The sequence below is a fragment of the Candoia aspera genome, chromosome 8, assembly GCF_035149785.1.
Source record: "Candoia aspera isolate rCanAsp1 chromosome 8, rCanAsp1.hap2, whole genome shotgun sequence".
In the NCBI taxonomy this organism is placed as follows: domain Eukaryota; kingdom Metazoa; phylum Chordata; class Lepidosauria; order Squamata; family Boidae; genus Candoia; species Candoia aspera.
In genome coordinates, this window is record NC_086160.1 from 2657641 (window position 1) to 2729729 (window position 72089).

General features: G+C 42.1%; 1 protein-coding gene across 1 annotated transcript; it reads right to left on the minus strand.

Moving 5' to 3' along the window:
• Positions 1 to 3246: 3246 nt before the first annotated feature.
• Positions 3247 to 47551, minus strand: BOD1L1 (biorientation of chromosomes in cell division 1 like 1). The gene is made up of 25 exons (XM_063310392.1): positions 47262 to 47551; positions 44539 to 44663; positions 42872 to 43062; positions 40706 to 41317; positions 39068 to 39211; positions 37727 to 37896; positions 35079 to 35193; positions 34799 to 34943; positions 30775 to 30850; positions 24167 to 29960; positions 19408 to 19472; positions 18556 to 18625; positions 15488 to 15561; positions 15055 to 15124; positions 14889 to 14944; positions 13369 to 13453; positions 12264 to 12343; positions 11545 to 11620; positions 11430 to 11464; positions 9532 to 9580; positions 8551 to 8579; positions 8347 to 8431; positions 7754 to 7934; positions 5828 to 5971; positions 3247 to 3373 (listed from the first exon to the last, which is right to left on the minus strand). The coding sequence occupies exons 1-25, from the start codon at positions 47520 to 47522 to the stop codon at positions 3265 to 3267; spliced, it is 8841 nt and encodes a 2946-aa protein (XP_063166462.1). The 5' UTR covers positions 47523 to 47551; the 3' UTR covers positions 3247 to 3264.
• Between the last annotated feature and the right edge of the window lie 24538 nt (positions 47552 to 72089).

Here is a 72089-nt window from a genome sequence, read left to right on the forward strand (position 1 = left end):
CAAAGGTGGGGAACTATATGGTCAAATGTCTCCTGGTAAAACAGCTGTGCCACAATTAATAGAAGGATTGGGAAAACCTGATAACAGACTGGCTTGGCCCTCTCATTCTACACTTTACTACTTTTGTTCTCTGCAGGCGACATCAGCCTGCTGACAAATCAAACATTGGCATTCTTTTTACATAAGGAAGCTTCATTTGCCCAAATACTTTTTGAAATAGAAACTTCATATGATACCCTACTGCGCGCCTGCATTGATTCAGAGCAATGAACATCACTGCTGGATGAGTAACTTCATAATATTGCTTGGCCAAGACTGACTTCATCCCCAAAGTGGCTTTGTTTGAATTACTTGATAGCACCATTGGACGGATAAAGTAGTACAAAAGGAACCTTTGCTACCGTTGTGGTGCTGATAACCATTTTTAAAGCATACAACTCAAAAGGCCCAACCATAAACCCCTTAGTCTCAGAAGCGGCATGAGTTCCCGTTCTGCAGAGCTTCTCTATGCTTGCCTCTGCTCAGATCGGTCTTTGTGGCAGCCGCCCTGCCTTAGACAGGGGGATCTTGCAGAGCTCTCTCCTCACAGTCCTCTTAAAGCAGCTCCTGAGAAACACAGTCAAGGCGAATGGTTAAAATTCATGGGTTGTCCCAGAAGCCCAGAAAGAACTACCCACTAAGAAAAATAACCTAAATGTGCATATTTTATTTATCAGGGACAATGCACATATTGCTCAAAATGTATTATCTTCAAAACAAACCTAAGAGAAAAGCAGCTTCAAAGTGAAGAATATATGCCTGGGTACTAATAGCTTCATGAGCAGAATTACACTAGCTTCAGTCCATATATCCAAGAGAATGAATTCTACCTTTCTAAAAAATGATGCTCTCCCATATAAACAAAACAAACTCAAAGAGAGGAGGAAAAAACCCAATAAAATCCAGCCAGTTTGTTCCTAAGCTAGTCTTCTAGCTGGAAGGAAGTCTTTTCAATGTGAGATGCAGTCCGTCAAAACTAACTGGTGGTGGGAGAATCCACCCTCTGCTAATTCAGTTTTCACTTCATTGGGCAGAAGATGCGGCCATTTACGCACAGATGAAATTCAGGACTGTCCAGCTGGAGCCAGTCAGGCTGATGGCCAAAACTCCTGGTGGTCGCAGTCAGCAGGCAGGGACGTGGGTGGCAGCCGAGTCAAGCAGCCACCAGGAGGCACCCACGTTTGATGGCTAATGGTGGTGGTAACAATACAGGGATTAACCTGATTAGACTGCAAGAAACAGAGAGGGAGGGCTAATGAACATCAGATGATGAACCTTCTCTGTGGAAAAGGGCTCTCAGGGAAGGCTTTCCTGTGCAGAAAGGGGATCTGAAGGCCGCCCGGGCTGCTCCCTTCCCCCGCCCTCCCTGCAGCTGCGTGATCAAGCACAGGGCTTGCGTCCCCAGGAGCCTGGACCGGGAAGCAGCGTGTCAATTTTGGAGGCCGTGGGGGAGGAGACTGCATTTCTGCAGCTACGACACCTTGCCATCTTCCCTGCCTTCGCACCACGCAAGGCTCTGCTGCAGCAACAACTATGACGGTCAACTGAAGGCATCCCTTCTTTGAGTCTTTCTGTCCCCAAGAAGCTGGAATTAAAGAATAAAAAAGTGCATAGTTCTCCTTCAAACTGATAACGGCTTTAATCTGTCATCATCCAGTATGATTAAGAACAGAGAAGGATTAAGAACTCCTATCTGAACACACAGGGGCACCCACAGGGTATTGTCAAAAAGGCCAAGATGGCAGCCACCATGATGGGATTGAAGCTTCACACTAAAGATTAGACAGAGCTTTGATTGTCGGGCCACGATTTTGACTTCTGTTCATATCCTACAGACTCCTCTGTGGACATGGCTGACCCTTGTTACAATTTCTGTTTCATGAGCCCAATCTAACACAAAGTGCCTTTATGTTGCTGGGCTCAGAGCATCAGAGATTTCAACTGGTGCTTAACTTGCATACATATCAATACGACTCAGAAATGTGTTGAGATAATGCCCTTTGAGGGTAGAATACAAATACACAGTAAAAATTAAAGTAGCAATTCAAATACTGAGACTCTAGTTTTGGAAACGTTTTATAATTTATATATAAAAATTCAATAAGAAACAAAGTAGAATATTTGACAGAAAAATCCACAGTACAACAAAAGACCCCCAAACAAAAGAAACAATAAAAAAATCAACGCTGATTTTAGTTATAAAAGATGAATATGAACATTTTAAAATAATCTCAGAGTATTTGGCAACTTACATCTTTGCAAGAGACAAATGCTGATAACAATAAAAAAAAACTTTACATGGAACTCAAATGGAAGATTTGTTCTTGAGAGAGTAAAATGCAAGTCTACTAAAATTCTGGACAACTGACCAGTTTCCACACTCTCCTTTAACACTAGGGGATAAAGTACAAGATAAACGGTGCAGAATGACACACGGCTGATCTTTTAAGTCCTTTTGATTTCAATGTTTCCATGGAGGAAGAAAAGCACCGGGAGAAGAACAGTTAAGAGCTCCGCGTGGAGGGATTTGCCCTTCAGCTGAAAGTCTTCTTTTAATGTGTTCTAGCCAGGACACTGGGAGGAAATTTACAAGTGAGAATACGTTTCCAAGGGAAAGGTGCGTTGAACTCAACACTGCAACTGCCACTTTTAACTCTTAGCACAGAGAAAGTTACAAACACGACAAGGGAAGGAACAAAGCTTTCCCTATGCCCCCCGCCTTGACCTGAACACGGCGGGAAAGTACTGGGCCCACCTGGCAGAGACCGGTTGGTTCTGCTGAAGAAGAGCTTCCTGCTTCCTTCTCCTGGTCCTGCCCAGCGCCAACCATGGTAGCACAACATTTAATAATCCAGTTAAAACAACATAAGATGATATAATACCAGTTCTTGCTGTTCAATAAAGTGTTCCCATTAAGTTCATACACAGTAAAATACAATCTTTTTTTTTAAATAAATGATTTATATACAAAAGGTGTTAAGAGGCCACTAGTGAAGAGTGGATTGGAAGCATCAGCGAATTCCCCCTGGACACAAAGCAACCTTCCCTAATGCATACCATCTTCGGCATAAACAAAGAGTTTATAAAGCTGCTTATAATATTACCTGTGTATTATAAGTTACACCTTGGAAATAAACACATGCAACCCTCCCTCCCCCCCAAGCTTTACAGAGCAGGGAAAGATCTCTCCCCCCCGAATCTCCCCCCTCCCAACATGGGCTCCAACTACCGCTTAGACTTCTTCACATCGGTCTCATCGGCTCTCTGATGATCCTTCTTATGTGGCGCCAGGGGACTTGCTTCCCTTTTGCGCTTGGTGGGCTGAAATTTTGAACTGAAAATATATCAAAAAAAAAAAGTGATTAATTTTAGCTGGCGTGGAACCCAGTTGTGCTGTCAAAGCCACGCACGTGACCTGCTTTGGGAGAGAGTCCAGAGTTATTCCACTGCTGGGGTCTTGGCGAAGTCGGGAAGCGAGAGAATTCAGTGCTGAGCTGCTCTTCCGCTCGCTCTGCCTGTTTGGCTGCCTTGCGGAGGGAGGGAGGGCGGCAAAACTCCTCCTCGTCACCAACGGCATCTTTGGAGCAGTGTCTGCTGTCCCTTTTGCTGGAATTTGGCCCTGACCCTCTCGACGCCCCCCCACTCGCTCATCTGCACTGCTGCAACTCATATGGCTCATGACCAAGAGACTGAGGTGTAACTCTGGAGCTTTCCATTTGCAGAGCCCGCCACGCTGGCCTTGGTCAGGCTGGCTGGCACCAAGAGGAGCCGTCAGCCAAACATCTGGATGCCTTCCTCCACCCTTCTCCCCAGGCCTCCTTGACCTCTGGATCCCTATGGAAAATGAATTCTTCCATGAGGATTCTGCTTAAATGCTCCATCTTTCATTTCCCAACTAAATAAAACTATGTCATATAAATATGGTTATAAATGTGTGTGTGTGGGTGTGTGTGTGTATGTATGTATATGTATACATATATATATATATGTGTGTGTGTGTGTGTGTGTGTACACACACACACACACACACACACATATGGTCATGCTTGCTTATTGTATTTATCAACTGCCTCAAATATAAGAAGCTCTGGGTGGTGCATATCCTGGGCGTCCTTCCATCTAGATCTCCTCTTTAGCCCAGTGAACACAACAATCAAATTTAGATTGTTAAGTGCCTTGCAGGCAAGTAGACGTCTTTTATTTATATTAAATAGATCCTGAAAATCTGCTCTTAGGTTGCAGCAATAAAAGAATTTCCAAACTAAAAAGAAATAATAATTGCACCTTCATTGCACTGGTCAACCCCTCCCGCTCCCTCTGCCTTGAGTCTTGTCCAGTTCTGAGCACATTATACAGGGTTTCAAACAGGAATGGATTTAGAGCAGAGCAACAAGGATCAGAACCAATTCCCATGAGGAGAAATTGAAGGAGCTAGGCACTTTAACCTTAAAGAGAAACAGAAGGGGGATCTGAGGATAAATCTTCAAATACCTGTATGGAGGTCACACAGAAAGCCCAAAGCTTCCCAAAGAGTCAGATGCTGGAATTAAGTTACCAAAGTACCAGCATGCTTGGGTCTGCTTGTCCCACCACACCTGACGTTGCAGTCTCTCCCAGTCCCCCAGACCCTGGAACTCCCTACCAAAGAGGGTAGGGCTACCTGAAGTCCTCTTATGCTTCTGCATTTTTACTTGCAATTTATTTTTATTTTGTTTTATCTGCAAGTCGTTTTTGGCAACTGAGTGAGGGCTGCTGTTTTGGCGTTTTCATGAAAGGGACTACATTTCAATTATTGTTTTTAATTTTTATTTGCAGCCGTCTTGGGCCTCATTTATTGGCAGAAAGGTGGGATAGCTCCCACACGGCAACTTCAGTTTTCCTGTCTTGAACAAAGATATCCTTATATTTAGAATAAGACCGTGTTTTTCTCTTCTCTCCCACCCTGCCCCCTACTGTCTTTCTTCTGGACCAGTATTTGTAAGGTGATCCTTCTTCCTGAAGAGGAATTTGAGAATCTTTGTGGGCTAAAAAGAAAGGTACCATGCATGTGCATCAGCTTCAAGGACACTCATTGAACAGCAGCCCTACACACCATTCCTACAGCTGGTCTCCCCAAAGCACCAAAGATTCATGCCACTATTTGGTTCCTGGCTGAGTCGTGAGATACTTCGGTCCTATAAAACTTATCTCCTGTTCCTATTGATCCTTCTTGTGTTTTTGGTTAGTACGAGGAACTGTCTTCCATTTGCCATCTTCCAGACCTGCCTGGGTGTCTGGCCATTCCTGTGGCCAATACCATCAACCCACCTTGAAGTGGACTTTGGATGGCCACCTGGTTGTTAACTTTGGTTTCCACCACTTCAGGCTGTTCCAGAAAAGTACAGCCCCAGACATTTTTGGGTTTGGAAGCTGCTGAGTGCCAGTGACACATCTATGATGTTACAAGAGTAAGTAAACTATACTGAAGCAAAATAGATATATATTTATATCAGTGAAAAATAAACAAAATAAAAGATTTCCCCCCCAATGTTACCCTCAAAATTCTGGTAAATTCTGGAAAGCTGTCTTTTAATCCTTAAAGTGCCACCATGCCCAGTAATGGATATGCACCTACCAGATGGCATCTGATTCTAGTCATGGCCAGCCAGACGCTTCTATAGCATAACGGGAAGAGAACGGAAGAGCGTTCCCTGCAATTAGCCCACCAGTGCCGTGGCACTGCTCCAGGGGGTAATGATCAAAGCAAGAGGGAGGAGGAGAATCTCAGGTTATTTTCATTTCTACTTACTGGGCCAAGAGAGGAGTTCTGTTCGCTTTTGCAGTGGCAGCCGACCGCTTCCTCTCTGCCAGCTTCCGGCGATTTGCAGGAAGAGCTGGGGCTGGATTCTGACTTTTAGATGCGGCTCGGGTTGTTGGCTTGTTCGGCTGCTTCCTGAAAAAATGAGCACAAATTTATTTATTTCTCATATTTCTGCACCGCCCGTCTCGCAAGCGACACTCTACTGAACTACCGAAGTAGGGCCTTTCCTAGGATCACGTAAGATGGTCAGCTGGAACCCTGATCCCAAGAGTTGGCACTTGGGAGAATCTATTGTTGGATCGAGCACCGGTTTTTCTTGTTTGTTTGTTGGATTGTTTTATTTTGTGTTTTCATCGTTGCTGTCAGCCGCCCAGAGTTGCATCTCACAAAATGGGCAGCCATATAAAGTCTGTTGGAGTTGGCCAGCTAATAAATTTAAATAAGTTCAAATAGAATAAAAAAGAGTTATTCTAAATATTCCCACACTCTTATCTATCAAATCTCTGAGAGAGGGAGGGAGGTTGACATTATAAAATGAGAAGAACGGGGGGGGATGGGGAGGTGCGGTCCCTTCTGGGTCTCTTGGGGGCTGCACAAAACAGTAACTTGGTGCTTTTAGGTAGACCTCATTTTACATTGACCATTCAGAAGGAAATGAACCCCTCTTATCTTACGTTTAGATCAAGGGTACTTAGGAGGTTTCTGAAGAGGTGGGTCAGCCATGCATCTAGGACATCACTCCTATCTCAGAACGTGACAGAAAAGCAGCAGTTTGATTTCATTAACGGCAAACGAGCAGGCATGCCTCACAGCTGCTGGCCAGGAGCCCCCTCATGAGGAGCGTAAATACACGAAGCTGATGGAGCCTCATGCGGCCCTATTCTAAGAGGCACTAGCAGGAGTCTTGGCCAGCTTTTAGGGAGAGATGTTTAGGATTCAAACTGTGTGATCCACCAAAGGAGCCCTCTTGTCATGAGCTGGACTGAACAGGAGCAGCTGTTATGCTCATGGAAATGGCAAGGAAGGCTTAGGGTCCTTCCTGGACAAGACACTTGGCTGTGCACCAGCATAAGGTTTTCTGGATTGGGACAGTTCTTCTGGATTGTTTCCTATCTGGCTTCCAGACTGACTTTGGAACCAAGACTTTGGTGGCTCTTGTGGATGATCTCTATCGACAATGGGGAGGGAAGTGTAATATATGGGGCATCATTGGGTAGTAGCTTCAGTCCTTATGAAATGCAGATTTTTAAGAAAGATGGGAGACCACAGCTCTGCCCACAGGACATTAAGACTCATCTTATTTTCGATGCTGTTTAAAATCTACATGAGATTGACAGATGAAGCCACTAGTGTTAGATGCCCAGTCCCCTCGTTAGTCTCTAACATCTGACCTTGGGTGACAGAAGTTCTGACTTGGGATCTGGACCACTGTTTGATCAGAAGAAAGCAAAGAGAGGTGTACCGGCTGGATCACTGGATGCCCTTTCATTGCATATGCACCTGCCACACTTCCCTTATCCACCAAATTTGCAGGTTTGTGGGTGGTTCCAACCTTATTCCTGGATATTCACATGCAGGGATATCCACAGGAAAGGAGTCAAAAAAGTCAAGATGACGACCATAACCATGCGATGAAAGCCCTGCTCCTTTTTTATATGGGACACATGGTTGTGGCTGCTATTTTAACTTTTTTACCCCCTGCCACTCAATGGACACCCCTATTCACATGGTAACTGTAGTCAGAAATGCTTAATTATCAGCTGGGAAATTCACTGGATTTGAGACAAACACACCAATGATTGCACAAAAAGACAGCCTCGAGTTTTTTTCTGCTCAATTCCCACAACAGCCCTCCACATACTACTGGCAAGTCCCTCTGAATCATTTGCCAAGTCTTGGCAGAGCTGGCATTACCTTTCTGCTTCTAATCTTGATGCTGACCTAGTTGTGGCCCCTGAGTGCATCTCATCTCCATCTGTTTCACCACGGTCTCCTCCGCTGTCCCCTTTCTCCTTGTTTTCATCCTGCCCCTTGACTTCTTCAGAGGCTGGTCCTAGCTTCTGACGTTTTTTGGATGGCTCAGGTGTGTTTGTTCCTGCAAAATGTTACTCACAGTATCAAAGATCCACTCAAGCCTCTGAAAAAGACAGTTTTTTTTAATTTTAAGAAAGGGTATTCTACATGGACCTTGTAAATAGAAAAAGTGATTTTCCATTCCTTTTATGTTTTAATTCATATTTGTTTAAATCTCTCCAAACACATTTGTGATAGTTTACTTTTTTCTTTCACAGACAAAATTCATAGAAAACTCAAGTGGATTTAGAGAAGCAGCTGGGATGTACCAAGCTTGACATGAAATTACAGTGATTTGCACCTTTCCCCATAATATTTACTTTAGCTATAACCCAATGATTTTCCTACCAATGAATAAAGCTGCTCTTTTTGCAAGTTAATAGACATCTTAAACAATAAAAAGTTAAGAGAAGCAGAGGAGGTTCTCTGTCTACCTGTTTCCTCTGATGAAATACGAGGCCGCTTTGGTTTCCTTCCTCTTAACCGCAGAACTACCCCCGTCTTCTCTTTTTCAGCTTCCTAACAATTGGAAGTAAAGAAAAAAAGCAGTTCCACTAAAACCAAAAGGCCTTAAAATCCTGTAAATTTATTTAGAATTAGGTTGGAAAACAGCATGAATTAAAAATTCTTCAACTTACGCTGCGTCTATTGTTCAATAAATCATTTACTGCAAAAAGAAACAATAATTAAGAATGTACTTTTATCAAGACACTAAAGTGTAACCAAAAAATGTTCAACTTGATCAATTAACTAAAAGAAAGTCTTTCTTCATATCCTGTTCCTCCTAAACTTATTTCAATGTACTAAAGGCAAATGTAAGCTGTGGCAGAGATGACAGACAATGGTAAAATGGAATGATTTCATTCTCCTTGAAAATTAGAATTCCATATAATTCTATGAGGCTAGATGTTAATTTTAAGAGCTGGAAGAATGAAAAAATTAATTGCTGGCGACTTTGCTCTCCAGCCACTGCTGGTAAACGTCAGGTTTGTCCGTAACAAGACTATTTGCGCCGACGGCTTGGTGATGGACGAACAAGCAGGTCTGGCATATGGCTGGACAAGGGCGGGAAGGCTGTCCTGTTAGAAACATGCCTTCCTGGGTTTTGAAACCTGCAGCAGTCCAGGAAGGGTGGGTGGGAGCCAGTCACCTTTCAGTATTTTTTTTACTGAGGTTTTTTGGTTTTATGGAAGATCGGAGTTTTGTTTATTTTATTATTGAATTCTGTGTACTATTCTATGTACTACTGTGCACCACCATGAGTCATACTATCTGGTAGTTCAGAAATTCAATCGATCAGTCAATCAATGGGGGAAACAGTAATGTTTCTACACTGCCCAACTCTGAGCGCTCCTGGGGCAGCGTGGAAGGCAGCTAGGCCACCAGGTTCCCTTGCCATACCCTGCTTACAGAAATCAGCAGATCAGGCCCACTGAAACAACAGAATCACACAACCAATTTTACCAAGCTTGGGAGGGCATTGTACACCTATTAGAGCTACCATGGATCTCTGGACAAGAAAACTTCGTAAACATTACAGTGAAATTGGTGGAGTACCAAGTCAGGTGCATTTCATCCCTTCTACCTTTCATGCCAAGAACAGATGTTTGAATCATTACCTTTTGGAATAACCATTGGCCTACTGCTGGTGCCTGAAGACTGCAGTACCTAATTAAGAACAAAAACAGCGATATTTCCACTAGAAACACTGAACATATCTAATGCATTCAAATACTCCTTTCAGGCTTTTCTTTGTATTTAGCAAAAGTCATGCTATCCTGTCCTCTCCTCTCAGAAGTCATTTATAACACCGAGGAAGTAGCCGAGCTACTGCAATTAACGTGAACCCAAAGAAACGTAATATGCAATACCTTTTACAACTGAGCCATTTCATGCATGAACAAAGCTGGGTTTATCAAAGAAACAGACATTTTTTGATAGTTTTATATATGAAACAAAATACAGTACAGTATAGCGCAGAGGCAAAAATAAAGAGCCAGGAAGTTGGCAGATTACACTGCATCTGAACTAAGGTAAAGGTAAAGGTTTCCCTTGACGTAAAGTCCAGTCGTGTCCGACTCTAGGGGGCGGTGCTCATCTCCGTTTCAAAGCCTTGGAGCCGGCGTTGTCCATAGGACACTTCCGGGTCATGTGGCCAGCATGACTCACGGAACGCCGTTACCTTCCCGCCGAAGCGGTACCAATTAATCTACTCACATTTGCATGTTTTCGAACTGCTTGGTGTGCAGGAGCTGGGACGAGCAACGGGAGCTCACCCCGCCGCGTGGTTTCGAACCGCCGACCTTCCGATCGACAGCTCAGCGGTTTAACCCGCAGCGCCACAATTTGGCTTTCAGCAACCATTTCCATCTATCCTGCATAGGGATAATCCTGACCTACAGTATAAGGCAGGTGTAAAGATTTCTTGACAATATAAATATAAAAATTGTTAAAAGTTTTTGAAACTTGCTATACAAATGAAATTGATATAAATTATGTATAACATGAATTGTAACTACTCAAATGGGAAAAACACCTACATGGCCCTTGATTTTAGCTTGTTAGTCCCTCTTTTAGGGGAGATGGGCGGTAATTAAATTTGAATAAATAAATAAATAAATAAATAAATAAATAAATAAATAAATAACACGTTTATTATTTGATGATATGGATACGTGAATAGGTTTCAGAGCACCAAGTAGAGAACCTCCATATTAATTCTGACAAAAAAGCTTTTCGATGGAGTCAGTTTCATAATTCAGTTACCAATCAGTAATAATAAATAGTATAAAGAAATGTATGAGCTAATTTATTCAAACTTAAAAAAAATAATGCAACATCTTTATTAAGTTTATCAGCTTTTGTTTGTCCTATGATTAAAATATTAAAAAATCATCTGCATGAAAATAGTTTGGAATTAAGATATGTTATTTCAGGATAATTAATCTGCATGAATGATAGACTGATGCAAAAATAGGAGAAGTTATCCAAAACATTTCTATTTAAGGAGGTCAGTGTGTGAAACCTTGTGAAACTCCCACTCCCAGTATGGAACTGCTACTTCAAAAACCAAATGGGCTGTTCTGAGCACTCTAAAAATCTTTTCTGCATTCAGAATGGCTGTTTTGAGCTTGAAATATTTCCCAAATACTCAAGACGTCCTGTTTCACACTCAGAATAAAAGGTTCTTCGAGTGTGTGCTTGAAGGTTCAAAAGGAAGTATTTTTCACACTCATAAAAAGAATACTTTCTTGGGCTCCGGCCACACACACCACCCCAGGACTTCTGGGAAATGGCTTCCAGGCTTTTTGGAAGGCCAGGAGGGTAGGACCTGCCAGATCTCAGAGGAAGGGTGTTCCAAAGGACAGGGGCTGCTACTGGCATTATGCTGAGCGTAATCGTCTTCAAGCTCCCGCCAATGTTTTTTACCAAACAAACAACACGCAAATAAGTTCCACCGAAAGGCAACACTCCCACAACCTCTGCACACAACCGAAACCCTTGGCCAAATGCTTACGTTCCTCCGGACTGCGTCCACTGCTGAATCCTGGCCTGGAAGGAAAGAAGAAACTGCCTTGAGTTCAGTGAGACACTCAGGTCCACGGTTGAGGAAGGGCTGGCGCCACACTTACCCTGCACTGCTCCTACCGCAACTGGGTATTTGCGAGGCCGTCCTCGCTTTCGTTTGACTGTTACTTGCGGCTGCGCCTAACAAGCCAAAAGAGCATTATTTGTCACAAGGCCACTTCAAGATAATACCCTCTGAAGTAAATATAGAAAGGACAAAGAGGTTTGAGAAACATTTAAGAGTGAACAGAGTTATTGTGATCGAAACTTTTTTCAGGTTCGCTCACTGAAAACCTACATGTCTATTTGGTGGCACCTAAAAAAGTGGTTGTTAGTCTCTTGGGTGTGCAAAATATTTCATGAATTTTCAAAAAATGCCCTGTTTTGAGTAAGAAATTGAAGTCTTTAGCATGAATCAGGCTATCCTGAGTACTTTGGAAGTGGCTTGAGTTAGAAAGAGAAGGGTTCCAAGTCTGAAACACTCCATTTTGAGTTTGACACGCTTCACAACTACTCAAAAAGGCCCATTTCTTACAGTAGAAGGAAGATTTTCTTTCTTTCCTTCCTGCCTTCAGATTCAGTTAGGGACTAAATTGTTAAGGATTTTGACCCAGGTGTCATCTGCAACATGGCTATTATCTTGATTACTTAGAAAAGCATTAGTGACTTGTTTGTTGGTCTGGGTTTTTTCTTTTTCTGTTTGGATTATTGTTACAGTTGGGCAAAATATGCTGATCATCTGAACCACACGCAAGCAACTTTCAGATGAGTGACTGACACTGACCAGATCGCTTGTCTCAACAGGATTCAAACTGGATTCCAGACCTGAAGTGTTAGAAATATCCACTCTGCCAATAATTTCATCTGCGGGAAAAAAATTCAAGAAACCCAACTTTTATTAAATGCTTACATAATCATTTTTAGCAACAGCATAATCTGTTGACTTCCTCTGAACGGCATAAGCCTGGCTTCCACTTGCTGCACACCCCATCATTTTTACTTCTATGACAACCTAGATAAACTATAGGGGATAGCTTGTCTTATATTTTTCTGCATCATGGATCTAAAATTCACGTTTATATGGCAATTTATAATGCTAAAAATTAACCAGGAACTGAATGTCCAAAGGATAGAAATAAGCACCTTGCTTCTACAGGACAGAAATGTCAGATAATAGGGAACCACCTATCTAGGGGGGTAGTTCCCCTTGTTCAACAGAGAATGTCCCGACACAGAATGGTTGCTAATTTATCTACTTGAAAAGGCGCAGGAAGCACCTCCTGCATTCTAGGAGGCCTGCTCCTTAGAGGTAGCAAATACGTACAACCAACGCCACACGCACAACAATGTCATCACAGAAACGCTGGGATTGTATACTTGTCTCCCAACAACTGATGCAAGTCACAGCATTTGCATGACGACATCGTCACATCCATTTCCCCCCTTGCCCCTCTGCATACCCCTCTGAGTAACAGCTAAATGCTAATGGGTTCTCCTGTTGCATGCCATCTCGGAATCATTTTTCTAAGCAGTCTCTTTAGATTCCATGTCCAGATCACTAGATATGGAGTGTAAGGAAAAAGGAAACTTGAAATGACCCTAGTACAAATACTGCAATTCCACTGTTAAGGTTACACAGCCAATTCCTGGCTGGCAGGCAGAAAAGGAACACCGTACACCTTTTGAATAACTTGTCCAAAAGGCCTCCCAAACTGAAGTTTCATATTTTCTGGAATAACTTTCATTATATCATCATCATCATCATCTGAAAAGGGGAAATGTACACTATGCAAACAAATTCTCATTCATTTAATGGGTCATGCACATAATAGTTACTCATGGGCTGTTGTCTTTTATGGAAAACTCAAAAGCACCACGCTCAGTATCACCTTTTTCTTTTACAGCTTCTGAGGAACATTTCTGAGGCACAGCACGACATTCAGGCATTTCTTCCGAGTTGTCAACAGTTTTTTTCTAAACAATTATAAACAAACAAACTGCTGATTAAAGAGGACCATCCCCTTTGAAAACTGCTGAAATGCTCTCTCAGTTTGCTCTCTGCATCACCCTGCATTAAATCACTTTGTTTGCTCAGGAAGATCATCAAGACAAGGAAAAGGACTCTGATACGTGCTCATGAATCAAGGAAGATTGTGCAGAAATATACAATCTTATACTGAACTTCTCTTTACGCAAGATGGCAGCTTTTCAGCACCTTCTCCTTGGAATACCAGATTCCCCCTGATGCTCACAAAGGACACTGAGACATTTTGTAACTGGCAATGTCTGAACAGCTCCTATTTCCAAATCACCCTTTAAACATCTTGTTGTGAGTACACTAACCCAGCCCTTGGAAGTTGGAGGAAAAACCAGTATCTCCCGTTTTGTGTCACAACTGCTACAGCACCTGTCCCGTTAAATTCATTTTCCCAGTTACTCAGAAACTTGGAGAGCTGGCTGGACTTTAAATTATTTATTCTTCCCCACTGTAATGTACATTCTAACGTAATTGGCATCAACAGGACCATACATCAATAGAAAATCCTCTAGAACCTTCATCATATACCGTAGAGAAGACTAGGTATATACATTTCATAGCACTGTGTGCAAAGGGAATGAGAAAATAAATTATGGTTTATGTCCATTAAATCTGTTGGAAACTACGGTAAATAGATGGTTTTCTCACTGTATCCCATGGTAAGCAAGGATTCTTTGTGGTTTTACGCATCTCACACCCTTCAGCTTCTAGCCATTTCAGTGAAGTCTAATGTAATAGTAGCTTAAAAAGAAGACAAAAGAAATCAGGAAGTGACCTGGCCCCACAAGTCATTATTGGCTTGCTTGCAAGATTAACTGCTTTGTTCAACAAATTCTGATTTGGGCTTGACACACACAACTGATAATGGTTACAAACCTGAAAACTAAGAAAAAAGGCAGGTTTCAGAAATGGTTTCATAGAGGACAAGTTCTATAGATTGGAGCAAGCCGTGTCCTGTTTTAACATCACTTGACATGGGTTACCAAGTTACCTCCTTTTTAGACTGAAGCATTTCTGGCTGCTTTTGACTACAATAAATCAAGTGTTCTCTCCCTGTCCTTCCTCAATGTCAGACTTTCTGCACACCACCCTCTAGAAGTATCCTAGCTAGTGATGGCCTTGTAAACTAGTAATTGTAAATATAAGGATATATTAGAACTTGAAAGTGAGCATGAGTGCAGTTGATATGGAATAATTTGACTCTCTATTTTTGTTTATAAATAATAATTGCCATTCCAATCGGGGATATACAAAAAATCCAGAAATGATACTGGATGTAAAAAGGGAAACTACCTGCTATTATCAATCACTATATGCCCATAATACATATCTCTTCCAATGTATTTAAATGAATCACAAGTTTAAAAATACCTCATTAATTTCTTGTTTGGCCTCCTCTTCCAGAATCTGACATGGTGTACCATTATCTGCAAAATAACAGTGCTTTCTTGAAATGGTTTTCAAAAGTGTAGGCTGAGGAGGAATGGAAACTGTATGCAGCATTCTCTTGACCAAGGCAGGCCATGGTTTGAACTACCTGATTTACCCTCTTCAACAGCAGGATGCATTATCATGAGGCTCTCTTCCTTCTGGTTAGGTCTGTCTACCTGCAACCAAAGGAGGAGAGGGGAAATGAGGACACGGACCACCTTGCTGGACTGGCCAGCTTTCTTTTCTGGATAACAGCCTGCCGGGTGGGCCAGGGAGGAACCCAAGAGGGGTGAAGTAACAGCTCTTCACGTGCTTCAGCACATGCTGCCTTTGAGCCAGGAGATTTCATCAAGTATTATGCCTCTGACAGAGTGATCTTACAGGAACGTTTTTAAAACAGTACTGAGCTATCCAGCTGAATTTGATTTTCATCTACCAATTTTCAGAAAACGGATTTTTTTTTCCCTTCCAGTAAAGACCAAGAAGTATCAATAGTTAAAAAAAGCAGACTCTCCCCACCCCCAACCCCCAGTGCATACCTCTAATATTTTTTCTTTAGAAACCTGATCTTCTATCGCTTCTGTTATGACTGAAGCATGTACACTTCCAATGGCTAAAACACACAAAAACAGAAATACAGAATTATTAATCAGAATCCAGTGTTGACGTGGCATATTGAGTGCTTGAAAGCAGGCTGCCCACCCGTCCAGCAAGGCAGGGACAGGTCATTTTTTCACCCCTGATGGTAGTGTCAGTTGCTGGATTTTGGTGGAGGGGAGATGGGCGGATGCTCATCATTTCATCCCCATCAACTGTACTTCCAAGTGCTAATTTCCCATGATCGATCAGAGCAGGCATCCTGCTGTTCATGAGCTCAGTGATACTGCTCTGGGGATTTTCTCAGAAAATTGGCAATCAATCAACTGCTGGGTACCGTGGAAGGTGACACCACCATAGAGGGGGCTGGACTGCTCAGCCTTGTCGCAGTACTGAAGCTGTGTGTGACCAAGATGAAGAGAATATTGGTTTGGCCCAAGATCATCTGACAGGCTCATGGTTGATCTGAATAACTTCCCAATTTACAGTTCCATTTCCTAGACTACAAATACTCAACTTCTATTATCTCAAGGGATGCCTTCTAAAAATGGGAAAAATCAAGGAACTGTTATTTTTGGTGATTTTAATGACTGAAACATAAAGTGCTTGGTTCCCCTCTTAATGCTTCCTAAACTAAGAAAGGAGTAGAACATTTTGGCTCCATCCACTCTAGGGAGTGACAGTGATTCTGAGGGCTAGAAGTTCACATGCAGCATGTGAGCCAGACAAACCACAGATGCTACATAATCTCAATCACTCAAATGAACTGCATTTATCCTTACAGAGAGCCGTGGCACAGGGACTGGTATAAACAGTTAGTTTTTGCTTGATTTCAGACACAGGAGACATCTGTACACTTGTTCATTACATACTGTTTGTGGCAGTTCTGTTCCAGCCTAACAACTACGGATGATGAGACCAGGGTGAAAACAAGCCCAAACCCACAGAAATCCTTTACTGTGGATACTGATCTGTATTTTCCAAACCTGGATATGTGAAACTGCAGATAATTACGGTCATTAATCAAGAACGCATCTTGGTATCAAGGATTAATACTTAAATCCCTTCAAATTTGCCCCAAATGCAGAGGATCTGAAAGCCACAACACTTTGCAGCAGCCGTGGATGAAAGCAGCATGAACAAAAATGTTTTTTGCTTCACATCTGCCTTGGAGGAAATCCCTCTAAAGCACAGTTCAAGACACACACTAGCCACATTTTGTCATTTTCCTAGTTTATGGAAAAACCCTTTCTCTACAAAAAATAGAAAGCTTCTATATATGCAGTTTGTTGGAAAAAATGTAACTGGATGGGAAGGAAAAATGTTATATTCTCTACTTAATGAGGACTTTTAACTACAGAATCCTGAGATAATAATTACAATTCTCTTCTTTTCTTGTAATTGTTTGTCAGAAAAGATAACAGAGAGGTCATGTCTAAGCGCAGCAGGAAGAGACATAGATTTTGGATTAAGAGAGGACTTGAACTTGCCTCCCACCTCTCCCACGTTCTTACTGGCCAGAGCGACTCTGCACAAACCCCGAGAAAGCAAAGGAGTGGAAAAGAGTCGGAAAGGCCCAATCCTGACGCACCCGAATTGCTCACTCCAAAGCAGAAAGAGGCCCAGCGGGTAGAAAGGTCACGGTGAGCCACTGGCAGGAAGCTTGTGGCTCCCAGTTGTTTAAAATTCCAATTTACTGGAACTTCCTATTGTAAACTTAGACTATAGCTAACTCCTGTTATTCTAACTACTCATTGTGAATGCTCATTTAAAATCATTTTAAGTGTGCACATGGTTTCTTTCATTATTACTACATTAGGATACCAGGGAAATAATCTTTCAGTTTTAGAAATGCATCAAGTACGGAGTCAGATCTCTGTTCATTGAACAGCAACCGGGTGTTTACATTCCTTGCAGTTTGGGACTAGGAAGCTCCTGGTCTGCTGTGCAGACGCAACTCTGACAGAAGACTTGATTCACTTTTAAACAACTTCCTTTCACTTAGGCTGGATTTTATCAAATGAAGCAGTTTCTAAAAACGTCTGTAGTGGGGAAAGTAATAAAATGTAACACTTAATGTCATATAGAATAATTGAATACTGCACAGATTCCCATGGAAGCATCTTGTGTGTGAAGGTGTACTTTAGCTATTCTTTGTGAGAGTACAAGCAACGAGTACCCAGGAATCACTCATTTGAACTACAGTTATGCCCACAGCTACACAGGGAAAACAGGAGAGTGCAGAATATCTAGGAGAGGGCTTTTCAGGGTGTGTTCCATGGAACCCTAGCGTTTTATTCACTAGTATTTTGCCTCTTGGTCAGGGGTTCTGGGAATTTTTTTTAACCAGCAGGTTCCATGATCTGAAAAAGTTTGAAAACCCCTGTTCTGGAGTAATAAGAACACTTGCAGGAAACTATGTCAGGCACCATGAGTGAAATGACGTACTGTTACTAGAGATCAATAAGAGGGCAACTTTCGGTTCTCTATTTGATCACAATCAGATTTAAAACACCTTAGACTGCCTTCCACAACTAGAATCACAGAATACATGGGCTGGAAAAGGTGGCTGAGCTCATTTAATCCACTTCCCTGCTCCTGCTAAGGGCAAGAATCCGTTACACCTTTGCCAACCGGTGGCAGCCCTGCCCCCATTTGAAGCCTCCAGCGAGGGGGAAGTCCACCACCATTCTCAGGCGACTCTTCCTCTGCTTAATGGCTCTTCCTTAATTCAGCTCAACTGAAATTTGGATAAGGGTCACTGCCCTCACTGCTAGAAATGCAGTGGAGTTACTAACTTCTTTTTAATATCCCAGTACTACTAACTCATTGGATATACAGTCCTATGTTAAATGTAGATACTATAATTTCATTGACTGGGATACCAAAGCATGACTTTGGTGAATTTCATCAACACTACAGCCCAATTTAATCAATGTTTCTTGAATGGACTCTTGATTTCAGCCTTTCATTCAGTACAAAAATTACAGTCATTAAAACATGAATTTACTTTTAAGAACCTCTTCAGGCTGTTTCTCTTCACAGTGAAGTTCCTTTTCTGGACTTGTACACGGCAGCTGCTATGAAGAAAAGGTAAACAAATCTCTTTCAACACTAACAGCATCAAAGCCTATGGACACCTATATTTGAAAGCAAGCATGCCGCTGAATGACGCTGCAGCAGAACAACAACAACAACAACATACTGTCGTCTTAACTCTGAAGCAGGGGCAGGAAGCACGGTGAGCGTGGGGAATGTGCTCTTGCTAACTCTCTTGACTCTTGTGGGAGTTTTCAAATCTTGAAAAAAAATCAGTATGGGAGAAAGCAAGAGTGACGGACTCATCTTCTGGATAATTTGCCTTGCCTGGCGTTATGAGGGTTTTTTTCCCACTACAAAGGGCTAAACAAGGACCCTCCAGCAGAGTGAGAGGAAGTGGAATGAGAAGTGACTGTGATTATGCTGGACAGGGGGTATGTTTCAATTAAAAAAGGGAATTAGAAGCTGGAATACTTCCAAGGAAAGTGCAGCATCTTCTTACGTACAAGCATCTGTATCCACGTGCTATAGAGCAGCTACTGGACTGCAACCTTTTTGTGCCATGGTCTATATGTTGGCTACCAACTAGGCATGGCATCTATATTTCAAATATGGAGCAGACAAATGGGCATGGGCTCCATCCCCCCTCCCTCAAGAATCTGCTCATACAGAATTTTATCACGCTACAGCCCAATTTAATTACTGTTTCTTGAATGGACTCTTGATTTCAGCCTTTCATTTTCTTCTAAATAAGTACAAAATACTTTAAACCAAACTGCAAACCAAATGACAAAGAATTAAACATTTCAAAATACCACCATACCTGATCAGTTGCCTCTATCCTTGGTTCCAGACTTTCAGTCTCAAATGGAAGCACCTCTTTATTGTCTAACAAAAACAATTTAAGCAATTATAATACAGTGGTTACAATCAGTTACAATATTATGGTTATCTGGCAAAATTTCATCCTATACAGATGGCTGAATAAAACCTTAGGAAAGTTAAAATTTTCTGAAATTTTCTCTGGAAACAGGATTAGGGGTGGTTGTTCCAGATAGCAATCTAAAGTTAGAATGTTTATTGTTATAATATTTTCAGTGAGAATAGTACAGCTTGTTTAAATATATTTTAGAAATTTAATGTTTATTGAACTTAATATTCAGAATTTTATAGGAAAGCTAAATTTATAATGAAGAAAAGTCACTACAACTTTCATCTAATTCTCCATTAGATTCTGAAACATGTAATATGGCAGTAACAGGCAATACAGCTGGTCCATTTATTTCAATTTTTGAAGTTCCTTATGCATTTGCTTATAATACTTTAAATGCATATTGCTATTAATAAAGTAACTTTTGGAGTGACAAACTAAGACTGATTTTTTACAAGTTGTATTATTCATAGCTACCCATTTATAATAATACACTAGTTTTCTTAATTGTTCGAATGAAGGAAGGTCCAGACTATCAATCAAACCACTTCTACCTTTGTAAGTACAGGTGTGCAAAATGAACAGGTATTTTGGAACAGCTGTGTCTGAACTGAAATGTAGGTGTTTCAGGTGATCTGGTCCACACCTGGAGGGAAATGGGCCATTTAGGTGGAAGTGGCTTGGGATGGCAGGGAGAAGAGTGGGAAGAGCCCGTGGTGACAACCAGTGGAGGGACAGACTCATCCGTCTTGGCCTTCTCTCCCCGTAGCAGCTCCCAGATCAGCATATCCTGTCAGTCCCCCTCGCCCCTCCCAATCTTCCCAGCCTCTTCCCTTCTCTCCTCCTCTTCAGGAGGTGGAGGGCTGGCCATATTCTAGAATGCCCTTCAGGCAACAAGAAAACAGAACAGGCTTTCCTTGCATCCCACATACTGTACAGTGAAAGTCTACTCTAAAGCAGCCACACACAACCTGGTGCCTATTAATTTGTTAGACTACAACTCCCATCGCCCCCAGTCAACATGGTAATACTTTGGTATTTATACTCAATTGGTCTAATTGTTCAGATCTGGGAAAGAATATGCAACAATCAAGGCTATCTTTAGATATGGGATGATCGGACTACCCTTGCTTCAAACAATCCAAATTGATACCTACGTTCACAAATGCAGACCTATCTAAGTCATCCGTGGCAAGAAATAAACTTTCTTTCAGGGAGAATAATTTTATTTCCTGCATTATCCATGATGTTATTTCAAGGTGGCCACCACAATTTATCATGACATCAAGATGGCTAATTTTTATTTTTAAGCACCAATGGTCTATAGAGCTTTTTGGCAATATAATTTGTAAAGTGGTCCATGAAACATCCGATATCTGATTCCTTCCATGTTTTGCAGGCTACAGACCTGACCATTTGCCAAGCTGGCTGTGGCTGACAAGAGATGTTCACAGAATCTCTTGGGCATTTATCCCAGCCTATGAATACACAGTACAGCTGTCACAAGTTGGACGATTCCTTATTTCATTAGATTTTGGCGGGTGGGGGGGAGGCTGAGAAACTTTGCATGAAGAAAATGAGAATATCAGTGTCAGCCCTTTGAGGTGGGCAACATCAGGAAAGAGGCACAAGGGGGACTTCAGGAATGCTACTTTGTTGTAGGGTAGAATAACAGAATCTGGAAAAGTTGTCAAGTTTCTCTTACTTCTCCTTAAACAAAATCAAGGCAGGGTCATTCTGAGTTTCTTTCTCACACTTTCCTCTTTCTTAAGACTGAGTCATCCTTTCTGAAATTCCCCCCTTAATAGTCCATTCATTCTTTCCCCATTCCAAAGGCCAGGTCTATATTTTTTCACAAAGGAAGAAGAAATGCTTTTTCTTCCCATATGAGTTTAATACTAGAGTTACAGTCTGTGGGCGCTTTCACACTTCTTTTTTTAAGGTGACAACAGAAAACAAGTACTGATGGCCAAAACTTCAGGTACAGGCTGGCCAAAAGGATAGGCTGGCCTTGCTTAGTGAATGTGAAGTGGATACCCACCAGCCCTGCCTGATTTTCCCAGTCCATATTTTGTTTCAAAACCTGAACATCCCAGATGTTCCAGGTTTTGGTTTTGTTGAATCAGTGTGATTCCAAATGGCTTGGTAGAACTTCTGGAATATGATGATTAGTTCTAGGTTCAAAACAAAACTATCTTTTTATTTCATTCACTTATTAATAAATTAGACCAAAAGATAAATTGCAGCAGAGTCATTTTCATAGCTAAAATCTATTTAGGGTTTTCCCCCATTTTTCAACATATATTGCTTTATTATCTATTTTCACAATTTCCAAATCTTTCCCCTCAATTGTGAAATATTAGACTTTTTAATGATATCCCATTTTATTTTAATAAATTATCACATTATCACAAATGGATCAATTATTTCTACTTTGTTTTTCTTAATTCTAAGATCAGTTTAACTACCCATATTTTGCAAGGTTTTTCCCCCCATAATTCTCTTACTGAATGAAATGGCTTGAGATGTTGTAACATATGAATAGAATCAATTTATTCACATTCTGCTCCTTTTCTGTCATTTTAAACAACATCTATTCTTTTTAATTGCTTAATATTCTGTAGAATGTTTGGGACAGGGACAAGTGAACATATGGGCAATACTTCCTACCATCAACAAGTTTATGTACTTTTTTTGTCCTCATTCACCTTCCTATGACCCTCTTGATTTCCAGAAAAAATGGGTTAAATAGTAATAGCTTATTTTTCATTTTTTAAAGCAGTCCGTAAAGCCTCAGTTAGGTTATACCTTTGATTCACTGTACTCTGTATTTAACCATTTGAAATCACCATGGGCTAGTCCTTCCACTTAAAATGGATATACTTTAAACAAGGGCATTTATGGAAAACCACCAGTGGCTTATTCCTCAGGGAAATGTGACTGCTCCCCACTCTCTGAATGAGTGGAAAGGGCTGGGACAGAGGAGACCTTTTCAGCTGTCTGCCCTACCTATGAAACTCCCAACTTTCAACGTTTTTCTGGAACCTATACTTCAACCCACGCAAATACTGACCTTTTCATTTTTCTAGCCATGTAGTATCTGGGTTATTTTCTTCTGCTGTGATTGTAACTAGCTTTCTATTTTATTGCTTTCATATTATTATAAACTGCTATAGAAATTATGAACTGAATGGTGGTATAGAAACATTCTCAGTAAGCAGAAAATAGTGTTCATGTGAACCAAGGGGTTCACATTTTTTAATATTCTAAAAGTGCTGAAACTTAATCCTGATTTCAGATGTTTCTTGTTAACCTATTACAGCTTTCTTTCATAACATGATGAAACTTGAGATATGTCATTGATTCTAAACTCTATTAAAAATTCTAAAACTCAAACCATTAGCTTTTGAATGCATTACATTAAAAATCTCAGAACCTTACCATTGTTGTGGAGTCCTTCATGCTCTCTGAGCCTGGCTGTTGCTTGCAGAGGTTTCATTACCTGACTAGGTAACCTCATCAGTGCTGGTGGGTGTGGGGTTTGCTCCCGGCTTATATACAATCGCTTGCCCTGCCAGTGTTGGTGGGGTGTGGTTTTCCCCTTGGTGGTTCCTTGATTGGGGTGTTGTTTTCTGCTTGATTGTCTCATGTTTACTGTTGATTATCTGGGTGTTGGCTGCGGGAAAGGATGGGTTCTATTCTTTTTGTTTCCTTCTTAGCTTATCATCTCTTTTGAATGGTGTGTAACTGTAGTTTATCTCTATGTGTCTATTGATGGCTGATTTGTCTGAATGCCAAACTTCCAGGAATTCCCTATCAGTTTTGGATTTGGCTTGGTCTAGGATGCTCACAGTTTCCCAGTTGAAAGTATGGCTGAGTCTGTCCATGTGTGTGAGATTAAGGAGTTTTTGTCGTGTCTTCTGACTGTGTTCATTGATGCGCTCTGCTAGTCTTCTGCCTGTCTGTCCCACATAGGGGCTGTGACAGTCCTTACACTGTATGTTGTAGATAAATCCTGTTTTTTCTTCTTGGGCTATTTGGTCTTTTGGTTTGCTTAAGAAGTTTTGGCAGGCTTGAGTTGGTTTGTGTGCTACGGTGATGCCGTGTGGCTGTAATAGTCTGCTGGTTGTTTCTGAGCTGTTTTTGATGTATGGCAGTGTTATCCTTGATAAAATATCAAAAAGGATCAAGAAGTGATCAACCTACAGTGACTCAACCCGCTACAGAACAACTAACACATTTCCAGGAAATTCCTGGAAGCTTGGCATTCAGACAAATCAGCCATCAATAGACACATAGAAATAAACCATATTTACACAACATTCAAGAGACAATAAAAAAGCTAAGAAGGAAACAGAACACATCCTCTCCAGCAGCCAATACCCAGATAAGCAGCGATTAACACCAGGCAAACAATCAAGCAGAGAACAGTTCAGTAATCAAGGAACTACCAAGGAGAAAACCCCACCCCCACCAACACTGGCAGGGCAAGCGACTGTATAAAAATAGGGAATAAACCCCACCCTCACTCGCACTGGTGTTACCTAGTCAGGTAATGAAATGTCTGCAAGCAACAACCAGGCTCAGAGAGCACAAAGGACTCTACAGTCTGACCCTGAGCTACAGATATTCTTTTCTGTTGGGTTCTTACCATTATTGTTTTCTGTATTTCCATGAACAAAAGCGTCTGGTACTTTAGCATTTACATCAGCAATGCTATGTTGAGCGTTCTCAGAATTTCCTCCTAATTCAAGTGGTAACGAATTGGGTATGGAGACATCCGTTTCTTCAACAAGTTCAGCTTTTAATACTGGTTGGTGAATAACAAAGTCTGTCTTCTCATTCCACATTTCTTTTTCCAGTATCGTAACAGCAGGCTTTGACAGAACTTCAATATATTTTCCTTCATCTTGGGTTTTATTTCGGTACATATATGTTTCAGTAGATAGCCCATGACAGACAGAGGAATCAAAACTTACTTCTGCACGCGGAAATCCCACTACATTAACAGGTTCCACTGTATTTGCAGAAATTTCTATGCTCTCAATATTGCCATCAGTCTTGGATATGACTGAAGGTTCTCTACCTTCTTCCCCCTCCTGGATTCCTAGACCATCACTAGGTAACTCATCTGAATTCTTACTGTTTTTTAGATCTGGCAACATGGTGGGATCCAATTTTTCAGGGCACATATCAGTTATCTCTTCTACTTCTGTGTTTACCAATATACATGGAGCTTCCTCTGAGGCAGCAGTGGCAGTGACACCGTCACTTTCTTCTCCCAATCTGGCAGGGCCCTTTGCAAGATTCTCTGTAGTTGAGGCAATAAACGTCTGATCAGATCTGCTGCTAGTAATACTGAACTCAAGGTCATGACATATTGCTCCTTCGGTAACTAAAGGTATATCATTTTCATCCAATTCAGACTCTTGGCTTGTAGCTTCTTGAACAGTCTTGCATTTTTCTATTCCTTCTGTGGAGACCATTGTATTTTCACTTCTGTGTTTTGTTTCTATTGGCACAACTGGACTATGTGTAAGTCTGTCACGTACTTCAGTTGCAGGTAGAGCAAAATTCAAAAGTTTTCCTTCTGTTCCAGAAATCTGATCAATTTGTTTCTCAGCAGGAAACTCAAAATGTTCACCTGAACTTGTTGAGATTGTGGCAGTATCAGAAGTTTGCTCCAGTCTTAGATCAAAGCATTGAGCAATGTCTTCATTGCCTTCCTCAGAAACAGGAGTTTCCATGTCTTCAATTATACTTGTGGAAATTGTAGCACATTCATCCCTTTCCAATTTGTCACCAACCGCCTGGATTTCATCACTTCCTCCAGTGGATACACTGGGCATATGAATGACACGTACCTCCACACTGCTGGTCTTCTCTACAGCTCTGGTAGTAGCAAGTATAGTCCCAGCATCTTCCACTGTTACACTTGGCATTGGAGCTTCAAATTCTTCTAAAACACTTGTAGAGACTTTATTAGATTTCAAAACATCTCCATCTTGATTCACGTATTTGACAGTTGTACTTGGTGTAGGAGAACTGAAACCTTCTGTTATCAGATTTGCGGCTTTCTCTAAGTTTTCAACTGTTCTTGCAACAAATGGTAATGGTGGCTCCTTGTGCTTGGCAGAATGTGCTGGAATAGAGCACAATTTGACCCCGCTTGTAGAGATGATCTCACCTTCACTTTTATTGTTTTCACTAGCAGATGCTGAAACTATATTTACTTCCTTAGAAACCATCTTAGTCAGGCCTCCACGTGTCCTGCTATCGAAGGAAGATCCAGTGCTGTCACGCTTCTCTTCACTAGCAGACAGCTGATCTACACCTTGTTTATTTAAGAGTGCACTGTTAGACTCAAGTGTCTCAGTCAGTGGAGAATCCTCCTCTTTTCTTGGGACAAAGTCCACAATATTTTCATTACTTGTACCAGTAATGCTAGTGGTGCTACTTGCAACTGTCCCCTTTATATTGCTGTGAACACCATCAACCTTCATTTCTTTTGTTAAGCACGTCATGCTATCAATAGAACTTTTATTTGCATTTGAAGAATATTCACCCAATCCTGTTCCAAGCTGGTCTGCAGATACACAGACAGAAGAACTTCCATGCTCTGTGGCTCCCGTACTAATAAGCAACGTCCCACCTTCTTCTGTTCCTGTACAAGCCAAAACATGTTCGCCTTCTTCATTGCCTCTTCCTGTACTAGTCACAAAATTTTCACCTTCTTCGTCCTCTTCTTTTTCACCTGTGCTGGTCACACAACCTTCATCATCAGTATAAGAGCCCTGGCTGACCTCAGGAGCATTTGTTTCAGGTCTAACTTCTGTGCTGTCTGTGGCAAGTTGGTATTTTCCTTCTGGATCCAAGGCTCCTGCAAAACCTTTCTCGTTTTCCTCCAAAAGGGTACAAGCAGGATCATCTTCTGCTGTTATTCCTGTGCTAGTGACATCACTCTCGCCATTTACAACGTCTTCGCTTTTGTCAGCATGGGATACCACTGCTATGTGATTTGCCATTTCAGGGCACAGTCCAGTCACAGCATTCTCTTGTGAGTCCGTGCCAGTCACTGTGCAGATAACAGAGCCAACGCGCTCCGGTTCTACGCCTGTACAAGTCACAGTGCCCTCAGCTGCTTTAACTTGTTCAGCTCCAGCTGGATTACTCTGAAACGCATCTGGATTTTCACCAATCATGGACGGATTCTGAGCTTCGGTGCCGGCACTGGTCACAGCACCATCACTTTCTATTTCCCCAGTGCACGTGGCACCACCACCAAAGTTGCCTGTATCACCAAAGTCGGAAGCCACACATTTTTCTTCAGAGCTTGCGCTAGTCACAGCATCATCTTTCTCGTCTGTCACACAGCTATTCACGCTTTGATCAAGTTTATCTCCGCTCCCGTTGACTACCTGTTTTGTACTTCCTTCTACATAATCCACAGTGCATTCGGCACCTTCTCCTTTCTTTGTGCTGGCTGAAGAACTTTCGCATATTGCAAGCTCTTCCATAACAGCTGCCGTGACAGTCCATTCACCAACAGCTTTTTCTGCTACAGGATGGGCACTTCCTTCACTTCTGATCCAAGGGCCCAAAGTGAAACCTTCATCTGCTTCTATACTTGTACAGCTTAAGTGAGCCTTTCTTTGCTCTTCTGAACAAGTAATGATGGCTTCGCCTTCTGCCAGCAAATTTGACATGCCTTCTCCACCACCTTGGTTTTCTCTAATACTAGTAGCTGCGGCAGGGTTTCCAGTAGGCCTCTCTGTGCTGGTTCCTATAACGTTGGCATCAGTTTCCATGCTACTGTGAATAATGCTGCAACGGCTACCTCCCACGCTACTGCCTACTACGCTGCTTTCATTATTATCTTCAGCAACTTCTTTGATATCATTTCCTCCTTTGATTAGAGCAGATACTTTGCTTTTTCTTTCTGGAACGTTCTTGGACACTGACCCTGAAGATAATTCTGTTAAATCACTCTGATTTTCGTCTGTTTCAGCTCTGCATTCTGCAGTACCCTCACTGAAATGATCCCTTCCTACTTTCTCCAAATTGATCAAAACAGATTTATCTGCACTTGCATTTGTAGATGCTACTTCTGAGCCGGTGAGATGATCGTTCTCTAGAATATTAGTCAATGCACTTCCAGTTCTTCTTTGCCCAGTAACCTCTTGAAGGCCTACTACAGCACTTATCCTTTCTTCAGTTGCTGATCTAGGAGGTAAATGTATAGGGTCTTCTGGGTTTTTAATTCCTATATGGGCAGTATCTTCTTTCATGTTTGCACTGAGTACAACGCTACCGTGAGATTCCATTTTAACAGCTTGTGTTTGACTGTCTGAAATGGTATCTTTAACACAAGATCTATTCAAAGATTCCTCTTCAGACACCTTTTGAGGTACCATTTCAGATCCATAATTTGAAAGATCTATGATTTCTGCAAGATTTACATCCATAGATTTCTGGTGCGCACCTTCTTCTGATAAATTCTTTACTGAAGAACTGGCTTTCCAACTTTGATTATCTCTACTCATAGGGTTCTTTGGACTCTGATCATCCTCAGTCATTCTATGAAATTTTAATTTTTCATTTTTATGAGCAGCATCTAGTAAAACTTGATCACTTTCTTCATAATCAGCATTCACATGATATTGTTCTTTTTCAACAGAACTGAAATCCTTTGGAGTCTGCTTAAAGGTATCACTTGGTACATCCATTTCCTGACTAGAAAAAACTTCCATTTTTTCTTCAGAGTTACTGAAATTTGAGTGCAACGTTATATTGAATTCAGGCCTTAAGTGATGATATATTTGGTCTTTGGCAATATTTTTCAGTTTAGCTTCTCCCTGTGAATTGTTACTGCTTTCTTCCTCAGCTTGGGTTTGTTGGTTGTGTGTATCACTGCAACCTTCCTCCACTGGCTCCTGGGTTTGATCAGAATACAGTAAGTGCCCAGTAGTCTTCTGAAGAGCAATGAAAGGGCTTGTGACAGCTGGCATTTTTTCCTCTCTTGTATCTATTTCTTGGGTTGATGTACTCACCTTTCGATGTTCGTTACTTAATCTTTTAATAGGCTTCTTCTCTGTGTTAAGGTTTTCTGGCATCTTTGCACTGCTTTCTACTTCTTTAATGCCTTTGTCTTCTGATTTGCTCTCATCTTCTTTCTTTTTCATGTCTTTGTTATTATGCTTAAAACTTTTGCTTTTGTGACTGTCTGCTGACAATCTCCTTTCCAGTCTGGAAGTACTCAAATATTTATCACTTTTACTTCTCTCTTTTATTTTTTCTCCCAACTGTACCTTAACTTTATGATTGGCATCTTTTTGGGAACTATTAAGTGAATGTGCGCCACTTTCAACTTCCAACTCAATGGAATTATCTTCAGAAGCTTTCATTTCAGGTTTGAACTTACATTGCTTATCTGGATCACTCTCTTCTGTATTTTTATCTTTGTCCAATTTCTGCACAGATTCCTGCTTGGAGAAACTTTCTTGTAATTCACTTTCAGATACTTTGGCTGGTTTGTTATGACTCTTCGACTTGGGTTTTAATAAAGTCCTTTCTTCTACGGTGCTCTTTGATCTTCGCCTGACCTTGTGCAGACCGTCGCCTGGCCTTGAAGTGTTATCCATGTTGGATGATTCTGCATCATGCTTATCTTCTTCGCTTCGTCTTGATGTGAGGGATGAAGCATGAACCTTTGAGGCACTCTGTGACTCTTTTGGTGGCCTAGGGTCATTTGGCAACTTCTTGGATTTATATTCTGCTTTCAATCTCTCTGTGGAAAACTGCCTCTCTTTTCTGTTGTTCTCTTTACGTACACCCTCTTCATTTTTTTCAGAAATATTTCTCATCTCTTTGCTGTTCATGGAAGTCTTTCTTTCGTTTCTGTGCTTGTTTTTCTTTTCAGTTTTATCATCAGGCAAAGCTTTTGCTAGCTGACTATTTTTCTGAACAGCCTCTTCATTTCTCAGGCTTTTTTCAGAGGGTACATTTTCAACGTCATCACTTGTTTTCTGAATATTTTCTCCTTTACATTTATACTTCATTAATGATTTGTCTTCAGAAAGACTCCTTTCTTTCTCATTTTTATCTTTTGATGGTCTAGCCTCTTTCTTCAGTACATTCTTAACACTTGGTGTTTCTGAATCATCCTTTTTAATATGTTTTTCATTTTTAAGTACATTCCTCTGCTTGTGAGGTTCTTCTGGACTGGCCTCTGCCCTGTCAAATTGAGATTTTGGTTCAATGTCTGCCTGGATGCCCTCCATTTGGAAAGAGGTAGATGTTCTTCTCTTGTGTTCCTTTTCAACCTTGATTTCACTTTTGTTCTCATCAGTTGAAAGTCCTGATTCTGCAAGTTTTCTAGCAACTTTATTTCCTTCATTTTTGCCTTGACTGGCTTTCATTTCTCTCAAGGACAACTTTTCACTACTCTACAAGACAAAAAAGTAACAAATTGTTAAGTAATTTTTAGTTCAAATACTGGTAGCTTCATTTACAATATTGATAAAATGGGCTGGTTCCAGCACTACTGTATGCTTAGTGGAATTCTGCTGCTGCTAGAAGCAATTTCCTTCAACTGTCCCCTGAATTCCCAACACGATCTCCTACGCTATTCTTGGAGAGTGGGAATCCCTCCCAAGCAGCCCTGGGTCTTCGGCTGAGAGATCAGAGAAACTGCTGCTAGAAACTCCCTGATCTAACCAAAAACTTCTCGAAAGAAATTTGAATCCAACCCGTGTTCCTTTTGTAATTGCAATTCTTCGTTTTAATTGGAAGAATGGTTAATGATGCATCTATTCAAAGTGATAATTATTTTTTCTTCCAAACAAGTACAAGCACTTAATAAACTTCTAGCTCAACAATTAATAATGATGGTCTTTGCATTTAATAGGAAAAGGAGGGCAAACTGAATTAATCAATTGCTTTTCTAGAATAGAGATTTACTATATAATTCAAAGCAGTCAGAAGTAGATCATTAACAGAGCTCACTTCATTTATTTCATTCATTTCTGGCACGTCCCCCTGGAGAAGGCTTCACCTTCACATGAATCCCTTTCATCCCCCCTTGACCAAAGAATGCAGGTCTCCCACTGGCTCTGCAAATGCCACGCGTCAGCAAAAGCTCACACAGAAACAGATGCTTTAGTTAAGAATCACAAACAACATCCACTTTAGAAGGCATTCACCAAATGAACAATTTTAAACAGCAAGAGTTTTAAAGCTTTTTGAAAAATTAAGACTTACTTCATGTATCTTTTCAGATTCTCCAAACTCTTCCTCAGGCTGTTCAAATTTTTTCTTCCTGCCCTCTTCATCATGTCTAAAAGTATGAGAGGATGAAATTATTGAAGGCAACTGTTTTCAGTAGAAATATAATTTGCTTTTTAATTAATTAATTCAATATTTAATTAAAGTAATTGGCTAACGATCTGTCAGATCTATTGTCTTGCACCTTCTGCTAAGACGGTCGTAGCTAAGACAAAAGTGAGATCGTAAAGAGGTCGAATTCACAGCATCCATAGCTCCTCTTCTTCCTGTGGACGAGGAGGACATTCCTAACTGAGAGCTGTTGGGACCAGGAAGGGAGGAATGAAAGGCTGCATCCTGAAGAACGGAGCTACTGAGGTCCACGGCAAGACAGAAATGACGTCTATAGGAAAACAACTTATTGGATAGACTGGAAGCACTATGGAGAGCAGGGAGGCATACATGCGGTGGTGGTAACAGATCTGGAATCTCAAGGGCAAGGCTCTACTCTGGTCCACTAGAAAACAGCTAGGATTCAAACAACTGTGGAAAGGAAACAAAATCCAGTAATTTTGCTTCTTCACTTTTGGAAAGAGTCCATTTTCCACCTGGACTGGGAAAGCGGAGGAAAAGAATCTCCCTGAATTCAAACATGCCTGTTTGAAACTTGAGGGTCTTAAGAGCTGACTAAACAATTCTACGAATGCCAGCTGCTTCTGCTCAGTCTTGCTCTCTGCCATACAAGCTCAGCGGAAGACCGCACACGTCTGCTCCACACATTTCTTCGCATGTTGCTGTTTCCCAAACAACCCGCAGAAGTTGTAGATTCATTAGGAGGGTGACCTTGCTCAGGACTCACCCGTCCCTCCAGGAGCCATTAGATTCCATACAATTGGCCTAGATGGCTTTGCAGTGGCATTTGCAGGTTTGTTGCATCCTTTGCTTTTGGAGGTGTATCATAAATATTTGAAGGATGGTAAATTATCATCATCGTCATCATCATCATCATCATCATCATCACGCATATGTATAGTTATAGCCTATTTCATTAATTAATGTGGATACTAAGGTCTTAACTACCATGCTGGCTAGACACCCGCATATATAACTCACCCTTCCCGGTCAGGATTTATCAAAAATGGTGAGGCATCAGACAATTTACGGTTATTTCTTGATATATAGGCTATAACCAAAGACAGAATGAACTCTGCTGTACTAGTATTTAGATGCAGAAAAACCTTTGATTTGCTATGGATTAATAAATTGTTAAAGCAAGTGGTGACATATGGCTTTCCATGGGAATTTGTTTAGTGGATTGAGATTTATTATTTGCAACCCGGTGCCAGAGGTATAACAAACTGAACGATTACACACTCAGCAGGGCTGCCCACTTTTGCCCTTGCTATTTAATTCGATCCACCACAGTATGGCAATCTTTAGACATTAAGTGTAATACATTGGCGGGGTGTGAGTATAAATGATTTTTGCATGCTGATTAAATTTCGGCAATTTCGGACCAGTACTCTATCTCCCTCCCTAAGTGCATAAAGGGAGTACCAAATACACATTACTGGTACAGTGGCAATAAATACGTTGAAACTTTTAGAAAGGTTTGAACTGGATGTTAATAGAGGGGTCAAAATTCCTTTAAGCTTGTGGGGTAAAACTAACGTAATTAAAACTAATATTGTCCCTTGTTTGATTCATGTACTTAAGAAGTATTCCTATGTTAATAACAAATAAACATTTCCTTCAGATTGATAGGTCACTTGGGAAATTGTGGGAAATGGTCTGGCTTTTAAATCATCTTTATATGGGAATAACAAAATGATACTTGATTCATCTTTTCTGGTAGACTTGGAGATCAGAAAGCATCGTTTACACAGAGCTTTTCCTGAACTCTGTTGGACACCAAACTGCATGGATTGCAAAGACAGTTCACCATAAATTGCATATTTGCTGACAAACTAACTCTGATTAATTAATTGTTTAATCATTGATTCAGACTGTTGGAGGCTGAATTTGCTCTTGTGATCAAAGAATCACAATTTGCTTTTAGCACACTAACAAATAATGATCTGCTGCAGAAATGTAAAGCCTACATATGCAGAACACTATTTTTTAAATTGTTAATCATTACTATTAAAGATACAAGCACATTTTCTTGCTGGTTTCCACTCTAAAGTCAGAAAAAAATATGGGACATGCAAGGATATACAGGCTCACTTAACTTCATTCGGAAGAATTGGGAAAAGCCATGTTCAGGGGGCCTCCTCCAGGGAATTACAACTTAGCTGGAGGCAGAAGATAACCATCTCAGGAGCTCCTGGCTATCTTGGTGGCTGGACACTAAATTGAGTTCCTACATACAGTGTGGAAGTGTTGAGGTTGACAAGGACCCATAGCACCAGGTGGGCAAGAGAGATTTTCTTCCTGCCCTGCCTCAAGTGGCCTGTTAGCTGCCGCTGAGTTGGTTGGCCCAGCTGGGCAGGCAAAAATTAAAGTCCATACAGGCACTAGAGCTTTTCTGCTGTAACTGACACAATGCTGCTCACGTTCAGCATCCCTTTTGTGATGCTTAAGGATCTTTAGTGAAGCAAGCTCCATTCATTTCTTCAAGGAGCCCTTCTGGAGAGGTGTACAACCAATTTTAAGAGATAAAGGAGAATTACCCCATCTAATGATAAACTTCCAGGGGACCAAAAAATGGGCTGAAAGAGAATTTCAGGGGGGTCAAGCTGAAAGACCCCAATCCAAATACATCTTCCCATGGAAAACAAATGATAGCTAGTGAGATTATTTGCACAAAGGTGGAAAAATACTGAAATACCTACAATGGAAGAATGGATCGTCAAGATGATGGAATTAGCAGAAATGGCAAAACTGACCTGTTTGATCAGGGATAAGACAATAAGTACTTTTGCTAAAGACTGGAAACCTCTTGTGGACTTTTTGCTGAAAACGGAAAAAAATGAACTGGTGATTTATGGATTTGCTGATTAAAAAGGGCTGAATATGGGAAGGAGGGAAGCATGATGTAACCTTATAGATCAAGAAAAAATAATTAGTTCATTAGCAACTGCTGCAAAGAAGATCAGACATCACTTCTTTATATATCATTTTTTTCTTTTACTTACACTATTTTTCACACCGTTATCTTTTTTTACTTTCTATGTAAATTACTGTTTACTGTTTATCTTTTTTACTTTTACTTCTTTATTTCAATATAATTTTTTAGTAAATTTAGTAAATAATTCAATATAATTTTTTAGTAAAATTATAATAAAATGAAAACGAATGCCAGCTCAGTTATATGATGTCAGATTAGGCAATTATCCCCTTCAGAAATACACTTTCTCAGGGAAACTAAACTGTCAGCTCCGCCATAAACATTTAGAAGGCCAAAGAAGGTGATAAACTAGGAGATCCTGGGAAGTGAGCAGAACTCTGGGAAAGCCAAAGAAAGTAACTCCCTAGAAAGAAACTCTGTTTGTGGAATAATTGCCTCTTTGCTCTTTCAAAACCCCATTGTCTTTGTGGTCCTGTCCCATTACCTCATAGTTACACCCTAATTGTTTTACTGACCTCATTAGGGACATTATGTGCTATATCCAAATATTTGCTGTTCTCTACCAATCAAATACCTTGCAAAATGTGCATTTGTAGACTGCAGAATCCGTTCATTATTAATGGCAAATTAATTTTGGGCTGATTTCTTGGTTGTAGTACATAGAGTAGGTACTGCATAAAGCACTAGAGTGTTACATTGTTCTTACCCTATTTTATTATATAGTATTTTTCTTTACTCTTTTATCTTGCTATCTTAATTTATTGAATTTAACTTTTCTAATATGTATGTTGAGTCTGTGACCTATAACAAAGTAATTGATTGACTGACTTCTTTTAATCACATAAGCAAAGCATACATTCAGTGATTACTACCTGGAAATAGCAAGTTAGCTTTGTAATATGCAAATACTAATGTAATTCAACTTTATTGTAAAAGAAAATGAAGGTGTACCTTGACTCTCTTTTTCTTTTCCTGCTTAGGGCTACTTTCTTTTCCAAAAACCTTTGTTCTTTGAGCACATCCTTAATGCTGGCACCACCAACTTTTAGATCAAGGCCTCTTCCTGAAGGGTCTTCCAAATTTTGGATGCTTTTACCTAAAATGATACAGGAAAATCTCAAGCTGCACTATCTCATGGTTTCAGAATAAAGGAGGCTTCCACTGTTCTGCCGAAAATGCATCTAGTAGTAAAGCAATGCAAGAAAGGTTGGCGTAAAGTAAAACTCAGTACCTTGACTGCCAGTTTTCAGAGATTTTATTTTTTCTGCAGCCTTCTGTTTCCTCTTTTCTTCAAGTTTTTCTCTGTTAAGCTGTCTCCTCAAGAGCCTTTCTTCCTTTTCTCGAGCCTGAAGATACAAACAGTGTGGGAAAGGGAGTAATCCAGAGTAAGACATGAATAGGCTTTCAGTTGCCTTGTCCAACAGCTGCCCTTTATTAACTTTCCTGAAGTTATGAGCCCACGTGAAGCAGCACTTTATCAGCTGGATCCTGGTAGTGTCAGAAAGCAACACAGACCATGCACTTCCCTCCCGTGGCTCTCCAGATGTCGCCCAACTACAATTCCTGGCAGCTTCATTCAGTACAGCCAGTGCTGAAGGATGCTGGGAATTGTTCTTCTGCAACGTTTGAAGGTCTGCAAGATCCAGTAGGATATGCTAGCTTTAATCTTTATCCTCCTAAGCAGCTTGGAGTCAAGTTACCTGACACACAGTCTCCTCCAGCTGGTTATTTGAGACTGCATTCCCCGGAGCATCTTTCCTGTCCCTGTCACCAAGTATGTGAAGTCATATTGTGGTTGGGCTTAGTGAACAATGGGCTACAGTTCATGGTTAAAAGAAACAGCCCACAGTGATCATTTAACTTAGCATGACTCCACGTGCCATCTAAACCCAGGCAACAGATCAATCAATGGTAAAGTTTTTCTGGGCTCCAAAAGAACAGCCAGGCTTCATCTTTTCTGGGCTACTTTTTTTACTTGTTAAAAGAAAGTCAAGAAGTGTTGGCAGCTCAGCCACTGAAAAGAACCAGCTGCATGATACCGATTATCTAGACTCAGTTCTATTTGGCTGGGAAACAATAATAAAACTGCTGTGATCATCTTGATGAGTGACCCATGCCAGAAACTAGCTGGGAAAGGGGAGGGCTTGTCAGGTGGCTTGGATTTCCTAGAACTATTCGATACCATTCACCATAGCATCATTCTAGACTGCCTGGCAGGGATCTTGTTTTGCAGTGGATCTGGCCCTCCCTGTCAGACTGAGTCTAGATCTGCTGGAGGACTACTGTTCAACACTGAGGCCACTGACCCATGGAATTCCATCTATTTCCCATTGCGTTCAACGTCCACAAATGCCCCAGGCCAGGTGGCAGAGCCAGGTCTCCAAGCTTCTCCGGAAGGCCAGGAACGATGGGGCTAGCCTCACCTCCAGGGGAAGGATGTTCCAAAGGGCAGGCACCACTGAAGAGAAGGCCCGCCTCCTGGACCCCGCTAGATGGAATTCTCTTATGGACGGGGTCCGCAGCAGGTCCTCTCTGCACCATCGGGTGGGGCGGGTCGATGTTATGGGGAAGAGGCGGTCCCTCAGGTAACCTGGCCCCATGCCATGTAGGGCTTTAAAGGTGATAACCAACACCTTGAACTGGACCCGGAAGCAGACTGGCACCCAATGCAGCTCACGCAGCAGTGGTGTTACATGCGCCCTTCTGGGGGCGCCACAAATAGCCCGTGCGGCCGCATTCTGGACCGGCTGAAGCTTCTGGATACTCTTCAAGGGTAGCCGCATGTAGAGTGTGAATTCTAATAACACAAAGGCTAGTGGCAAAATGAAATCCTGGACTTGGGAATTAGGTTCAGTGAATTTTGGGCAGGTTTGTTCTCAGCCCAAAAGAGAGGTTTGCAGTCTGAGACTACTCTTGGATCCTCAGCTGTCACTTGATTTGCAGGGGGCATCTACACAGAGGAGCAATTGTATCTGGTGCATCATCCAAGTCCTTCTCAACTAGCTGGGTGTGGTGATGACTGTCCATGGCTGGGCTACATCCCAACTACTACAATCCATTCTATGTGGTACAAAGTGCCTGAAAGCTGCAGCTGCAACTTTTAATAACTACACTCCTAACCATTCATTCATTCATTCATTCATATTTGTTATAGCAGCCCAACTCCAGTGGATTCTGGGCAGCATACAGCAGCAAAAAATACATAAAAACAGAAAAAACCTAAAACCACACAACAACCCAGACTAAAACTATCTTAAAAGCAACACAAATGTGGGGTACAAGAATTGTATCTTTGTACAATGAGAGAAATCAATATACAGAAGTGAGTTCCTATCCATCCGTCCCCCACTTCGGATGAAATGAGCCAGGGAAGAATGAGGTTCCATATAGCCCAGGGCAGAGAGAACCAGGAATTTTTCTGGTGCGAGATCACAGAGATAGCAACAGGGCACCCATGGAGACGCCCTTAATCCTTTCTTTCAATTTAAGAGGTAACAATAAGTGCTACAGTAGCAGCAATATATAAAAATTAGGAGGAGAAAAGGCACTTTTTGTTCTTGCTTTAAATTTTGCCAACAAGATATGCATCTATATAAACTGTTTCATAGTTAGAATAAGGGAATCTTGGCTTCCTGGATTGCATGCAGCATATGTAACATTGCATGTGCACAAAACTTTCCCTGCCAGTCTTCGAGAAGTTGATATTCATAAGAAAAACAGACAAGTACTTTTGTGACCCAGAACGTTCAGCCTGGAGCATGGGGCACTTGCTGGTTCATAAGTGACCAGGTGACGCTGGAAGAAGTTTTTCAGAGCGTCACTCATCCAGAGAAACTATCAGTCATTAAGGAAAGAAAGTAAAAGAGCAGCTCAGCTTACCACCGACTGGCGACGTTGCTCCACTGTCCTTTCATCATCTGAATCACTGTAATACTTGGAGTAAAGATACGGCTTGTGGACATAAGCGTGTCGTCCAGATTTCATTTTTTTATCATTTGTCCCATCTGCCTCTGGTTTTGCCTTAATCTGGCTGCATTCATCTTCCTCGTCTAGATAAAAGTTGAGAAAATAAAAGTTTGAGGAAAAGTTCATTTTTAATTTAGATTTAGACTGAGATCCAAAGAACCAGATAGCGCCCTCAAAGCAGACGAAGCACACTTCTCAAACAAACCCTCCATCAAAGCTGATGTCGATGAGCAGAAGGACTGCAGCTGGAAGTGAAAAACCATCTCCCTATCCAAAAGCAAAAAAAAAATGTTGGCATTTCTGGATCCTAGCCTTACCTTTCCTTCATCTATTCATAATAAAAATAACATTGAAAGAAATAATATGTTAAAAATCCAACAGTACTTTACTACCCAACTATTAGGGTAAGTCCAGAACTAGATATCAGAATAAATTCAGTTACAGTTGTTACCAAACGACTCTGGAAACTGTAATATTGCAATATTGCATATTGTCTGATATGTTCTCTGACAGCCCCAGCTATGATTGTTACGAGGAAAACTATGAATTGGATATTCATATCAGAGTCGGTAAAAGCACAGAATATATCCTTTTAGCGTTCAAGAATGATAACCCAAATAGATGGTGCAGATGAAAGCAATCAAACAGTTTAGCATTTGAATGCAGTTTTCTGAACTTAAAATACTGAAATCTTTCAACTGACCATTCAATATAAATTAACAAACTGACTCTATTCTTATGAATAACGGACACTATGGTGTAGCACGCTTGAGACCTATTAAACACAAAATGAGCTCTGCTAAATGAGAGCCTACTCATGGTTTGTAGTTAATGAGAAACAATACATCGTATTAAACAACAAATATATTCTGGAATAACATTTTTCATCTCAGTGGTATCTAAATACATGAGAATGGACAGATTCAGGCTTACTGCTGTTAAGGCAAGAGGCCTTGCCTCCTGTTTATGCCTTGTCTCGCCTGGGAGTTTCCCCACCAATCTTTGCTTGGATTCTGTGCCCATGCACAGCATTTGGAAGTACATCCAAGTTAATTTTAATCCATTTCAGAGACACCCTCAAGGGGTGAAGAACTGTACTTATTTGTTGCACTTAAGTGGTACATCAGCAATGAATGTATGTAATATTCAGCTGCTCCAGCTAGCAGTATCAAAGTGTACAAAGGAGTTGTATTTAAGGAAAAGCATGTTCATTCTTTTAGTCTTCTCGCCAGCCAAAGCTCAAGATTACTTTACCATCAGAAACGATTTCTCCTTCTTCTGTGCTGTCAGAAAGCACAATGTCTTCTTCACTGTCTTCTTCAAAGGAAGAAAGATCACTGGTATGCACAGAGCTAACAGTAAGATCACTCAGTATGTCCACATCAGAATCATCCAACACTGGTTTAGAAGGAAAGAGAGAGATGATTTAAAGTATGATCCAGAATCCAGAACGTCCCACACGTGACTGGAAATAGCTTCCACGCGTGCCTGGCACTACCCACCTTCCAAAGTGCTGTGGAAGAGAATGACCTTTAGGAGTCTCTCTCCACTAGTCTGCAAAAGGTGCGCGTGTGTGTAAAAAGAAACTCATTAAGCAGCTTTCCAGCATGAGGTTTTTAAAAAAAGAAATACAGTGAAGCCTTGGCTTCATTGTATTTCACTTTCATTTATATCTGAAAAATAAACATCTGAAAATAAAGAAACAACTGAAAGATAGAAATAGGAAAATTCTGTCCTAGGAATGGTCACTGAGGCTCTTCCTCCTTGCGGAGATGCCAGGATTCTGGCTTCCATTCCCCAGTCTGGTACCCTCCAGGCACCCCGAGATTCCAATTCCTCAGAATTCTCAGAAAGCGCAGCCATTAGCTGCATCCATTCGGAACTGCAGCTTCTGACATCCCATGATACCAGGAGGACGCCAGACTGAAGAAGGCTACGCTAAAAGACAACCAGCTTCCTAAAAATATATGTAACAAGAGATTAAAAAAAAAAAGAAGTGCTAAGATTTTAACAGAATACCTACGAAAAGAGAACACAGGATAAGAAATTTAGCAAAAAAAGGAGATGTGTCACAGAGGAAGAGATGTAATTGCTTTAGATGGGATAAAGGAGTATTAAGAAAGAGGACCTAACAGTAATCAAAACTGAGTAAGACACATGGAAGAGTTTTAGAGTATCTTCTGTGAAAAATTAATGTATTTTGGAAAGATTGTTAAATGATGAAACAGCCAAAACATGCAAGTGTAAAAAGCTATCCTATAGTAAAGATTCCTGGCACATAAAGAAGTGAAATCCAGAACAACATAAAGTGAAAAATAAAAGGTCCTGAATGAGAACACAAGAGTAAGAATCTCAAAATGCAATGTGAAAATGACAGATTATTTAAAAAAATCTGAAGGAAAATTGGCTGAAAACTTATGTGACAATGTCTCCTTTCACAAATAGTACACAGGGTAATAGAGAAGAGTAAAAAGGAACAGTTCTGTTTTAAAAATCCAAAACATGGGCTATTATAAACTATGGAAACAAAATACAAAGATACTAAAAAACAAAAAACCATCAGAACATTTGTTTATCTAATTTGTCCCTGCCCATTTCCTCCCATCAGGGGACTCTGGGTGGTATTTACGATTACCTAGCCAACTGCTATGTTCACTTTTATAAAATAATTTAAATTCTGAAATATTCTCTAAGTCCAGTAAGCTAAAATCTTTAGAAAATTATCACACTGCAGGTAAAAAAAAACCCAGCACCATTCTAAATGTACATAGTCAACCAATAAAATGTAGTGCCGTATCTGTTCACCCATATCAAAACTTTCTAAAGAAATCAAAACCTCCTTTCCATTTGTTCTAGTCCGTTCATAATGAATAAACCCCGATGATTTTATACCTTCTTTTGTGCTTTCGTTTTTGTTCTTACTTGTGTTCTTTTCCAGAGCTAAATGTTTTATCACCTCTATCTCTTTATCTTTCATTGTCTTTTCTTCTTTTGCTTTTACATCATCACTTCTTTTCAAGAAGTCCAATTTTTTGTCAGATTTTTCTTTCTTTTCTTTTTTCTTTTCTCCTTTCTCCAAGCTTTCTGGTTTTCTATCACATTTATCCAACAGTTTAATTTTTTGTTCATCACTTTCCTGAAAAATTTCCTTGCTTGGATTGAGTGAACTGCTAGCTTCTTTTGATGCAGTTTTTCCTTCTTCACTTGAAGAAAATGAATTATTTACATCTTCACAGTTTGCTACTAGTTCGAAGTTTTCTCCTGTAGAGTTACAAGGCATTTTTTCTCCATCAAGAAGCTCTTCTGCATTCCGGTCTCTCTCAAGGCCGCCATCCAAACTCTGCTGAGACAGGAGCTTCTTTGAGCATCTCTCGCTGGTCTTGGCATGCGTGGCTTCTGTAGAGGCCCTGGCAGCACTGGCTTCTTGGTTTAGAGATGTTATGGTCTCCAAAATAGACAGAGCATCATTAGCCACGTTCACGTTTGGAGTGACAGCAGGAACACCTTCAAATAAGAGCACGGTAAGAACAATTATTAGTATAAGGTACTGTATGCGTGCTGAAGAAGCTAAACCAAAAAAGAATCTCTTGGTTCAGAGTGCCCAGTGTGGTCCAAACTGGGCACTCTGGCACACCCTTAAACACTAACATTCCATTTGTGACAGTAAGCCACGTGCAATAACTCTGCTAGGTGCAATAACTCAAGGATGCAGTGGTGGCAGGGGGCTGTCAAGAAAGCTTTCTTTATTGCTCTCACTGTCCTGAGATAATGTGCTCTAACCTGTGTTTGGTCAACTTTGTGCCAAGATTTCTGTCACTTGCTCATCTCATATCCCCCCCATAGCCACACTAGAGCTTCGACAGAACCATAAGCCCTGTGACGTGGAAAATTTCCCAGAGCAGTCAAGAATCTTCCCGATGCCTATGTCTCTGGAGGCAGATCTTCCTAACAATATCTTACAAGCAGGTGAGGTGGCTACAGCTCCAAATCTTACTAGAAAGCACGAGACTATTAGCAATTGTTTTCAGAACAAGTGTATGCCCCCCTTAATGTGTTAGTCCTGTAACATATCAAAAGAGCCTTATGACTGTCATGGAGGCACTGAAGTTCTGAGTTAGCCTTGACAACAGATGTTGAAAGTCCCCAAGAACATTATTTCTGAAGTCTCCAATACTACAACAGAGACCATTCTAGCTAGCTTGGAGATAAGGCTGGTCAGAGCGGTGCAACATCAGGTGCAAACCTTAATATGTTTGGGAAGGAATATTAATAAGATTGAACAAAATTCCTCAGAAGGGAGTGACTACTATGTAACAGTGATGCTGGTGGAAGACAAGGGCAACAAATACTGGAAAGACACTTGAAGATATTTTTTTTTTGCCTATCTTCCACTCTGCCCCGTTACCCTCCCATGGCTAAATCTTGCTGACTGATCCTGAACCTCAGTAATTTCAATATCCTAAATGCAGTCCTCGTCAGCTTGAACTGCAGTATCAATAGTTAATGGGTGATAAAGAGCTTTACTTGGATCTTCCATATCCTAATCCCTGTGAGACTTTAGAATTTTGGGATGGATACACTGGAATTTAATCCAGACAAAGGAGAAATGCTTTTGGTACAGAATCTGATGAAAAAGAAAGGAAGGATGCTAATAATATTGGAAAGATACCCATTCCGAAAAGAGAAGCTTGCCGTTTGACTCCGAAAATTCAGATAATGGGAGAAGCTGGGAGTACCTTTCTATAAACAACAGTTTTCAGTTGTGAGGCCATTTCCAGAAAATGAGCCTAGCTATATCTATATCCAGACCAGACAGCTGTAATTAGCTCTATGTTGGGATGCCTTCAAAGAGGTAATATCAAAGCTTCTGTTGATAAAGAAGTTATTTTCTCTTTAGTATACTAATTTGGAAATTGGTCTCAATGACACCATATGAATGTAGGTCTGTGATTAGGAGGCATTACTTCAGCTCTTGCTTCCTTGCATTCACCGCTCCGTAACTGGTGTAACTCAAAGGTTAAAAGCACATTCGTTTTGTCAAGAGGGAAAAAAAAATACCTTGCAGCAAAACAGAAGCATCTAATTTCTCCTCAGGCAGGGCAGTACTGGGACTGGTTTCTTCTTGGTGACTCAGTGTGGCTAAAAACTCATGGACAGCCTTTTCTACCTGTGGCCTGAATATGTGGTTGATCTTTGGGTCCACAACTTGAGAAATGATTCTGTCAATTCCAGATTCTAACATTCCAGATCTGAAATGAGATGACAGCGTAACTTCTTATGTAGGAAATTTTCCTAACACAATTACTTTAACACAATCAATATAAGACAGGCTGGAATCATTATTTGCATATATCACGAGAGAGAATAATAAAGAAGTTAAGAGGACTCCCAGATATCCTGGGAAAAACAATGCTACAGTAAGGATGGGATTCAAATCATCAAGATAGATCAATTTAAATTATGACAATTTAAATCCTGGTTTTATAAAATCAGTAATTCTTCAACTTTACATTAACTAAATTTACCTTTAAAATATAATGTGGTACAAAATACAACCAAACTTAAAACAGACAATTAAAAATGGATCCAGGATGGATCCAGGATGAAAAAAAGGTGAATTTTACAGAGAAGGAGCATTTCACACTGCATTTTTTTGCATGTTCTCCCCTCTTTTTCTTTGTGAGAAAATATTGCATATTTTCTTTCACATGAAGATTTTTTGAAAAAGAGATATGCTTATTATAACTGCATTTCCTTAAATCACTAAGACTGAGGCATCACAAATAAAAATGACTTTCTTTCCAGAGCAGTTGACAAGGCGGTCTGTTTTCATCACACAGGAATGATAGTTGAATGGTTCCAACAAATAAGCCTTTATGCAAATTGAATGCAGAAATAATACAGATAAAGCTCAGACTCAGTAATTAATTCTCATGGATTTTCAGGTCCCAGCTAAGGCATTACTGTTGCTTTTCTAAAACTCTGACATGTAACGTGTCCTTTAAGTACTGTTTCAGCATCAGTGAGATCATGTACTGCGTATTACAACTTTTCAAGTAAAAAAGCAAGTTAATAAAGATCATAAAAATCACACGATAAAAACCCATAGTTACTTCAAAAAAATCAATTTAACAATATAGATTGATACAAATGAATGCTCAGTTATTAAAAATTCTATAAATAGCTCTAATCACATTTCAGTTTTTATTCACCAGCGGTACTATACTACAATCTTGCAAATTGTTTAAATACTCATCTTTGCCTTATTCCTATTTACCTCCAAAAGCTTTCATTTGTAAGAATGAGTCAAGGTGAAAAGTCAGTTATTCAGAAGGAAAAAAACCCACACGATTAAAAACTTGAAGGGCAATATTAACTTCTTTCAACCATGTTAATACCTAGACTTGATACTTCAAAGCTGACAGTCTACCTGAATCTCCCATATTCACATAATGTTAAGTCTGATGCATGAATGGATACATGAAATGTATTTGCTACGGTGGATAGCACTGAACTCAGTCCTTACCAACTTCTATAGGCTATTTTGAATAGCAGCCTCACACATCCACGCTGAACTTCAAACTAAGAAAGTTAGTAGTTCTTTGGACCCTAACTACTATAGGGTCTTCCAAACATTTACGTATGTATCAAATTTCTATCTTGCATATTTCCAGTCAAACCAGTTTATCACAGAGCCATAGATAAGGACAATTTGTGAAACTTACTTAAGAACCTGCTGCCTGATATTATTTCTTAGTTGGTTCTTGTTCAAGTGAGGACTCCATGTATGAGTTGCTAGATGGTTGGAAACAAAGTTGTCCACCCGCTGCCTTAGATTCTGATACGCAGGCTAAAAGGGAAACAGATACCTTGTGAAGCCTCCTTCACATTCCCACCAGTGGAGAAAAACAATTTAAGATCCTTAGCTTAAAGTAATTCAGCAACAGTGGAGGGAATATACAATACTTCCAAATTTACTTAGTAGGGGGAAAAGACTGCAGATTTTTAAAACGTATTTTTAAAAAACTTCATTGCCAAAAGTTTTGAAAAACTGAGGCAAATATTTCAATTACCAATCGTCCCAATATCTTAATGAGAGCCAGTTTGGTCTAGTGGTTAAGGCAACAGGCTCGAAACCAGAGACTGTGAGTTCTAGTCCCGCCTTAGGCCTGAAAGCCGGCTGGGTGACTTCGGGCCAGTCGCTCTCTCTCAGCCCAACCCACCTCACAGGGTTGTTGTTGTGGGGAAAATAGGAGGAGGAACAAGTACTAGGTATGTTGGCCGCCTTGAGTCATTTATAAAAATAATAAAAGCGGGATATAAAATAAAATAATGATCCCTAAAGGCAAAATGTGATCAGAAGCCAAATGCTATATTTACTTGGGGAAAAAAGCTAGATCTTTTCTCCAAAGTCTTATTTTTACAAAGACAGGGTATCATGGATCTATTGTACTGAGAATCTGTTAAAGGGGGCATTCAATCTGATCTCCCCTTTGCAGGTCTGCCGTCCTTATTCCTTTATAGTAAATACGTATTTGATAGTCACAAGTTTCATGATTTTAATAATACCAACAAAAATCCTGCCCAGTAGGTAAACATCCTAAATCATATGTAAGATATTTTATCCAGTTACTGTATGAGGTGATTCACAAGGCAGTTTATAATCAATGTAAAAATATTAAAATTAAGAAAAATAAAGAGTAACATCAAATGGCCTTCTACTATATTGTTACCAAGGCTTTTATAGTTCACAAAACAGTAAATCAATTCATCACTTAAACCAGTTCTTTTGAAATTTACTACTTTTCACCCTTAGTAATCTAACCTTGAACATCCAAGGCCAGGAGAGCCTTATATATATTTTATAACAACACTTCCCAAAAGTTGCTAGAATCAGACATAGAATTCTAGCATGTGGGTATTACACTGGAAATATATAATTATATAAAGTAGGTGCTTGTGATACATTGGAAGAGACTAGTATACACAAAATGTTCTGAATACATTAAAATAACTTGGATCTTTCACTAGTTCTAAAAGCTGGTCTGTAAAATAGGGCAGCATTACATTGAAACTAGAAATCAGGGCAGCAGGCAAGTTGTCCAAACATATCTAGCAAAAGGGCATGAGAAAACTGATAAAATGATTTTTAGCTTACTCTCTTTTGTCCTATTTTCTGTTAATAAAGCCCAGAATTTATCTATCTACCTGGCATCCAAGCCCAATTCTGATGACCCAAATGTAAGACAATCCAGCTCCTGAAATGACAGTTGAGTCTATGCCTGTCAGAGATAGCAAAACATAGACAAGTAAATCTTACAGGATGCATCTCTCTCATTTAGTAAAGGTAAAAGTTTCCCTTGACATTAAGTCCAGTCGTGTCCGACTCTAGGGGGTGGCGTTCATCTCCGTTTCAAAGCCGAAGAGCCGGCGTTTGTCCGTAGACACTTCCGTGGTCATGTGGCCGGCCTGACTAAACGGAACGCTGTTACCTGCCTGCCGAAGCGGTACCTATTGATCTACTCACATTGGCATGTTTTCGAACTGCTAGGTTGGCAGGAGCTGGGACTAGCAACGGGAGCTCACCCCGTCACGCGGATTCGAACCGCCGACCTTCCGACCGGCAAGCTCAGCGGTTTAACCCGCAGCGCCACCGCGTTCCTTTCATCTCTCATTTAGCCAACCTAAAATACAATTAATAACGCTTCCAAAATTAAGTATTGCTAAGTCAGGGAAGCAGAACTTCCGTGTTCAGAGGTGTCACACCACTAAAAGACACTCCCTTTGAACCCCACCTGTGAAGAGGCACCTGATTGCTGTTGACAAGAGAAGGACCCCAGTCCGGTTCAACACGTTTTCTCTTCCTTTTTCCAAAGGAAACGCCCCTGCAGCCCGTACCTATTCAGGCTTGCAAAACACCTGAGGGTGTATCTGGCGGCGGCGGCCCTCTGCCCGGCCGGCCAGCCAGCCAAACAAGACCAGGATGGGCACGCGCGGCCGGCAGGAACCCTCGCCAAGAGCAGAGCTGCTCCGGCAGGAGCTCCCAGGGGCTGCCTTCTGGGCACGGGAAGGGCGACCGCCGCCTTGAGGAACGAGCCGCGCGGCACGCAGAGCGGAGGGCCAGGCTTTGGGGCGACCGACGGCTTCGCTGCCACCGACGCGCGCGGGACGCGGCCTCTGCTGCACCGGGTTAACGGAGGCGGCTCCTCCTCAGGGGCTTCCCTGCCCGGCTGCGGGGCGAGGCGCCCCTAAGCGAGTCCCAGGCGCCGGGAAGGACTCGGACCCTCGGGACGGCCGCCGGGCCTTGGCCCGCTTTTTTCGGACAGGGGACAAAACGGGGGGGGCGGGCGGGCGGCGAAGTGGGGGCGCACCGGGAGGGAGAGGAGGAGGGGGCGGGCCCCGGGACGGCCGGGCCCGGGGGGAGAGCCGCCGCCCGCAGCCTTCCCACCTTGGTGTCCACGTCGGCCAGGCAGTCGCGGCGGAACTGGTCGAAGAGGCCCTGGCTCTTGAGGCGGTTCAGGATGAGCGACACCAGCTCGGGCTCGGCGGCGCCCGCGGAGCTCCCCGGCGGCGGCGGGGGCGGCGGCTGCGGCGGCGGCGGCGGCGGGGGCGGCGGCTGCGGCGGGGGCGGCGGCGGCTGCTCGGGCGGCGAGGCGGCGGCGGCGGCGGGGGGGGCCGCGGCGGCGAGGGTGCCGCCACTGCCGGACATGATGGCGGCGGCGTCTCCCTCAGCGGCTGGTTCCCGAGCAGCGACCGCGGGGAGGCTCCACCTTCTCCCGCGCGACCCCGGAAGCAGAGTGTCCATGGCCGGAAGAAGCCCTGACAACGCGGATGAGGCCGTCCCAGAGCCACGCCCCTTGCGGCGTCACGTGGGCCTCCGGCTTTTCCGGTGAGGGAGGGGAGGCGGTTTCCTTTCCTGAGTTCCACAACAGCCCTGCGAGGTCGGCTCCCCGGGGCAGAATCGTAGAAGTGGTCGAGCGGGACTTGTTAGTTCTCCTTTTCCTTCAACGAGCATATCAGGGCCTCCCTTCATTTCCTCCCTACAACAACAACCCCGCGAGGTAGGCTGGGCTGAAAGTAAATTTCCATGGCGGAAGGTGGGGCCGCGGCCCCCATCCCCACCCATCCCTCAGGAGCTGCTGCGCTGGACAGACCTCAGCTGCCTTGTGGGTTTCCAGCAGCTGCTCTACACATGACTGGCTCTGGTTCAGGGATCAGCCTTAGCCTTATGGGTTTTGTGTTCATTTTTGGGCAGTTCCTCTCCGTTAGTCACACCATCTTTGCTCCCTTCTCTAGCAGATCTGACTTCTCTCTCTTGGTTATGTGCGTGTTTGCAAAAAGCATTCCCTGGATCTTTCTTTATAATTGTCTTAAATCTCTTGTTTTTCATTGTTTTCCTCAGGTACATCGACCATCAGGAGCCACCACATGGCCCGTTTCATCCTTACTGGGACTGTCAGATGTGGGTGGCCAAACGTTACTCCATGGCAGTGTTTCTCAACCTTGGTGCTCTGAGAGGTGTGGACTTCAACTCTCAGAATTGAATTCTGGGAGTTGAAGTCCACGCATCTTAGAGCGCCCAAGGTTGAGAAACACTGCTCTGTATGGTTCAAACCCCCTTGTGGGAATTGCACTCAATGATCTTTGCACTTAGATGACCATATACCAGCCTTCCTCAACCTTTGACCCTGGAGGATCCCTTGAAATATTTTTCAGGCCTTGGGGAACCTCTGCACATTCAGGCTCAAATATAGGCCAGAAGTTACCAAATTAAAAATTTGTTTCATGTGGGGGGGTTCCGGTGAAGGAGTATGGCGGCTGGTCGAGCCTCGTAACAGCTCGGAAAAATTGATACCTACCTCGCAGAGGATGAGAGTTCTGCGGAGTCGGAGAGAGATGGGCAGACCTTGTAGGCAGCGCGAGAAAAGGAGCACTGCCGGCGAAAGACTCCAGCGGCTTCGGCGCGGCAGGCAAAAGCTTTGTTTTCTATTTCAATGTTTCACTTTCGCCGCAACAACAAAGCAGCCAGGAAGCCTGGAGGTACGTCGATAGAACCCGCGTGCGTAGCCTAGTCATCTAGGCAATTCTGCAGCCCCCTTCACCTCTAGTAAAAGAAACAACAACTTTTGACTACAAAAGTGAAAAAGAAGAAACTTTCTAAGCGGAGGGGAAAAAAAACTTTTCTATACTTTGGAGGCTAAAAAACTTTACTGCCAGTCCTCACTCAAAAGGAACTGAATTAATTAATTAATTTCTAACGCCATATTGGACTATATTGCAGATGTTTATAAGATTATCTTGAATTGTACGCTCTGTATGTTTGGATATAAATATTATACACTGCTTTATACAGATAAATATAACATTAGGTGTAGTGATTAAGATAGGTAAATAAAGATCTTTATAAGGACAAAATGAACACAAGGAGACAGAACAGGAGAGGCTCAGAAACCGGGGAAGGAGAATGGTTGAAAGCTATGTTTGAAGATTTTACGCAAAAAACAATTCAAAATATTACTCAGAATTTAACGCAACTATTCGAGGAGAAAATAGATGGCTTTGAAAAAATGTTAGATCATAAGTTAGAGACTATGGACAAAAGAATAAAAGCAGATATTCAAGAGGTAAGAGAAAGAGTGGAGAAATTAGAAGTAGAAAATGATATAGAATTAGACCGATGAACTGTGTTAGAGTTAAAAGAAAAAGTACATTGTGTCAGACTTAGAGGTGTACCTGAAAAAAAGAGGCAGAAATAAGAGAAATAGTGGTTCAAATGCTTGCAAGTTTAATTGAATGGGAGGAAGAAAGGCTAGAAGAAGATACAGAAAAAATATTTAGAGTTAATTCGAAATATGCAAAAATTAATCAGAAACCAAGAGATATAATAATTGAATTTGTGAGGAAGAAGACCAAAGATTTGGTAATACAGGCCTCCTGGGGGGAAAAAATTAATATTGAAGGAGAGAAGATTATGATATTGAAAGATATACCACTGAGAATACTAAAAAAAAGAAGAGATTCTTTCTTTCTTACTGAAGTCCTTAAATGAAATAAAATCCCCTTTAGGTGGGAAGTACTGGAAGGAGTGAATGTCACATTCCAACAACAAAGATATAAATTAAATACTATTTTTAAGGCTCAGGAATTTCTCAGAAAATATAAAGAAGATTTAGAATCAGAAATAGATAGAAGGGAAAGGCCAAAAAATAAAGTAAAGTGAAACGTTTAAATACAGAGGAACAAAGAGCAGAGGAACTAGCTTCAAGTTCTAAAGAATTTGCAATACTCCTTTCCCATGAGTTAATTAAAATGCCTTTCCTGGAATATAAATGGAGCCAACACCCCAGCTAAAAGGAAAAAAGTATTTCACTATCTATACAAATTAAAACAAGATATAATATGTCTTCAAGAAACTCATATTGCGAAAAAGGATAGTAAATATCTGGTAAATTACAAATTAGGAAATGAATTTATAGCAGCAAATGAAAAAAAATGGAATTGCAATATATGTAAAACCCCATCTAAATCCTAAATTAATAAGTGTTGATAAAAATGGGAGATATTTAATAATAGAATTAGAATTACAAAACTCCAAAGCAATACTGCTTGGAGTATATGCCCATAATGATAATCAGAATAAATTTTATCAAAATTTATTAAATGAACTTTCCGAATTATCTTATAATAATTGGATTATGATAGGAGATTGGAACGGAGTTACCTTACCAATTATTGACAGAAAATCTGAACAACAAATTAAAAAAAATCAAGGAAAATTGCCCCAATCTTTTTTTGATATGTCAGAAAATTTGGCTATTATAGATGCCTGGAGATATAAAAATGGTATGGCTAGAGATTCTACATTTTACTCAGACAGATTCAAATCGTTCTCCAGGATCGATATGATATGGGTATCTAAAAATTTGGCAAATAAAATTTTAAATGTATCAATTCTTCCCCGATCCTTCTCAGACCATAATCCAGTTCAACTGGCTATAAAACTCCACCCAAAAAGCTATAGGTGGAGATTAAATGAAACTTTGTTGAGAAATAAAGAACTTGTAGAAGATTGCCAAAAGAAATTGAAAGAATTCTTTGAATGGAATTTAAATAATGAAGTGAGTATTGGGACAGTATGGGATACTAGCAAGGCATATATGAGAGGATATTTTATGTATTTAAATAGTTGCCTAAAGAGGAAAACACAACAAAAAATTCAAACAGTTCTTGACCAAATTAAGATAAAAGAAAAAAAATCTTCAAATAAGACCATCAGATGAAAGTATAAACCATCAAATAAAAATTTTACAGCAGCAATTAAAAATACTTACAACAGATGAAATTGAAAGAAAATTGAGATATATTAAACAAAGAAACTTTGAATATGCTAATAAACCTGGAAAATGGCTAGCATATAAATTAAGAAAAGAAAAAGAAAAAAATATTACTAAAATTTGAGAAAATGGGAAAGAATTAGTTGACAATGAAAAAATTAAAAAGGCATTTCATAATTTCATTACAAATTTATATAAGAAACAAGAAATTTCAATTGATAAAATTGAGAACTATTTATTAAAACAAAATTTAAAGAAATTAACTAAAGACCAAAAAGCATTAATAATCCCATCACAACCCAGGAAATTATAGAGGCAATCAGAAAATTGAAAATAGGCAAAGTTCCAGGTCCAGATGGATTTTCAGCAGGTTATTATAAATATTTTCAAGATCAAATTTTGTTACCACTTAAAGATTTATTGAATGTGATTCTGTTAGGAAATCCAATACCAAAATCTTGGACAGAGGCAAATATCATACTAATCCCAAAAGAAAAACAAGACTCGTCACTATGCAGAAATTATAGACCTATTTTGTTATTAAACAATGACTATAAAATATTTAATTTTAACTGAAAGACTAAAAACAATTCTTCAAGAAATAATTAATTATGACCAAAATGGTTTTTTACCCCAAAGATACATAAAAAACAATATAAGGACGGTCTTAAATATAATAGAGTATGCTCAATTTCATAATGAAAAACAGATTATGTTGTTATTTTTAGATGCTGAAAAAGCTTTTGACAATCTAAATTGGAACTTCATGTTTAAGACTTTAGAATTGATGGATTTGGGCAATATATTTATAAAAGCAATAAAATCAATTTATACATTTCAAAAAGCCAGAATTGTGATCAATTGTAAGGGTTGCCTACTCCAAAACAATCTCAGACTCACAAGCAAGTGCTAAATAAAATCTGGTTTATTTGAGAATAGTATGCAAGTACAAAGAAAGCTGAGAATGGGAAAAGTGCGCCAAATGCAAACTAAAAAACCCTCGGTACAAACGAGATCCCTCCCCCCATAGAATCTTCCCAGGCTCACAATCCCAGGTGCTCCTAACGGCTCCTGATGGTGCAGTGGAAAAGTCCTTGAGCCGAGCACATAACTCAAACACATTCCATTAAAATGAACATAGATACAGAGCTTGGCACAAGGTCAGCAACATGGCATGTGAAACGTTACGATGTACAGTGCACATTGGAACAGTGAACATCAATGAAGAGATAACACAAGAATGTCAAATAGAAAAAGGAACAAGGCAAGGCTGTCCGCTATCTCCTTTATTATTTATATTGGTATTGGAGGTTCTAACAGAAGCTATTAGAAAGGATCATCGAATTGAAGGGATAAAGATTAAACAAGAAACATATAAATTAAGAGCCTTTGCGGATGACTTAGTTATTATTTTACAAAACCCATTAATATCAATTGATTACTTATTAAAGACACTACAAGAATATGGAGAATTAGCTGGTTTTAAAATAAATAATCAAAAACCGAAGATGATAAATTTAAATATGCCACAAAATAATCAGAATGTTTTAGAAATTAAATCAGGATTTAATAGCGTCAAAAAAGTTAGATATCTAGGGATAGAGATTTCAACCAATACTAGTGATTTATTCCAAAATAATTATGTTAAAATATGGAAGGAAATTAAATAAGATTTACTGAGGTGGGAAAAATTAAATTTATCACTTATGGGACGAATCTCTGCAATTAAGATGAATATTCTGTTGAAGATGCTATTTTTATTTCAAACTATTCCAATATTTATAACTGATAAAACTTTTAAATTATGGCAAAAAGATCTTTTAAAATTCATTTGGCAAGGGAAAAGACCAAGAATTAAATTTAAATTACTACAAGAAGACAAGGAAAGAGGAGGCTTGGGTCTTCCCGATTTCAGGCTATATTATGAGGCATGTGGTTTATTATGGTTAAAAGAATGGATCACCCTACAAGATTATAAATTACTAAATTTAGAAGGGCATGATTTAAAATTTGGATGACATGGCTTCTTATGGTATAACAAATTGAAAGTAAATAAAATATTTAATAATCATTGTATTAGATCATCTATTCTTAAAATTTGGGAAAAATATAAATCTATTCTAACTTCAACAATACCACTATGGATTTCCCCACAAGAAGCTTTTGTAAGGCGAGAAACAATAGGAAATTATAAGTGGCTAAAATATTCGGATCTAATAAAATTTGAAGGGACTAAATTTACAATGAAAACAAGAGAAGAATTGGAAAATGGATATTTATGTCATTGGTTTACATATATTCAATTAAAAGAACAATTCAAAATAGATGCTAAAAGTTACAAATTTACAAAAAAACTATCTTGGTGGGATGAACAAATCTATGCTAATAATGACCACATGATCTCTAAAATATATAAAATGTTATTACAAATGAGAATACCAAATGTACAAATTAAGCAATGTATGAATAAATGGGGGAAAAAATTGGATATAATATTGAATATGATGTTTGGGAAAGAATGTGGACTAAGGGATTAAAATTTACATCAAATTATAATTTAAAAGAAATTTTTTATAAAATGATGTACATGTGGAATACCACCCCAGAAAAATTATCGAAAATGTTTCGAAATACGTCAAATGTCTGTTAGAAATGTAAAAAAGAAATTGGAACTTGATACCATATGTGGTGGACCTGTAAAAAAGCGAAAAAATTTTGGTCATCTATGCATAATATAATTTGTAAAATGCTGGCAGTTAATATTGATAAATTACCGGAACTCTATTTATTGGGCTTTATGAACAAAGATTTGGGGAAAAACTATGGAAAACTTCTACTGTATTTGATTACTTCGGCCCGAATTCTCTACGCTGCAAAGTGGAAAGAAGAATTAATCCCATCTGTGGAGGAATGGATACTTAAATCCCTAAATTTGGTGCAAATGGCAAAACTGACAGACCAACTAAACGATAAAAATATGGAAGATTTTCAAAAGGACTGGACACCTTTTTTCAAATATGTGGAATGGACTCAAAAAGTTAATACGTATATATAGTATATAAATAGCAAATTACTTAATTGTTTAATCTCTTATTAGAATTAATGAAGGCAATTTAGGGAATTAAGGAAAAAAAATAATAATAACACGCTAGGATATTAAGCTGTACCGTCTAGAAAGTTGGAAACCCTAATCTTTCTATTTATTTATTTATTTATTTATTTTTCATCTTATCCCCTCCCCCTCTTTTTTATTTTATATATATATATATATATATATATATATATATATATATATATTCCCTTTTTTCTTTCTTTTTCCTCCCTCTTTTTTCTTTTTCTTCTCTTTTCTTTTTTATATTGTAAGGTATTATTGTTTGTATGTAATTCTATGTTTATTAAATAAATTAATAAAGATTAAAAAAAAAATGTTTCATGTGTAGGCCTGTATATGTGCATTAGCAGTGTTCTTAAACTAAAAATAAAGAGTGAAACTTGCCTCTTTAATGTGAAGTTGCCTGAACTTGAAATAATTTTTTAAATAAATTGTGATCTTCCAGGAACCCCCAGTGACCTCTCACGGAACCCTAGGGTTAGGCTGACCATACGTCCCATTTTCAACAGGACAGTCCTGTTTTTTTAACATTTTCTGACCATCCCATTGTTTTAATATAAATGTCAATGTTGTCCTGTTTTTTAAAAACATTGGAGCTGTTATTGGGAAAAGCGGGAAAAAACTGAAATTGAAAAGGAGGCTGACTTGGCAGTACTTCTCAATCCGGTGGGAAACCCAGAGCAGGAACCGCAGGAACAGCTGATCGGCAGTGAGCAAGAGGGAGAGTCGCTGCCGCCAATCAGTGCAGTGCAAGATGGTCGGAAAAGCGCGCCCAGCAGAAAAGCCGATTGGCTCTCAGGCCAAAATGGCGGGAAGAAAATAAAATAAAAGGGTGCACCAGAGAGGAACAGGTTGTCGGGGACAGCCATTCACTAGATTCCTCCGTTCCTGTCCTTCCGTCCCAGCCCGCCGCCGCCCTCAGGCCTCCTGCAACCTCTCCGCCCTACACCACCCCTGCACCAGCCTCTTTGGAGCCAACCATTGCCACACCTCCCCCTCCTGCACCTTCCCAACTTACTGTCAATAATGTTTTTTATCGTCTTTTTCACGAATACGGAATATTATGTAAAGTTTAGCCCCGTCCTGTTTTGCCATCTCAATCTCCCATTTTTGTCTCAAGGAAATATGGTCAGCCTACCTAGGAGCTATTCATCTCCTGTCACTCAGCATGTCTGAAGAGTCCCAATAAGGATACAAGCAGTAATTTGGTGCCTTCTGGTGATCAATGTAACTGAAAATACCACACAGGACACGCACTATGTAAGAATAGAGAAATTTCATCCCCTCCAAGAGGAGGAAGGAAGGAAGTCATGCGAAACCCTTTACCTGGGGGCAGGACTGCTAATTTCATACATTTTTCAAAACCTGCCCATAACTTTTTTTGCTTTTATTCAGAATGGATCAATACTGATAGTAAAGTATAGACCATTATTAAGGGATAAATCATGCCAAAATCAATGTGGGAGTTTACAAACTATGCTTCTTTCAACTGTGTTTTAATATAAAAGCACCCTTTTTTTGAAAGAGAGCGCAATGAATTTTGCAGTGACAATTGATCCTATAATGAGGAATAATGGTGACAAATGTCGGGCAGATAAATTGCAAGGGTTAGAGATTAACCCACTTGTCTTCCACAGAAGGAAACACAGTCCTTAAACAAGTTGGCCAGAAAAGACTATTTTACACGGATAGATAAACAGTGAACTGTGTGACGGGTGCAACTATTTCTAGTTCCCTTTACCAGCACTATGAAAACATCAATTGGGGAGGTGATGATGTTACTCCCTTGGCATGGCAAGAGCCACTCCACTCTCAGGCCAGACCGGTGGATTCAATACTCCCTCTGTCTCTCCTCTGAGCTGAAGCATTTTATTATAATAGCAACGGCCAAAAGAGAATGCTTTACATGGTCTCACTCAGTACATTGGTTCCCAAACTACATATTAGAACTGGAAGATTTTCAGTTTGTACAAGGTAAATTTCCTTTCCCCCTAATGCAAGTTAAAAATTACCCTGAATTCTCCCACTCTGCCTTGGGTTTGGGGTGGAGTGGAGCCATAGTTCTCTAGTGAATGGCCACTTCAGCCAAATTAGCCGAGGTTAATTGGCTCTAGCAAAAGCTGAACAGAGACTTTGGGAGCAGACTGTAGCATGCAAGTGCTTAAGCCATAATTAATGAGTTAGTCATTATGGCTTTTGCAGACCCATAGCATAATAAGTAGTGTGTCTTTATCAAAGCCCATACGGGAGGTTGACTGCCACTGTGATGCCAGTCTTTGGTTCAGTCAGTTCTGCTGAAACTTCATGTGCCTGCTGCAGCAGCGGTGTAGCTTTCAAGTATTTAAGGCATGCAAAGCTTTTGAAAACAAACCAAGACAGTGTAAAACTGTGCTCTTTATTTTTTTATGTCAGCATCCTTTATTTGTTTGTCCTCCCTGTGGAGAGACCTGGGTGTAGTGACAGGGCGAGAGGAGTTGAGGACGACTGCCAGACTTGTGCTCGGGGGAGGAGTGTGCCTCGGACCAGAAGGGAGGGCGTGGTCCCATGCCAGGCTGAAGTGGCCAATAGATCCTCGATTGGTGCCACCCCCTGTGCCTCTGCATGGGCAGAGCTTGAAGCTGCCACTGTCTGCTCTCAGTGTAAAAAGAAAACCTACTTCAGCACTGGTACAGCTAAAGACAACTTAGGGATATCTCATTCTTAGGCTGAGGGCAAAATGAACACAATGTCACGAGGACATGACAAAATAAAGATGATGTTGCTTGCAGGGCATGGCCTTGGCCAAATGTGGTCAGATCAGAAACTTTGATTTTTGCTCATTTACACTTTCTTTAATCCACTTTGCCACCAGGTGGCAATCTTTGATTTTTAAATCACAGCTCCTGTAAAGGAGTATCCTCTTTTTTTATTGGAAGTCTTGGATCTCATCTTTAGGGTCTAAATAAGACAGTAGAGGAAAAAGATGAGCACTCCGGCTGAGTAGCATCCCCCTCACTATGAGGAGAGGGATATTATCTGAAGATGTTAAAGAAGAACTTCAGTGATTCAGCAGCGGGTATCTTAGCGCTAAGCTTCAAGCCAACTTACTGTGGGTGGCCAAGCATTTAGTCTGGCTCCTCTCTGGAAGGGAAACAGGTAAAGCAACTTTTAACTCTTTTTGCCAACTTGTTCTCATCCATATGTTTGCAGCTCAGACCCAACTTAGCAGGAAACTCTAAATAGTCATAGTATTACTTTGATTTAGTTGCACATATACTTAGCCATTGTAGGGGAAAGTCATGTCAGTCTACAGTGGCAAAGCAACAATAAACAGAAGGAGCCTGCACCTTTTCTGACTTAACAGATTTTATGAAAAGGTACAAGCTTTCACAAAACTCCTGACTAGATAGACATTACAACAAAAAGTCTTTGTTTTGGTCATGGACCCAGCATCAGATAGTAACTTTACCAATCTAAATTGTTTATCCGTTTAGATTATAAACTGATAAACAGTAAATTGTAATATTAAATTATTTGCATTGTTAAGGTATTTGCATTAGTATCACAAATGTCTGGAATTTTTAATGAAAGAAATTGTGGAAGAGAAAAGATGCAAGATGTAAAAAAAAATTGTGTAAAAGAAAAGAGAAATACTGCTATACAGAAGCCAGAAAATATAGAAGCCGTATCATTTAGAAAAGCCATAACATATAGAATATAATTAAAACTTAGCATTTGTAGCGCAGAACTGTGAATGATATAATTCTAAAATTGAATCATAAGAATCAGAGTTGATAGTATTATGATAGCTATGATATAGCAAAACTTAATAGCAATAAAAGATGAAAAACTAGATCTTAGAAAATGACATGCAGCTATAGTCTCCCTCTGAAGTATTGATCTACCATCTTTTGCTGGCACTCAGTTCCTGGTGGTTTTTTCACACTGCAGCGTAAAACATAACAATTTAATGTATTATAGTGGACTTAGAGTCTGACAGTAATAAACGAACATAGCCTTGAGCTGTACAACCTTTTTTCCATTTCAGCTTGTCTATCACCTGTGTTCCTAGCTCACAGAACCACTGCCAGATGCACTTGCATCCAAGTGTGAATATGCTATTCCCTGGCCATTTCCAGCCTTAAAATGGGGATTTCACAACTGTCCCTTGAAGGGACAGTCCAAAGAAATTAGGGGCAGAGAGACAGGCAGTAGATCTATTGGATCAGATTTGCTGGCAACAACAATCAGGCCCGTATCTCAGAGCGCAATAGATGACTTCCAGGAAGACCCACATACTGATTCTTCTCATTCCTGTGTGACTGAACAACACTGGTTCAAATGGTTGTTTATATGTTCGTCTTCCTTTCAGGGAAGAGCTGTCATGATGCCGTTGAGCTAAAGTCATCAGCGCAATGGCACTCATGACAATGACAAGGAAATAAGTGAAGGGGCACAAGTTAAGTAGCCATCAACCCACAACGACTAACGGCTAACAAACAATAGCTAAACGAATCACGGAGCCACCCAAGCCATCAGCGGCAATACAACGGGGATCGCCCAGCTGAAAGCAATCAGCAGAAGAATGGAAACCTGAGGATGGGCGATCCTGGAAACCCTCAACCAATGGCAGGGCAACGCATGGGACAAAGGGGGGTGACGTGACCGTGAGCGAGGGGGCGCTGACCGGCGCGGGGTATTTAAACCCCGCACCGGCGCGCTCCTGTCACTCTCAGCTTTTTTCTACCAACGTTGTACCTGCCCTGAAATAAACCAGAACCTGATTTGCAAACCAGTGTCTGAACGTTATTCAGAGGTAGGCAGCGCATGACATAAAGCTGAGAGTCATAAACTCAGCCTCGCCGAGCCCCACCGGACGACAACGAGCCGCGGGAGGAGTAGACGGCGAGAAGACCAGCAAGATGAGGCCGGAACGACGCGGGCAAGGAGGGCGAGCCGCGCGGCAAGAGACAGAGGAGGACCGACCGAGGCCAGAGGCACCGCGGACTCCCGGAGCCATGGACGCCCACCCCACCCGACCCGAGCCTCAGCTCCAACCCCAAGGGGAGATGGCGACGGAGGCAACCCGACCGCGGGAGGGAGCAGCACGACTTCCGAAACCAGCGGAGGACCCCGCGCCCCACATCGCACCCCAGCAACGGGCGTGGAGCGACAGCCCCACGGTGCTCAACACGGAGGAGGACGACGGAGACACCCATCAGACGGAGGAGGAAGCGGACCCGCGGCGGAGGGACGATGAACCCCACCGGCAACCCACCCCCGAGGACGCGCCAACGGAACCGGCCCCAGCGGCGGCGCGGGCTGTGGACGAGGAGGCACGAGCTGAACTCGCGGCCATGCGGGCTCAGCTGACGGAACTCCGGACCATGCTCCAGGCGCTTATGCCCCCCGCGCCACCCAACGACGTCCCCGCACAAGCCCACACCCCGAGCGAAGCACCGAACCCACACGGGCCAGCGGAGAGCCAGCAGACGGCACAGGCGGCCGACACCACACCCCGGGAAGCGAGAGGCGGGGCCGCGCAAAACGCCCGGGCCCCAAAGGACTTCCCCATCTTCTTCGATGGGACCCCCTCAAAACTCTCGTTTTTCGTTACCAACGCTAGGGAGTTCATGGGGAGGCACGGACACTCCTATGACTCCGAGGCCGACAAGATCGCCGCCGTGGCGATCAAACTCCAAGACAGGGCGGCGGACTGGTACGTCCAACTGTACGAGTCCAGCTCCCCCGCCCTCGCCACCTTCCCTGCTTTCATCAAAGAGATGAAAAACTACTTCGAAGACCCCCTAGCTAAAGTACGGGCGAAAAGCGCACTCCAGAGACTTAAACAGGGCACACGCACGGTCCCTGACTACGCCCTGGAGTTCAAAGCCCTCGCGGGAAAGGTCTGCGACTGGTCTGAGACCACCCTGCTGGAAATCTTCAAAAGGGGGCTCAACCGCGACGTTCTCCAATGGGCCCTCTACCGCGACGACCCAGAAACGTTACACGGGTGGATCCACCTCGCGGGGAAAGCCAAACACGCGCACCGCACCTTCCTTATGACAACCACGGAAGACACAAACTACGTCGGGAAAAAGGTACCCGCACCACACGGGGGGATGGCCGGCCCCATATACCCAAAAAAGAAGTTCAACCGGGAGCCCTGCGGGAGGTGTGGCAAATTAGGGCACAAGACGGCGGATTGCTTCGCCAACCGACCGCCGACCAGCGCGCCCAAGCCCGCCCCGAAAATTAGCCCCAAACCACCCAACCCGGGGCCGCCCCCTCACCGCCGAATGACCGTGGCCACAGCGACACCGGAAGAGGGCTGGGACGCTTACTGGGGAGAAGAGGACAATACCGACCCCGACCAGCCGGCGGGAAATGCTCCCCGCTTGCCCTGAGACGCGTGGCGAGGCAGGCGGTGGGACAGCAACGCGGACCACCTCAACGAAACGACAAAAGCTCCGTAATATTGGCAGCAATTCAACTCTCTGCCGGCAACGGAGCCACCACGGCCGCGGCACTAGTGGACTCGGGGTGCTCAAAAAACCTCATCCACCCCGACCTAGTCGCCAAACTCGACCTCCGCTGCTTCCCCCTCCCCACGCCGCTGGCATTCCACCAGCTGGACGGCTCTACAGCGGGAGGGAAACCAGCCACGCTACAAACCGAGCCGGTCACCCTGCAAATGGGCACTCACACCGAGCGCACATCGTTCGTAGTCACGCCCATCGGACGGCCCATTGCAGTCCTGGGGATGCCATGGCTCGCGAAAAACAACCCGCGGATCAACTGGGCGACCCGCACCTTCACATTCGGCGACGGCGAGTATCGAGCACCAGTACCAGCTGGCAAAAGCAACCCCACGGTAGGACGAGCGGAGGCGACCACACAAGACAACGCCGCTACCACAGCAGACCTACCAGAACAATACGCCGACTTCTCCGAGGTCTTCGGAGAGGCAGAGGCAGACCAACTACCCCCCCACCGCAAGACGGATTGCCGGATCGACCTACTGCCCGACGTCCCCCTACCTAGACCAAAGATCTATTCGATGACCCCGAAGGAGATGGCAACCCTCCGGGAGTTCATCGATAAAAACCTAGACAGGGGATTCATAGAGCCAGCATGCTCACCGGTCGGAGCCCCCGTCTTATTCCGGGAGAAGAAAGACGGGACCCTACGGCTCTGCACCGACTACCGGGGCCTAAACGCGGCTTCCCTGTCCAACAAATACCCCTTACCCCTGGTGAAGGACATGCTCGCCCACCTGTCCACGGGCAAAGTCTTTTCCAAATTGGACCTTCGCGAGGCGTACTATCGCATCCGAATCAGGGAGGGGGACGAATGGAAGACGGCGTTTAACTGCCCCCTAGGCGCTTTCCAGTACAAGGTACTGCCCTTCGGACTCGCGGGGGCCCCTGGGGTGTTCATGCAGCTCATCAATGAGGTACTGCATGAACATCTGTTTAAAGGGGTCCTGGTCTACATCGACGACGTCCTCATTTACACAAAAACACACGAGGAACACGTAACCTTAGTCAGGCAAGTCCTCGACAAGCTCAGAAGGGCGCAGCTCTATGCAAAGCCTACAAAGTGCGAGTTTCACAAAGAGCGCCTAGACTATTTGGGGTATCGAATCTCCGGGGACGGCATCGAAATGGACCCCGCAAAAGTCGAAGCGGTGCTAAACTGGGAGCGGCCCCGCAACAGACGGCAACTACAGAGCTTCCTGGGATTCGCGAATTTCTACAGGTCCTTCGCCCGGGGGTTCGCTGAGATAGCCCTCCCCTTAACGGACCTCCTCAAAACCAAAGGGGTGGGGGACACCCGACGCGCCAAGAACCCAGGCACAGTGCTGAATTGGACTCCCGCGTGCCAGACCGCATTCGACAAGCTGAAAGCGCTGTTCACGACGGAGCCAATCCTCGCGCACCCGGACCCAGAACGGCCGTTCGTGGTCCAAGCCGACGCCTCAGACTTCTCCCTGGGAGCCATCCTGCTACAAAAAGACTCCACGGGGCTCCTGAAACCATGCGCCTACCTGTCAAGGAAGTTCTCCGAGACAGAGAGGCGATGGCACGTCTGGGAGAAAGAAGCCTTCGCGGTGAAATCGGCACTAGAGACATGGCGTCACCTACTCGAGGGAGCCACCCAACCATTCGAGGTCTGGACGGACCACCGGAACCTCGAGGCCCTACGAACGCCTAGACGCCTTAGCCCAAAACAGGTCCGATGGGCCCAATTCTTCAGCCGCTTTGATTTCCAGCTGAAGTTCATGCCGGGCAAGAAGAACTTCCTGGCCGACGCCCTCTCCCGGCTGCCCCAAGACGAAGAGCCCGCCCCAGACACCATTGGGACGGTCCTATCCGCCTCGCAACTGGGGATGGCCGTGACCACCCGAAGCGGCGCACGGAGGCAGCTCGACGCTACGGCGCAGCCGACGGCGGGACAACCGGCGACGGAAAGAAGCCAACCGCAACTACCAGGGGGAATGCGCACGGACCTCGCCGCCGCCCTCAAAACCGACCCCTGGTTCCTGACAAACCCCGACAAGGTAACGATGGCGCAAGACCTGGCATGGGGGGAAGGCAGAATCTACGTCCCGGACTCGCAACGCCAGGCGATCTTGCATAGGTCACACGACGCCAAGCAAGCGGGACACTTTGGGTTCCTCAAGACCCTACACCTAACACGGCGCCAATTCTGGTGGCCCGCGCTCAGGCGAGACGTAAAAACCTACGTGGCGTCCTGCCCAACGTGCGCTAGGGCCAAACGGGCACCAGGCAAACCCGCGGGGCTATTGCAACGGGTGGCAGAACCCTCCCGCCCATGGGAGGAAATCTCTATGGATTTTATAGTGGACCTCCCACCCAGCCAGAAGAAAACGGCCATTTGGGTGGTGAAGGACTACTTCTCAAAGCAGGCCCACTTCATCCCCTGCACGTCGGTCCCATCCTCACAACAACTAGCCAAACTCTTCCTCATCCACGTGTACAGGCTACACGGATGTCCCGCACGTGTGGTGACCGACAGGGGCACACAGTTCACCTCCAAATTCTGGCGGGCCTTCCTGAAGCTGACGGGGACCCAACAGGCCCTATCTACGGCTTGGCATCCGCAGACGGACGGAGCCACTGAGGTTCTTAATGCCACCTTAGAGCAATTTATACGATCATATACGAACTACCACCAAGACGACTGGGCTGAACTGCTCCCGTTCGCCGAAGTCGCATACAACAACGCCGTCCACACGAGCACGGGGAAAACCCCGTTCGAAGTAGTCTCGGGGCGCGACTTCGTCCCCATACCGGAGCTACCTCAACCCCCGGAACCACAGGTGGACGCCAGCGACTGGGGACGGAAGATCGCGGAAGCATGGCCAGTAATCACGGCGGCGCTGAAGGAGGCACAGGCTGCTTACAAAGAGCAGGCCGACAAGCACCGGCGCCAACAACCGACGTTCCAGGCGGGGGATATGGCCTATCTCTCCACCAAGTTCCTAAAGTCAACCCAACCCTCGAAAAAACTGGGGCCTAAGTACATCGGGCCGTTCCGAGTCACGCAAATAGTGAACCCGGTAGCAATACGCCTGGACCTGCCACACAACCTCCGGAGACTCCACCCGGTGTTCCATACCAGCCTCCTAAAACCGGCAACCACCTCCCGATGGCACCCAAGCACGCCACAGCCCGCACCGCTAATGATCGACGGGCAACACCACTTCGAGATCAGGGACATCCTCGACTCCCGCAAGCAACGAGGAACTCTACACTATCTGGTCAGGTGGAAACACTTCCCCCACCCGGAATGGGTGGCGGCGCACAACGTTAACGCGCCTGACCTGACCAGAGCATTTCACCGGGCATACCCCGACAAACCGCAACCAAGGTCAGCAAAACCAACCCCCCCCCCCGCAGGCCCCCCCCGCCTCCCGTGCCCCAAGGGAAAGGGCCCCCCCCAAGCCCGCGACTTGGGTGGACCTTCCCCCCCCCGGGACTCACTCCCCCCGCCCCGGGCCCACGGGGTGGTGACAAACGATCGCCAGCACCCTCCCCCCGCCCCCCGGCCGCGGGGGAGTGGCAAGCAAGTCAACAGGGCAACCTGGGGGCAACGCCCAGGAGACACAACAAAGGCGACGCACTCTAAATAAGAAAAGAAGGGCCCTACCTGGAGCTGAGCAGCACCCGACCAGCCACGCCTCTCGCCTCGCCGAACTGAGCCAAACAAACAGGGTGTGGTTGGAGCATGCGCACGCCAGGTCAGAACCCGAGCATGCGCACCATGGACACACCCTGGGAAGGCACGTGGTAGAGGGAGGAGCAAAGGGAGGGGCGACAACTACTCCGGCGGGAACTTTGGAAAAAAAAAAAAAATGTGGCGTTTTGACAGCTCCACGGGGAAAACCAAGAAAACCGGGGGAGAACACTATTCGAAAAGGGGGCAGTATGTCATGAGTGCCGTTGAGCTAAAGTCATCAGCGCAATGGCACTCATGACAATGACAAGGAAATAAGTGAAGGGGCACAAGTTAAGTAGCCATCAACCCACAACGACTAACGGCTAACAAACAATAGCTAAACGAATCACGGAGCCACCCAAGCCATCAGCGGCAATACAACGGGGATCGCCCAGCTGAAAGCAATCAGCAGAAGAATGGAAACCTGAGGATGGGCGATCCTGGAAACCCTCAACCAATGGCAGGGCAACGCATGGGACAAAGGGGGGTGACGTGACCGTGAGCGAGGGGGCGCTGACCGGCGCGGGGTATTTAAACCCCGCACCGGCGCGCTCCTGTCACTCTCAGCTTTTTTCTACCAACGTTGTACCTGCCCTGAAATAAACCAGAACCTGATTTGCAAACCAGTGTCTGAACGTTATTCAGAGGTAGGCAGCGCATGACAAGAGCTGTTACAACTTTGCCATGATAGTGAAACAGCTGGACATAGGGGACTGTTCAAAATGTTGCAATTTTTGCTCAGGAAGTTTTGATGGCTAAGGGTAGTGTTTCATCCTGTCATGTCTGTCAGAGGGCTGAGACTGTCATGAATAAGTCACCTGGTTTGCTTCAGGCCCTTTTGGACCATGGGCCATGGTTTCCCTGGATTTCATTATCAATCTTCCAGCTGTAAAAGCTTTCTCCAATTTTGGTGGTAGATTTATTTGCCCAGATGGCTTGCAAGGGACTCTAATTGGCTCAGGAGACTGCACAGCTCTTTCTAGATCACATTTTTCAGTACAGGGGCTTTGTCAATCATACGAAGTCAGATTATTGCTCTCAGTCAGCCTCCAGGTTTTGAACAGTCCTTATCCATTTACTGGACATTCCAATTAATTTGTCTTCCTCTCATCATATTCAATCTAATGGACAATTGGAGAAGATGAATTAATTATTTGAATAGGATTTGTGCTGCTGTGTCTACTTCTCTATTGGCTTACCTTCCTTTCTATGGCCACCATCTCTGCATCTTATCCTCAAGAGCTGCGGTCTCCTCTCTTCCTAGAGCCTCTGGCCTTTTCCAGAACAGAAAAGCTGCTCAGCTCTTAGAGCAGTTAGATTTGGCCAAGGCTGTGTACAAACATGCAGCAAACGTGCATAAGCAAGATGGTGCCGAGATTATGGTGGGAATTTGGTGTGGCTTTCCAGTACGTTTTTGCTTTTCCCCTACCCATCCAAGGAGCTGGATTTAAAAGTGTATTGGTCCTTCCTCGTTACATGTCAGATTAGCCCAACGGTCTTCCATCTGCAATTGCCTGCTTCAATGAAAATTCATCCAATATCTCACTGTTTATTCCTTGTTTGATAGGAGCAGGTCCTTGCATTCTGCACCTGTTCCTCCTCCCCGCTCCCCAACTCTGGTGGGCGGGGAAAAGGTGGAATATATTCCGGATTCTATATGCAGGAGGGAGTGCTTAGAATATCTGGTTCACTGGAAGAACTACCCTGAATCAGAGGGATCATGGGAAGGGGTGAAAGATGTCCATGATCCACAACTTGCCTGGCCACTTTGCATGTGGGAGGGGGTATAAATGAATTTAGAGTTGATCTTGGCAATAGGGAAGGAATGAACAAACCACTAAGAAAAGATTACACAGTCCTGAGAAAGAGGAAAGTGTGAGAAAGAAACTCAGAATGACCCCACCTTGATTTTGCTCAGTATATGATGGGGATAGAGAGAAACTTAGACCAGATTTCAAGATTCTGTTATTCTGCCCTACAATTGTAAAGGGCGTTCCTGGAATCCCTGCCGTGCCTGTTTTTTGGCTGGCCTCTTTCAGAGGTCTGACAGGTTCCTACCATTTATCTGTGGCAAATTATAAGCACCAGTTGATGGTTCTATCAAATCTATAAGCACTAGGGATTGTTCCTCTTCTGAACGCATCTCTGTCAATGTTGATTTCTGCCTGGCCTCTTGTGCCATAATCATCTGACAATGGACTACTCTGCCTCCTTGTTTAATTTGCTGCTGTCCTTGAACTATCTCCATTTACTGTATATTCTTCAGTAAATCAAATATCACTTGCTACTCTCCAATTTTTATTGGTATTAAATTATTCAGTGATTCTGTGGCAGATGCAGCTGTTACCAATGTGCTTTTTAATGCTTCCAGTCAATCTAATACTTCCTTTTCTTCAACTTGGGTAAGGTTTTACAGCTATTGGAGAGCAGACTTCTTCAACCTGGTGACCTCCATATGTGTTAGCCAACGTTGTAATCCCCAGTCAACCTGGATGTTGGGCTGGGGGAGAATTTAATAGACAGTAGGGCTTGATGTAAAAAAATATTCTGACTTGGTATAAAATGGCTTCCTTTCTAACTATGACACTGAATAGTTAGGCCAGCTTCTCTTGATATCTAACCATTTCAGGGCCAAGGTAAGTATTAATTGAGGGGATCTAATTTTAAGTGGATCCGAACAAACCACTTCATTTTTAAGTGAGAAGATATATACATTAAGTACTATTATGAAAATATCGTTGAAAAAATACTAGATGAATTTGTGTACCTTGGCAGAATGTTTCCTATTGATGAGAAATGGAATAATATCTTTGCAGATTAGACTTTCCAGGCCCCTTAGGATCAGACTGAAACTACGCCCATCACATTTTCCAGTACTTTGTAAAGGCTTCTCTTCACATAAAGATCCATGCCAAGGGATGGTTATTTTCCCAATTTGTATATGGGAATATCTTTAAGTTCAAGTCTTTTGATGCTTTCTTAATGCATCATTGTTAAAAAGAAAACATGCTACAATGATGCTGGGTGTTTATCTTGGTGTTCAAAGGGAAATAGCACATCCATAGTTAGCTTTATCCTATAGTTACTCTATTTTGAAAAAACAATGGTAAAAAAAAAAGACAATAACAAAGATCAAGAGACTGGGATGACATATTTATTTTATTTCCACTTAAATTTAATTGGCAAATGTATCAGTAGCAATCAACTTTACTAAAATGGACCATTAACTTGAATTTGTCATCATCCCTGCATTATTTCTGCAGTTATGAATTGCAAAGAGCTGCAGTCAAAATTTACTGTCTGCGTTGAGGGCTGATGGACAGGTTAATATTTGTCAGATAACTATAAGCACTCTATTTTAATGAATCTTGTTCTAATTTTTAGAGTTTGGTTTTTAAGCCTTTTTTGTAGTTTAAGATTTTTTAAAATTCTTTTGTAAGTCACTCTGAGTTTTTCCAGGAAGGAGAGCAGTATAGAAACAGCAACAACAATGAAATAATGTCCATGCTAATTGCAATGCTTTCAATACAGACCACTTGTAAGCAGCAGTAGTCTATTCGACATGGTAATTTTCAGACTTTTCCCAGGGAAAAGACACTGGAATCTTGTAATTCTTTCAATGATATTAATACAGTTCTTCATATGATGCTTAGTAGATCATAGATAGGGGCACAAGGAACAAAAGTGGGGAAAGAACCAATCTCAAAGGGTAAGCCATGTTCCTAACAGAACACATTTATTGTAGCATTAGAGCCAGAGAAGTCCTAGGAACTGTTTTGTCTTCATTAGGCAATTAAGTGGCACTGAATTTCTCCAGATCAATCAGTTGTGATGCACGTGAAAAAGGGCCGGGAGGTCAGTCACACGGTGGTGACTGCTATCTTGGCTTTTTTTACCTCCTGTGGAAACGCCTGGCCCGATCTTCATAAGCATTACAAGTGCTGCTTGTCTGAGCAATAAATTCCAAGTTCCAGTCTTGCTTTATTCTGCCCCTTTCTTATTTGCTTTCTGTTTTACACCTATAATTCTACACTTCATCTTTTGAGTTTTTACTTCTACGCACCTACATTTGCCTTACTCCCAGGATCTCATGGAAGCCAAGCCTGATTGTGTTCTGGTCCTCTAAGTCATCTCTGAAATGTTGTTATGATCGTGTTCTTTTCCAACATGTCTTCTTGAGAGTTGTATAAGTTGCCGGGTTCCCTGCCAGCTGTAAAATCTTTGGATTCATATGCATATATTGATGAATGGGAGAGGAGCATTTGTTACTGCTTTGTATAGAAAGAAAAGAAAGATGAGGCCTAGTTAAAAGAAGATGGTGCTTGTCATAGATGTAGAAATATAGAATGTAAGGATTGGGATTTTGGAAAATATCTAGTCCAGCCTCTGCTCAATGTGTGAATGAGAGCACTACTGTGATAGTGTGGATTCTGTACTAGTGAATTGTGCAAGCCTTTTTTCCCTTGGAATGGCCATGTGAACATTTCACAGACCTGGTGCAAGGGCTGAAGCTAGCAAGACTGAACACTATGATTTTCCGCCAGAAAGAATCATTCTATAAACTTTCCTCGAGTGCAGCTATCTGCCAAGCCTTGAAGAGAGTTGCAGAATATCAATTGACTCAGAAAAGTGGGAGGATTCAAACCTTGGAACATGTATGTGTCTGTGGGTGTGCATTCATATGTATATGTACACACATATACACAATTTAACTGCTGTGAGCTGCAGAAGGCAGCTTCGTCCTTCTCTGCAGTAAAACTACTTATCAGTCTATGTCAGTCTGTGAAGTCTCCACTGTTAGCTCCCCACCAAATACAAAGTAGAGTTTCCAGGGAGCTAGGATTTGTTTTTGGCCTAAAAGAGAAGCCTGATAATTGTGTAACTTCCCACCTAAAGGGAAAGCTTACTTTCAAGGTCATCAGGTATCAGCTCCTATCCCTTGGACAACTCAGCATGGCTGGATTCCAAGTCTTCTTTCTTCTTCACCATCTACTGCGCTTTATTTCCTGGACCTCTTCCAATCTTCTAAAAGTTTTATATATAATGGGTTTCTTTTACATCCTGGTACTGCAATTAATCTCATTTATTGTTGTTGCATTTTTTAAGAGGGGACTGTGCATTCTTTTATAGCTCTGTTCTGAAACCTTGTGTAATATGTTAGCTATCTGGGGAAACAGCTGTTAACTGTTGTTGCTGGTGGTCGGATCACCATTTCTGCATCTTATCTTTCCTTAGCAAATTTCACTGAAACCCTCAGCAACTAAGCTCCCTACAAAACCCCACTTTTTCTTCATGATGGGAAATGGGCACCTAGGAAAACTTGGCCAAAATAACAGGACACCCAAATATACCATTCATTGCATGTCTTTAGAAAATAAAAACCCTTCCTGAAAATATTTCATGGTAGATTTGGAGGCGTGTTGCAGATGATTGTCTTGCTGAAATATCCAACTTCTTTTCAGCTTCAGCTTCTTCATACCAAGGAAAGAGTTGGAACGGGCTCAGACTTGGAGATTACTGAAGATCTGTGCGGAGATCTCGACTGTGCAGTAGGATGTTTCTGAGCGGGGAGAGTTTTGATGGTGAGCTGTGGCTTATGTCTCATAATAAAATTGCTTAGTATTAAAAGATGCTACTGGGCTTTTTCTGAAGAATTCTTGAAGAGTGGGGAAAAATTCCCAAAGCTAGAATAGAAAGACTCTTAGCTGCTTACAGGAAACGTTGTGTTGATGGAAAGGGGGCCCAAACTCCTTCACCTGCCACATCCATTGCTTTCTTATTTTATTTAATAAGAGTTTTATTAAGTTTGAAACAAAGATAAAAACTACAAAAAACAAAAAACAACAACAACAACAGCAAAAAAAGAAACTAAAGAAATGTGAAACACAAGAAAAAGAATTTTCAAAGATTGCATAAAGAGGTGACTTCCGACTTTCAATAACAGGAATATATAGCAATTTCCATAATCAATCCCTTACTGTTCTGACAAGCAGGAACCACGCCGAGACGAGGAATAAGTCTCTAGTGTTTTATTACTGCTACAGTAGACAAAAAATCCTACCAAACTGAAGAAGCGTGAGAAAACCCAGGCAGATAAACCCCAAAAGTCAAGGTGGGTCTGTTCTGTGTCTCTTTGAATGACAGCTCAAACTCTCTCTACTACACATGCGTTTTCCCCCCTGGATAGGGGCCCCCTCCTGCTCACCATCAGTGCTCATGACACTTACTCTGTATCAAACCAAGATCACATTATTTCTATAAATCATTCCATTAGCACATATATAAATCACTAAATGCAATTGCTCTTTCCCCTTATATTAAGAAAAAGAAGTATATACTGTACATCTCTAAACAACTTCCAACCCCCCCAAAAACATTTATTTAACTGTTTCCTTCCTACCACTATTCTATATATTTCTGTCCACTATAACAAAAATAAAATTATAAAAACATATAAATTGTCTACTTTTATAATTAATAGTACTACAACAATCTTAACCCCATTAAACCTAAAAACCAATTATTATTATACCTTATAAATACCTTATAAATCTTAAAAATCAAACAATCCTTAAAAAGAATCCAGCAAGTCTTAATCCAAATCATTAAAGAGAAATGAAATCATAAAAGCCCATTATCAATCCAATTAAACATTCCTAAATATTTACCCCACTTAGAAATATACCAAGACATTTACATATCTCCATATTTCACACAAGGCATTTTTCATACAGAAATCAAACAGCCCAACTGCCCCCCTTAAAAACTCAGACTTCTCAGCAAAGAACTTCCCACAGAACAGTGCTTCTGTTTTCCCATAACATTCCCTCAGAAAAACAGCTCTGTGATTTGCAATTCAGGCTGTCCCTTTAACCCCTTTAGCACCAAAATGAACTCTTGCCTGGCATTTCAACAAAGACTTCAGTATCACTGTCAATAGAAACATCTCTATCTCTGTTAAAATCTTCAGCTTCTTCCATAACGTTCTCAGCCAGATGACATATTTTAAAGCCAGTTTGGTCTAGTGGTTAAGGCAGTGGGCTAGGAACCAGGAGGCTGTGAGTTCTAGTCCGCCTTAGGCATGAAAGCTGGCTGGGTGACCTTGGGCCAGTCACTCTCTCTCAGCCCAACTCACCTCACAGGGTTGTTGTGGGGAAAATAGAGGAGGAAGAATAGGGATGTTTGCTGCCTTGAGTTATTTATAAAAATAATAAAGGCGGGATAGAAAAGAAAATAAAAAAAATAAAAAAAACAAATAAAGCAGATGTTTTCTACAATGTCCCAAATGTCTTGCAAAATAGCTTGACAGGAATCTGACAAGATCTGCTTGTAAGTCTGCTTAAGCTCACAATGGAACTCTGAGAAAATCTCCTTGAAATCCTCCATGTTTCAGGCTGCAGATTATGGTGCCCCCTAGATACTTGACTTGGGTAGATAGGAGTTAATGAGTTAGTGGAAAGTTTCTGAATGAAATTGAGACAAGAGAAAGTATGCTAACAAGCTGCTCTCAGGGAAAGTGAACAGAAGGCAGGAGATTCAAAACAGCAAATTCAATGTGTAGGAAAATATTAAATCCTTCAAATTCAGTACAAAAATAATAAGAAGG

Excerpts from the sequence above, each read along its gene's own strand:
- BOD1L1 (XM_063310392.1), bottom strand. The coding sequence starts at position 47,522 with ATGTCCGGCAGTGGCGGCACCCTCGCCGCCGCGGCCCCCCCCGCCGCC. Across the intron at positions 14,945-15,054 it reads TGTTGAAGAGGGTAAATCAG|ATAATGGTACACCATGTCAG; the intron begins GTAGTTCAAACC and ends GTTATTTTGCAG. Across the intron at positions 12,344-13,368 it reads AGAAGCTGTAAAAGAAAAAG|ATGAAATTATTGGCAGAGTG; the intron begins GTGATACTGAGC and ends TTTTTCCCGCAG.